Source organism: Nicotiana tabacum, chromosome 2 (genome assembly GCF_000715075.1).
Source record: "Nicotiana tabacum cultivar K326 chromosome 2, ASM71507v2, whole genome shotgun sequence".
Classification (NCBI taxonomy): domain Eukaryota; kingdom Viridiplantae; phylum Streptophyta; class Magnoliopsida; order Solanales; family Solanaceae; genus Nicotiana; species Nicotiana tabacum.
This window is the reverse complement of record NC_134081.1, coordinates 115,987,662-116,059,750: the sequence shown is the minus strand read 5'-3', so window position 1 is coordinate 116,059,750 and position 72,089 is coordinate 115,987,662. Positions and strand designations below refer to the sequence as shown.

The following is a 72,089-nucleotide window of genomic DNA, read 5'->3' as shown; positions in this document are numbered from 1 at the left end:
GGCTAACTTTATTTGTTTCGCAGAAATGAGGCACGAAGTCCTCGGGTTCTGCATGGTTCGAAGTATCCCACCTTTGTTTCTAGATTGGTGGGAAAATCTCTCTCCAAGTGACAAAAACCATGTGAAAAGAGTTCTCGGGAATTTACCTTCTTTGTTAAATATTCAACCGAACAATGTGTTAATTGAGGCTGCCACCATGTTTTAGGATGAGAAGAGGGTCGTCTTCCATTTTGGTGATATAGAAATGACTCCCCTTCTAGAGGAAATAGGAGGCTTCACTGGGCTCCCATGGGATAGCCCTGGCTTGTTGGTACTGGAAACCCGTACATCTCGAGGTTTACTAAAAATGATGGGTTTCAGGAAAAATGATGAGTTAGTCTATCTGAAGAAATCTTACATACCATTCGACTTCCTTTACGATCGTTATGGTCACAGCAAGTCATATCGTCTTTACCATAATGAATTTGCCATCACTTATTTGGGTTGGACTCACCGTTGGATTTTTGTATTCATTGTTTGTTTTCTAGGGATGCTGATATTCCCGATACAATGGGAAATGATCCACACTCGCCTAGCTATGGTCACTAAGTGTAACGACCCAACCGGCCGTTTCGACTTTTAGAACCCTATTTCCTTAAATAAAACTTCCCGTATGTGCTTTAATGATTTATGACTTTGTGGGGATGGTTGGTTCGGGATTTGGAAGTGTTTGGGTTGAAATCGGAACACTTGGTTCCTTAAGTTGGCTTTAAAAGGGCAAGTTTGACTTTGGTCAACATTTTGAGCAAACGGACTCGGATCAGTATTTTGATAGTTTTGGTAGGACCGTATAGTGATTTGGGACTTGGGAGTATGCCCGGAATCAAATTCCGAGGTCCCTAGCCCGAGATATGGAATTTAGAAGAAAAATTAAAATGTTTAAGTTCAAATAGTGACCGGATGTCTAATTATGTGAAAACGACCCTGGAATAGAATTTTGATGATTCGAACAGCTCTGTATGGTGATTTTGGACTTAGGAGCGTGTTCGGAATTGTTTTTGGAAGTCCGTAGTTAAATTAGGCTTGAAATGGCTAAAAATAAGAATTTAAGTTTGGAGGTTTGACCGATGAGTTAACTTTTGATACCGGAGTCGGAATCCAGTTCCAAAAATTTTCATAGCTCCGTTATGTCGTTTATGACTTGTGTGTAAAATTTTAGGTCAATCGGAGTTGATTTGATAGGTTCCGACATCGAATGTAGAAGTTGAAAACTCTTAGTTTCATTAATCTTGAATTGGGGTATGATTCATAGTTTTAGCATTGTTTGATGTGATTTAGAGGTTTGGCTAAGTTCGTATGATGTTTTAGTACTTGTTGGTATATTTGGTTGAGGTCCCGAGGGCCTCGGGTGGGTTTTGGATGGTTAACGGATCAAAAATTGGACTTAAAAGCTGCTGCAATTTTCCCTTCTGTTGTATATTCTGGGCTATGATCGAACCCAGATATCGAGCCCACGATCGAGGCCTGAGTCGAAGCTAGGGACGGGGCTCAGTATCGAAGCCACGATCGAAGGTCCAGCTCGAGGCCACGATCGAAGGTCCAGCTCGAGGACATGATCGAAGGTAAGGCTCGAGGGCTAGGATCGAGACCCATGCTCGATGCCCTGATCGAAGGCCCAACCTCGATGTCCTGATCGAAGGCCCAACCTCGATGCCCTGATCGAGGCCATGACCGAGGTCCAGGCTCGAGCCTGTGATCGAAGCCGCGATCGAGGCCCAGTTCCGAAGGCTATTGCGCAGTTTTATAAAAAGAGAGCATTCGTCCCATTTAACATTTTTGACATACTTGAGCTTGAGCAGAGGCGACTTTTGGCAGATTTTCAAGGTAAAAACATTGGAATAAGTGATTCTAACTTGGATTTGGTCTACATATACAAGTATATCATTGTTTTCAGCATAAATTAGTGTTTTGAGATTAGAAACGAATTTTTGAGATTTCGGTATCGATTCGGAGTCGGATTTCAGTGAAACTGGTATCGTTGGACTCGTAATTGAATGGGTTTTCGGATTTCATAACTTTTGCCGGATTCTGAGATGTGGGCCCCGCGAGCAAATTTTTAATTAATTTCGGGATCTTTTCTTTAAAATGTAGTATTTTCTTATAGAATTGATTCCTATAATATTTAGTGATTGTATCGAATTATTTTGGCTAGATTCGATCCAGACAGAGTTGGATAATCGTGGAAAAGGCCTTATAGTGGATTAAATTGGAGCAAGACGAGGTAAGTCTCTTGTCTAATCTTGTGAGGGGGAAAATTACCTCATAGGTGATTAAGATTAAACAATTGTTGCTAAATTATGGGGCTACGTACGCACGAGGTGATGAGAGTCCATGCGTAGCTACTATTAATGCTAAAGTCCGGGTAGTTTAGGACTCAAAGCATGCCTTACTTGTGTAAATTGTATTCTTTGATTAATTAATATTAATTAATATATATGAATATATTGTGAATTGTTAGATAAAGATATTAAAGGATGGAAATCTCATATGCTTAATTTTTGTTTAAATTAATTAATTGTTAAAAGAAATTATTCTCCTCCCAAATTTATCTTATAATAAACATACTCTCCTTCTGGAGGCACATAAGAAAATGTCCTCCTTTCTTGTGGAGCGAGCTGAACGCCTCGGCAGGATAGATGCATCTATGGATCGCGCCGCACGTCCCTCGGCAGTGTACACGACACTCTGGATTGGGCCGTACGTCCTCGGCAGAAATCGTGCTTAATAATAATAATTACACGATACTTTAATAATTTATTTCAGCTTGTGAAGCTAGTTAATAAATTGGAAAAATCCTTGGAATTTAATGAATTATTATTCTTGCTTGTTAAGGAATTTAATTGTTACTCCTGTAAATGAGATTTAATTGATAAATTGGAGATTATTTGAATTGAAGGAATTTAATTAATATATTGAGAATTGTTACATTTGAAGGAATTTGATTATTTGCGCTGATTAAATAAATTATTGTAAATTTTGTAAATCATGATGATTTAAAAATCCTAGTTTTATTTCAGTTATTATTATTGACCCATAGTGAGTGTCAAAGTCGGCCATCTCGTCTCTACCACTTCGAGATTAGGCTTGATACTTACTGGGTACACTTGTTTTCGTACTCATACTGCACTTGCTGCATATTTTATTGTGCAGGTACATATATGTATAGCGGCCTTGTGGGCGCAGATATGTGGTTAATAATTTTGGGGACATAGGTGAGCTGCATTCTATATTATGATCCGCAGCTAACAGAATCTCCGTCAGAGTTATTATACTTTCCTATCTAATTTGTATTCTGGACAGATGCTGTATTTTATTTTAATTTCCTAGTAAATACTCATGCTCTTGTGATACCGGGTTTTGGGAATGGTTGTGAATTGTTTATAAATTTAGTTTTAAAAATATTTATCATTTACTCTATGAGTTTTATCTTTACTATTTCATTGAAGAAATTTTTATTTTAAAAATACTAAAATGGGTAATTAAGCTAATTGACTATGGTTGGCTTGCCTGACAGTGTTGTCCGGCGCCATCACGACCTTTTTGGATTTTGGGTCGTGACACTAAGACCCTAATGGAAGGAATTGAGGGGCAAACTTACACTATTGCCCCAATGATCGTGGTTGATATGTACCAAGCCTTAGACCGTTGCAAAAAAGGATATAGGCATTTTGAGGATTGCAATTTGTTGCTGCAAATATGGTTGTTGGAACACCTTCAGAGAGGACAATACCGTCAAGAATTTCCGCGATGACCATGGAATGACCACATAGCTTATCAACATCCGAAGAGAATGACTTTTATCCAAGACATGTTTGCACAACCGAGAAACGTTGTGAGCTGGGTACATTTCTTTAGCAATTTGATTGATGACAAGGTACATTGGATGTTCGAGTGGTTCCCTAGCAGTGAATTCATCACCAGGTCGAGAGATGTTCCTCATCTAGTGCTAATCGGATTAAGGGGAATCTATCTTTATGCTTCTATCAGAGTCATGAGGCAAGCTGGGAGAAAATAGGCTATACCATGAGTTTCCAAAATGGTTCATTACAAAGCAGACTTCCAAGGGAATGTCATTCCATTCAAGTTCGAGGCACAGCACATGTGGCATCAAAACATTATTGTGGAGAAAGATACCATCGAGACAGACAGGCATTATGCCGGCCATGTGTACTTCTACCCATCATGGTTGGTCGATGACATAGCAGGAGAGGTCAAGCCAGGGGTTGATTTAAGAAATAGGGTCATAGACGACGCTGCTGAAGCACAAGTCAACTACAGGAGGTTGCGCAAAAGGTTCTTTGAATCTGAGGCCAGGCATTTGGAACAATATAAAGTGGACATGGAAGCAATCAATGAAGGGAGGGGAATCGCTACTAAATCAACAGAAAGTTTGGAGTATTTGGAGCAGGGTTTGATGGAACTTAAGGGAAAGATAAGGAAAAGGGTCTCGGATTGTCAGAACGCAGAGGGCAATGAAGGAGGACATCTAGCAAGGGCGTATCTTCTATTGGACATGCGCGACCTGGGGAATCTGATTAACGAAGCTAAGAAGGCCAAGCTTGGAGAAGGTCCCTCTGGGACCGAGTAGATTAGGAATGATGTTCTTAGATTCATTTTAGTATTTGATTGTAATAAGAAAAATGCCACTAGTGACTCTTTATAATTATTGTCGTTTTAGTAGAGATTTGGTCTATTTATCAGATTAATGAAATGACACAGTTATCGGCATTGAGTTTTCTCCAAAGCTATATGTCGCTAGGCCTACCTCGGGCACGATGAGGTACCCAAATTAGGACGCGAATTTATAATTCTGCAATACGTGTTTAAATATCGTAAAAATCCTTTTAATACTCCTTACTAACTTGTTTACCTTTTGTTTTTCTTCTTTTCTTTGTTTATTCCCATCCCCTAAGGTTGGTTCGTGCATACTGGCATCATCAGCATATCATACCAGAACTAGAGGTTCTCTACCTCCTCCTCCTCCCATTGATCCTAAGAACAAAGAAAAAGCTAAGATGGACGATATGAGTGGTATCAGGAAAGACAACGCTGCGCACGCCGAGAATGTCGAAACTTCAGATGGTCAAAGTACTCCGACGTAGAATGACTTGGTTTTACGGTTAGAGCAAAAGATACTGGAGTTACAAGGGGAACTTGAGCAGGTCCGTAACTTGGCAAACCTTTCCCTTACCCTGAATATTCCTGACATCAACCAACAAAATGCCCAAAACCCAACACTTCCTCAAAACACACAAAACCAGCACCCACAAAATCCTCCCGCACCTCATCAATATGCCACGCCTCCCCAAAAATCTAATCCTCCACCAGTACTAACTCCTCCACAGCATCATCATCATCTGACCCAGTACTCAAAAACTACCACCTACCACACTCCTCAAAATGCACCACAACCTACTCATGATCCCCAAAACTCAACCAATGATCACCACTACACCTAAATCCCTAGATCCACCAAAGTAACCCCATATACATGGAAACCTTACCCCACACTTCACAACAAACACCGTATACACTGGAATTCGCTGAGAAGGACCTGCTCATCAAGAACATGGCGGAAGAACTTAAGAAGCTTACAAATTGAGTCCAGGGTGTTCAAGGTGGTAAAGGCATAGAAGGTTTGCGCTATGAGGATTTATGTATTCAACCAGACATAGAACTGCCAGAGGGTTACAAACCTCCTAAGTTTGAAATGTTCGACGGGACAGGTGATCCAAAGGTACATCTAAGGACGTATTGCGACAAGCTCATAGGCATTGGTAAAGATGAAAGAATCCGCATGAAGTTGTTCATGAGAAGCCTCACTGGAGACGCCCTATCCTGGTACATCAGTCAAAATCCAAAGAAGTGGATTAATTGGGTAAGCATGGCGTCAGATTTTATGGATCGGTTCAGATTCAACACAGAGAATGCACTAGACGTCTTCTATATCCAGAATCTTAAGAAGAAGCCGACAGAAACTTTACGCGAGTATGCTACTCGATAGTGATCAGAGGCTGCAAAAGTAAGGCCAGCATTGAAAGAAGAACAAATGAACAAATTCTTTGTCCGGGCCCAGGATCCACAATATTATGAGAGGATGATGGTTATTGAAAATCATAAATTCTCTGACATCATCAAATTGGGAGAAAGAATAGAAGAGGGAATCAAAAGCGAGATGGTAACAAATTTCGAGGCACTCCATGTCACGACACAAAATCCCAACATGTCGTGATGACGCCTATCTCGTTACTAGGCAAGCCAATAATCTCGATAAACCATAATTTCTCTTAAGTTTGAAAATACAATAATTTAATACAATACAAAATCCCATAAATATTGACACGAACACTCCCCAAAACCTGGGGTCACTGAGTACATGAGCATCTAATATGGATACAGATTTGGAGCATAAAGTCTATAATAGTCTAAGACCAAAATACAGTAACCAAGGAGATAGGGAAAGAGAGACAAGGTCTGCGAAACACGGCAGCTACCTCTGAATCTCCTGAAAATCAACTGCTCGAAATGATCAACACCCGCTATGTCCGGGAACACCTGGATCTGCACACGAAGTGCAGGGTGTAGTATGAGTACAACCAACTCAGCAAGTAACAATAATAACTAAGGAACTGAAGATAATGACGAGCTACACAGTTACAGTTCACTTTCAGTAATTCCAGCAAAGAATAGACATGCTTTCAAATCCTGCAGTTTAAGTCAAATCAATTTTTATACAATTCAATTTCATGTATTCCAGATATAAAATCTTTCAGAGATTTCACAACAATGACAAATAGCAATCAAGTGCAATAACAAATGCAAAGCAAGTACAGCCTCTCAGGCAAAAGTCACTCCACTCATCACTCGGCTCTCAGCCCCCGGCACTCACACTCAATGGGTACCCGCGCTCACTGAGGGTGTACAGACTCCGTAGGGGCTCCTACAGCCCAAGCACAATAATCTGCATGGATAACTCAAGTGCTGTACGGATAACTCACGTGCTATAATATCCTGCACGGACAACTCACGTGCCATAATATCCTTACCTCACTGATAGGCCCTCGGCCTTACTCAGTCCTCAACCTCTCTAGTCTCTCGGGCACTCAGAAATCACAAGATCAGCCTACACAAAGATAACATAATGCATCAACAAATATCAAGAAAGACTGAGGTATGATATGCAAGTAAAATCATGACTAAGCACAAGATAAAAATTAGCAATTGATTCAATAAGTATGTGACCTATGTGGGTCCCAACAGTACTATCACGTAGCCTAAGCATGATTTCTAACATGATTTATAGTCAAATGTTTTCAACACATAGAGAGCATATAGCTAACAACAAATTATTCAACTTTATAGTTTCACGGGACGGACCAAGTCATAATCCCCTCGGTGCACGCCCACACGCCCGTCACCTAGCATGTGCGTCACCTCCAAAATATTAACATGACACAAAATTCTGGGGTTTCATACCCTCGAGACCAGATTTAAAACTGTTACTTACCTCAGAGCATGAAATGCTTTACTCTGCTATGCCTTTGCCTCGCAAATCGGCCTCTGAATGCCTCGAATCTAGTCACAAATAATTTATTTCAGTCAATAAAATTTATTGGAATTAATTCCATAAGAAAATGCTAATTTTCCATAAAAATCCAAATTTTAGCTCAAACATCGCCTGTGGGGCCCATGTCTCGGAACTCGACAAAAGTTACAACATCCAGAACCCATTCAACCACGAGTCTAACCATACCAATTTTATCAAAATTCGACCCCAACTCGACCCTCAAATCTTCAATTTAAACTAAGAGGGTTTTCAAACTTTTCCAACTTAATTCACCAATTAAATGATAAAAACAACCATGGATTCGGGTAATTTAACCAATATTGAGTTAAGAACACTTACCCCGTTGTTTTCCTTGAAAAACTCCCGAAAATCGCCCATTCCCGAGCTCAAATCCGTCAAAAACTAAAAATGGGACGAAGTCCCATTTTCAGAACTTAAACTCTCTGTCCAGACCTTTCATCTTCGCGAACGCGACAGGTCCCTCGCGTTCGCGAAGCACAACTCGACTGCCCACAAATTTAACCCTTCGCGAATGCGACCGTGGCTTCGCGAACGCGAAGCTTTGCAAATCTTACCCTTCGCGAATGCGACCACGGCTTCACGAATGCGAAGCTTTACCAGCTCAGACCTTCGCAAATGCCACCTCATGAACGCGTAGAACAAGGACCCGTGAATCCCCAATAGCCTCACTCCTCTTCACGAACGTGACACCTCTCACGCGTTCGCGATGCACACATAGACATACATTCGTGTTCGCGTCCTCCCCTTCGCGAACGCGAAGAATAAAACCTCACACTCAGAAAACACTCTACGCGAACGCGAGGTCCCACTCGCGAACGCGAAAGAGAAAATCAGAAAAATGCAGCAACAAATATCAGCAATCTCACCAAGGCCAAAAATGATCTGTTAACCATCCAAAACTCACCCGAGCCCCTCGGGACCTGAACCAAATATACCGGCAAGTCCTAAAACATCATACGGACTTAGGAGAACCCTCAAATCACCTCAAACAACGCTAAAACCATGAATTACACCCCAATTCAAGCCTAATGAACTTTGAAATTTCTAATTTCTACAAACAACTCCGGAACCTACCTAATCATGTCCGATTTACCTCAAATTTTGCACACAAGTCATAAATGACATAACGGAGGTACTCAAATTTTTAGAATTGGATTTTGATTTCGACCCCGATATCAAAAAGTCAACCCCTCGGTCAAACTTCCCAAAAATTCAATTTTTGGCATTTCAAGCCTAATTCCACTACGGACTTCCAAATAAAATTCCGATCACGCTCCTAAGTCCCAAAATAACCATATGGAGTTATTGAAATCATCAAAATTCAAATCCGAGGTCGTTTACACATAGGTCCATATCATGTCCACTTTTCTAACTTAAATTTTCAATTATGAGACTAAGTGTCTCATTTCACTCTGAATTTCATCCAGACCCGAACTCACTAACCCGGTAAATCATATAACAACTATAAAGCATAAATTGAGCAGTAAATTGGGGAACGAGGTTATAATACTCAAAAGGAGCGGTCGGGTTGTTACACTTCAGGCTACGAACAAAGCCTTGCAGTCTGGGGGTATATCTAAAAAGAAGGAAGTAGGGACTGTGATGGTAGCCCAAGGTCCGAAGTCTCCTCTCACATACCAAACACCTCCACCCATATATCAGCCTTCACCTCCTAGATATCAACAACCCGCTACCACCTACCACACTTACAACACTCAGCCAGCATATTACCACTCACCACCAGCCCGCCAAAACTACTAAAAACCCAGGCCAAATTTCGACCGTAAGCCGCCCAGACAATACACTCCTATTGCCGAACCTATTGACCAGTTGTATGAGAGATTGAAAGCTGTCGGTTATGTCACTCCCATTGCCATTGTCGCCATGGAAAATTCCTCTCAATGGGTCAATCCGAATAAGACATGTGCCTACCATTCAGGCATGAAGGGTCACACTATTGATGAATGCCGCACTCTAGGATAAAATCCAGACGCTGACTGATACCAAAGTTATACAGGCAAAGGAGACTGCACCTAACGTCCGCAATAATCCCCTCCTGGATCATAGGGGCGATGGGGTAAATATGATAGAAACTGATGAAGAATGGGACCTGGAGGGGTCAATTGGGCTCTCTCGAGAAGAGGGTGATCCCAAAATGCCTACAGTCACTCTCACGCCTATTGTGGTACAGATACAGTCACCGATTGAAGTTGAGGTAGCCGCACCGACTCCGTTCGAGGTTGAAGTAACACCGCCCTCAGCCACGCCAACTCCGTTTGAAGTAGAAGTGACCACACCATTCATCGTAACGGTAGCACCCACACCATTCTTTAATTCCAATGTTGTGCCCTGGGACTATACTGCAGAAGCGAGAAGGAAAGGAAAGGGGAAAATGGAAGAAACTGATGCAACACAAGGTATGACCAGAACTGGTAGGGTTTACACGCCCGAGCATTTGGGGGAAACAAGTAAAAAAGTCGCTTCCAGGAAGCCTATCATTGAAACCGGCCCGGATGATCTTTGGAGAAAGGTGTAAGCAAGGGAGTATTCTGTAGTTGATCATTTGAACAAAACCCCTACTCAGATATCCATTCTATCACTACTGCAAAATTTTGAGGCACATAGGAACGCATTGATGAAAGTGTTGAATGAGGCTTATGTACCCAACAACATTACCAGTGGAGAGATGGCCAACATGGTAGGACAAGTATTGGAAAGCCATAAGATCACTTTCCACGAAGATGAATTGCCACCAGAAGGGTTAAGCCATAACAGGGCGTTGCATATCACAGTACAGTGCGAAGACAAATTTATTGCCAGGGTCTTGATAGATGGGGGTTCAAGTCTCAACATCTGCCTTTTGACTACTTTGAAGAGGTTAGGTAAAGATTTTCATGAGATACGAGCAGGAACTATGAACGTAAAAGCGTTTGATGGATCTCAAAGGGCCACAACCGGAGAAACCAACCTCTGCTTACAAATGGGTCCAACTTGGTTTGATGTTGAATTCCAAGTGCTCGACATATCCACCTCATACAATCTGCTATTGGGACGACCTTGGATACACGCCGCTGGGGTTGTAGCGTCTACTCTGCATTAGGCTGTGAAGTTCAAATGGAATCATCAGAAGGTGATCATTCATGGAGACGGGAGTAACCCTATTTACACTAACCAGACTGTCCCGGTTATGGAGAATAGAAGGAAGTTAAGGGGAGAGACTTACCATCGCATTGAGCGTGTTAACACGATCGAGAAGGAAAAATGGCGGAGTAGAAAAATAGAAATCATATTGGCATGGATAGGGTATGAACCCGGCAAGGGTCTCAGCAATAATCTCCAAGGGATCACCAAATTAATACAGTTAAAACGTCACGGCACGACCTTTGGACTAGGATATCAATACACCTGGCACGAGTATTAGAATTGGTCACTACCATGGCATGGTCCTTATTACCCTCTCGAGCAGCCGATACCACATTTGAGCCAATCCTTCCATCAGGCCGATATGATGTGGGGATCCGAAGAAGGTGAAGCACTAGCTGGTTTAATGAATCTATTCTTGAAAGATGAAGACATGGACTGTAGTGTAATAGTTGAGAAGGAGGAGGAAGAAGGCATCGTCATCCAAACAGTGGAGAAGGGAATTGTTCTCAGGAACTGGAATGCCACACCATCAAGGGTCCACCGAGTTCCGGGGTAGCCTAGTTGCTAGCATCACTTACCTTGAAAGCAATTCTTATGAACAATTTTAAAACATTTTCAGTATTTTGTTTTGAAACATTTGTTTGAATCATTAAAAATCGCTTTTGTTTGACATCTTGATAATTATTAGTGGTTTGTTATTTTATTATTTATCCTTTACACTTTTTTCTCTACAGCATTATTATTACTTATCCTGATGAACCAACAACTGTGACATGTAATGAGACAATGCAACATAAGGATAGTGACTCGAAAGAAATAGAAAAAAAGGATATAATACCTGAGGAAATTGTTAGAGAAGTTGAAGATTTTAAGAACAAGCCTAAGTCCAACTTGGACGAAACTGAGATAGTCAACTTGGGAGATTCCGAAACAGTCAAAGAAACTCGCATAAGCATTCACTTGTCACCACCAGAAAAAGAAGAATACATTCATTTCCTGAAAGAATATGAGGATATTTTCGCATAGTTTTATGATAATATGACTGGTTTGAGCACATCTATAGTGGCTCATAAGCTACCTACCATTCCAATATATCCATCGGTAAAACAGAAGCTCAGAAAGTTCAAGCCAGATATGAGTTTGAAAATCAAAGAAGAAGTCACCAAGCATATAAAAGCTAAGGTTCTCAGAGTGGTTGAATATCCAACTTGGTTGGCTAACATCGTGCCAGTTCCGAAGAAGGATGGGAAATTCAGAGTATCCGTCGATTATCGGGACCTAAATAGAGCAAGTCCCAAAGATGATTTCCCATTACCCAACATCCATGTACTGATTGACAACTACACCAAGCATGAACTCCAATTCTTTGTGGATTGCTTCGCGGGATTTCATCAGATCTGGATGGATGAAGAGGATGTCGAAAAGACAGCTTTTATTACATCGTGGGGGTATACTACTATAAAATGATGCCGTTTGGTTTGAAAAATGTTGGGGCCACTTATATGAGGACTATGACAACTATTTTCCATGACATGATACACAAGGAGATAGAGGTATATATGGATGAGGTCATCATCAAATCCAAGAAGAGTACATATCACATAGCAAACTTGAGGAAATTCTTTGATTGGCTCCGGAGGTACAATTTGAAATTGAATCCCGCAAAATGTGCCTTCGGGGTCCCCGCAGGAAAGTTATTAGTATTCATCGTCAGCCGCCGAGGAATTGAGCTAGACCCATCAAAGGTCAAGGCTATCCAGGATTTGCCACCTCCAAAGAACAAGAAAGACGTGATGAGCTTCTTGGGATGTCTTAATTACATCAGCCGCTTCATAGCACAATCAACCGTGATCTGTGAGCCGATGTTCAAAATGTTAAAGAAGGATGCCGCAACCAGTTGGACTGAAGACTGCCAGAAAGCTTTTGACAGAATCAAAGAATATTTGTCCACACTGCCAGTCCTGGTCCCGCCAGAACCTGGTAAACCACTGCTACTCTATCTCTTTGTATTAGTAGGGGCTTTCGGTTGTGTCTTGGGACAACACGATGAGATGGGAAGGAAAGAACATGTCATATACTACATTAGTAAGAAGTTCACACCCTACGAAGCATGATATTCTTTGCTGGAATGCACCTGCTGTGCTTTGACCTGGATAGCCCAGAAACTGAGGCACTACTTCTGTGCCTATACCACATATCTCATATCAAGGATGGATCCTCTGAAGTACATCTTCCAGAAACCCATGCCTACAGGGAAGCTGGCAAAATGGCAGATATTGTTGAGTGAATTCGACATCGTCTATGTGACTGAGAAGGCGGTTAAGGGACAAGCATTAGCGGATCATCTTGCAGAAAATCCTGTAAGAGGAGAATAAGAACCACTAAAAACATATTTTCCTGATGAAGAAGTATCATTCGTAGGAGAAGATATCGATGAAGCCTACGACAGATGGAGAATGTTTTTCGATGGAGCTTCAAACTTCAAAAGAGTGGGTATTAGAGTCGTTTTGGTGTCAGAAATAGGTCAACATTATCTGGTATCCGCGAAACTCAGATTTTCGTGCACCAATAATATGGCAGAATATGAGGCTTGCATATTGGGGCTCAATTTGGCCGTTGACATGAATATCCAGGAATTACTGGTAATTGGTGATTCAGATCTTCTGGTACATTAGGTGCAGGGAGAATGGGCTACAAAGAATACCAGGATATTACCATATATATATCATGTGCAAGAGATGATGAAGAGGTTCACGAAGATAGAGTTTAGATATGTCACGAGAATCTAGAATGAATTCGCAGATGCATTGGCCACTTTGTCCTCCATGATACAACATTTGGACAAGAATTTCATCGACCCCATTCTGGTAAGGATTCATAATCAGCCAGCTTACTGCGCTCATGTTGAAGAAGAAGCAGATGGGAATCCATGGTTCCATGATATCAAGGAGTACTTGGCAAAAGGAGAGTACCCGGAGCATGCAAATCATACTAAAAAATGCATGCTCCGAAGATTGTCCAACCATTTCTTCCAAAGTGGAGGAATTCTGTACAGAAGGAATCCAGACCTAGGGTTATTACAGTGTGTTGACGCCAAAGAAGCTTCCAAATTGCTCGAAGAGATACACTTTGGAACTTGTGGACCACACATGAATGGTTTCGTTTTATCAAAGAAGATACTAAGGGCGGGTTATTTTTGGATGACTATGGAAACAGACTGCATCAGGTATGTCCAGAAATGTCAGCAGTGCCAAATGCACGCAGATATGATACAGGTGCCTCCAAATGAACTCAATGCAAAGAGTGCACCTTGGCCTTTTGCCGCTTGGGGAATGGACATCATTGGACCAATCGAGCCTGCCGCTTCAAACGGGCACAGGTTCATTTCAGTGGCCATAGACTACTTCACAAAATGGGTCGAAGCTGCATCCTACAAAGCTGTAACCAAGAAAGTCGTCACAGATTTTGTTAGAGATCGTATTGTTTGCTGATTCAGGGTTCCAGAGTCCATCATCACCAACAACGTCACCAATCTCAACAGTGACCTAATGAAAGCTATGTGCGAGACCTTCAAAATCGAGCACAAGAATTCCACAGCATACAGGCCTTAAATGAATGGAACCGTGGAGGCCGCAAACAAGAATATCAAGAAAATACTGAGGAAGATGGTAGACAACCACAAGCAATGGCACAAGAAGTTACCATTTGCCTTATTGGGGTACCGTACCATAGTCCGCACATCAGCCGGGGCAACTCCATATTTGCTGGTCTACGGTACCGAAGTTGTCATTCCTGCCGAGGTTGAAATTCTTTTTTTAAGAATTATACAAGAATCTGAACTCAGTGATGCAGAATGGATAAGAAGCCACTATGAACAATTAGCTCTCATTGACGGGAAAAGAGTGAATGCAGTGTGTCATGGTCAACTCTATCAGAATAGGATGTCCAGAGCTTTCAACAAAAGGGTCAAACCTAAACAGTTCGCACCGGGGCAGCTGGTACTGAAGCGGATCTTCCCGCATCAAGATGGAGCCAAAGGGAAACTTTCGCCCAATTGGCAAGGGCCCTACATGGTTCACAGAGTACTAACAGGAGGAGCACTCATACTTGTAGAAATAGATGGAGAGGTTTAGCCAAAGCCTATCAATTCAGATGCAGTCAAAAGATATTATGTTTAGAATGTTCGCATTTCTTCATCTGATGTAATTGAAATACGCTCGACCTGATTCCTATTTAAGAGGGGATACGTAGGCAGCCCTGTGGGTTCGGTCACAATTCAATATAATTTTCATTTTCCCCACAACCAGAAACTGGGGCAAAATTTTGAGGAGGACCCTCAAAATTCCGGAGCAAGTCCAGCCAACGTCATCATATGCAGAACGGTCAGAGAATCGTTTAAGTAAACTGGGCTAGAATTTTGAGGAGGACCCTCAAAATTCTAAGGAAATCGCAATGTCTCTAAAGTGTCACAGTCATTGGTTCATCTAATTTATCCGATATTGCATACTAATGTATTTCAAATAACTACATTCATCATACACACGTATATTTTCGAAAACTTTATTTTTATGAAACAGCCAGATGCTACCCGTGGTAACTCAAGCAGGATTTCGATACAAAGCAAAGCAAAGCAGGCAGGCAGAGGCACAAACCAACCTTCCCCCGTAAAACTCACGATTGTCCTTTGGATGCAGGAACAAGAAATATTCTTAAATTCGGGCACACCTCAGAATCACTATCTTCATAACGACAAAGCTGCCAAGTGCAAACACATTTCCAGCTAAGAAATACTCTGGCGACTACTTATTATCTGTTCATTGCATGAGACTAAGCATTGTATCCATCTTGCATGAGGCTAAGCCCTGCCTCCTTAATTGCATAAAGCTAAGCACTGCTTTCCCCTGCATGAGACTAAGCATTGTCTCCACCTTTGCATGAGGTTAAGCCATGCCTCCTCAATTGCATAAGGCTAAACACTGCCTTCCCCTGCATGAGACTAAGCATTGTCTCTATTTTGCATGAGGCTAAGCCCTGCCTCCTCAATTGCATAAGGCTAAGAACTGCCTTCCCCTGCATGATACTAAGAATTGTATGCACCTTTGCATGAGGCTAAGCCATGCCTCCTCAATTGCATAAGGCTAAGCATTGCCTTCCCTTGCATGAGAGTAAGCATTGTCTCCCACTTGCATGAGGCTAAGCCCTGCCTCCTCAATTGCATAAGTCTAAGCATTGACCTCCCATGCATGAGACTAAGCATTGTCTCCCACTTGCATGAGGCTAAGCCCTGCCTCCTCTTGCATGAGACTAAGCATTGTCTCCCATCTTGCATAAGGCTAAGCCCTGCTTCCTCCTTGCATGAGACTAAGCATTGTCTCCCATTTTGCATGAGACTAAGCATTGCCTCCCTAATTGCATAAGGCTAAGCTCTGCCTTTCCTTGCATAACACCAAATGCTATGCTACTTGAAATCTAGCATTATTTTCTATTTTTCTCGAGGCTAAGCTCTGCCCCCGATCTTACACAAGACTAAGCTTTGTCTTGTTTCACTTCGCATATAACCAAACATCATGTCTTTGCATCTCATGGGCTGAAACATCGCCATTCTGTCCAAAGGCGTCATAGTCCGAAGTCATCATCCTCATAGCCAGAAGACACTATGCCATGGCCTGAGGATTTCTCAATATTGCACATCATTATTCAAAGGTGTCATAGTCCAGAGGCACCATTTTCATGGCCCGAGAACATCATTTCATGTCCTGCGAATCCCTTATCACGCAATTCATGACCCATGACATCATGGTCTAAGGACATTATCCCCATCGTCAAGACAACTTTCATGGTCCAAAGGGAATTTGCATCATGTTTAAATTATCGCAATATACACCAGCATGCATTGTATTTAAGTTTTTCAGGTAATCCAGGAGATAACCGTTCTCCTAATGGGAGCAATCTTCGCTCCAGTTTCCGTTCAATATTCACACCTTGTAACTGCCTCAAATACAGCCAACCACCATCCGCTACCCATTTCCACTTGATGACCGTTCAAATATCCATAACCATTCTAAGGTACATCCATTCACAATTCTGATATCGTCCTATCCAGAAGAGCTTGTACGTTCCTATAACAACTCCATCAGCATATTCTACCGTTGGATCCATAACTACACACGGCCTGATTCCCATAAAACCAGGGATATGTAGGCAACTCAGCAACCAGAGTTCGGCCTATATTTTTCCAAATCACCCCATTCGATCAAAATCAGTCTTCATTTCTTTACCCGACAACTCTTTCATCATTCCCGAGTAAAGATGGGCAGCTGTTGATACCCAATTTTTTCCTTGTATATATATATATATATATATATATATATATATATATATATATATATATATATATATATATATATATATATATATATATATACTTTCAAAATAGTGCATATACATCATCATTTTGATTTATAAGCATACATAGGCAATTTTCAAATTTTTCCATAATTTTTAATTTATTCATGCATTCTATTATATAAATATCCAATAATTACCCTCCAAATTATTTTTATGATGATTTAATCATATAAACTTATCATTTATATCAATATAATATTTTAAATATTTTCAGTGCATTTCTTATAATTACATTTGCATTTTTAAGACTAAATTACATATTTTGCAATAATAGCCCATATGCATGTATAATTACATTATTTATGCAGAAAATGACTCTTTATATTTTTATAATGTTAAGTAATTATTTATAATTATTTTAGTGCACAAATAATACTTTTGTTATTTATTAATTACTTTCATAAATTATTTATTTATTAAATATTGGGTATTTAAAATCTGGCCCAAAGCTTACCTATTTCCCAGTCCAAAACCTACCCAACACTTCTCGAATCCCAGCCGTTGATCAAAAATGATCAAACATCTTTCCTTCTTCTCCTTATATCCCCTTACCCTAAGCCCTAATCCCCATTTCCCTTCAGCCGCCGCCTTCAAACACCCCCTCCCCCCCCCCCCACACACACACACAGAAACCCTAACCGCCTCTCAAAAAACCTCTCCAAAGCCGCCTAAACCATGGATTTTTCCATGATTCTCTTACCTTTTGTGTATTAGATCGCCATCTCCTACGATTCTATGTTACCGTCTAGTACTTGCCTAAACATGGCAAGTACTACATCTCAGATTTAGACCATTCCGCTTTGACCATTTGAATCTGGACATGTATCTCGTCCATATACTTCACGACCATGGCTATATGGGTCCGATTAGCCGAGACTTCGGCCAATATTCCACTTCTGTCAACTAGGGTTTGAATTCCCCTTTGTTTCTTACCGATTCTTAACTGATACTTTTTCTTTTCTGTGTTTGACTACTTTTTTTCCTTATGTTTCCCTATTTTCTACTTAATTCTAAATAATTTTTGATATTTTTGGTATTATTTGTGTGTTTCCCTTTTGATTTACTGAACCCCTTTGATTTATTCCCTAAAATCATTTCTAATTGATTCCGAAATATTTTCTTTCTCTCTTATTTGCGTCCGAATAATTTGTTTTCCATGTTTATGTGTTCGATTTCAACTATAAAAACCCATCCCCTTCCCCTTTATGGACAGAACTTTAATCGCTATTCTCTTACTAAAAACTGAAGTTTTCTACTCTATACTTGTTTACTATTCTATTCTGTTTGGCTCTTGGCCGGCTGAAAGCCAAGGCCAATGGACTTCTACTTTTTCTGACCTCTCTTGGGTGTGAGCACTGCCTGGGTTCTAGAAACCCTTAGAACTTAACACATTCAGGACTCTGGGTCCTTACTGCAATCCTTTTCTTGTTTATTGAACAATAACTGGTTAGTTTCTAAACCATTGCAATGTTTATACTCTTATGTTAGCATGTTCTTTGAAACTGCATGACTTAATGTATTCCCTTGACTCTCTTTATGTGTGATTCTGCCTATAATTGCTAGCCTAATAATGTCTTTGCACCTAACTTAGTTAATTTAGACAAAATGAAGCATGTTTAGTTTGGTGTTGTTGATAATTCGAATGTTCTGCCTTGATTATATGGTTTAATCCATGTTCTCTGCCTAATTCTGAACTTCTAGTAATTAATTGATGTTATTAGCATGCCTTAACTTGTTTAAGACCTTTACTCTAAGTATAGTATGCTCCTATGACTATGGTTGCCACTCTATATGTTCTTGCCATGTCCAATTCTGCACCTCTAACAACTTGTTATCCTTTAAACTAATCCTCCTTGACTGATACCCTCTATGATATCTAATCATGTTTGTATTATACTGTGTAATCCTGAGCCCTTTAAGTTCTACACTGGTTGCATTACTTGGTTTTACTAGTCTAATGCCCTTGCCTGTTGACTTTGCAATCCTGGGCTTTTTGTTTCTTATCATATGACACCCTGCCCAATGTGTTAGTTTGCTTCTTGAGTTCATTATGTGATTATCTTATAGTGTTTGCAAATGCTTTTTCAAACCTATTACTATTTTTCATTGATTGTTTCTTGTTATGAGTCTAATTCTGGTCCGGCTGAAAGCCAAGGCCCCCTCCCCTAAATCTTCTCTATCAACCTCCCTAGTGTGAGCACTACTCAGGGTCCATTTTGAGACCCTTGTGAACTCTGACACACTAGGGTCTAAGGTTCTTTGGGCCACTTTGTCCTAATTGTTCAACTCTGCCCCTCCTTTTTTTCACCGACTGAATAAACCAATTGGTTTGTGTAAATGGTTGTTGATCAGCTCTGGCTACTGGTTTTTGGCTATTTTGTGTAAATGAAGATTGATTTTCTGGGTTTGATTGGCTATGACTTCTGGGCTGTGGTGAAGCCTGTTGGATATGTAATTGAAGGCCTGGCTAGGCTGGGTATACTGTGGGCCTGTCTTAGGCCCACTGTAATTGTTTTGTAACTTTGTAATTTATTTCATTCATTGGGCCTATAATAATGTTGTAATAACAATTGGGGTGTTAGTAAAATTGGAAAAATGGGTCTATTATAATGTTTGCATGAAACGGGTAGAAATCATGCCTATATGTGTTTAATTTGCTCAAACATGTTCTGCTACCATGTGTTGTTAGATATCCTGCCTATAGGTGTTAAGTTGCTCAAATATATTCTGCTTCTATGTGTCGTTAGATAACCTGCCTATAGGACCTGAGTGCTTAATTCGTCTAACATATTCTGCTCCTATATGTTTTGTTAGGAAATAAAATGACAAATCTCTCAATTTGCATAATTGCAGCATATTCATTAGATACCAATATTCATCTAGAAATCATGCCTATAGGACTTTGATTGGTTAATTCGTTGTTGTTATTATAATTGCTCACTTAGGAGACATGCCTGCAGGAGTTAAGTATAAAAATCCGTTTTAATCGCTAATCGTTAGAAATCCTGCCTATACGGTAATACCACTCGCCTTAGTATGTTAATATTGAACTTTCAAACACTATTGCATTGCTTAACTCTGCCGCTATTAGAAAGCATACCTATAGGATCAAACTGGGTAATTCTGAGTATTTTCAATAGTTATCACCGCCAACTACTACGCAAGTCACCTAGAAATCATGTCTATAGGTTTAACCACTTGTAATCTGTAATTTCAACAATTAGCTCGCAATACTAGATTCCCTAAAATGTATAGTTGTTCAGAAATCACGTCTATAAAGGTAGCATCTTGCATCTGAAACTGCCTGCATGTTCGAATCCCAAGGTTACATAGAAACCATGTCTATAGGGCCTAATGGCTTTAATTTGCCTCAATCCTGAAATTGTCTAACGTTTAATGTGAAAATTTGTTCGCGTGCATTTGTTGTCCAAGTGTGGAGGCTAACTTGAGCCCTAAATTACTTTTACATGAAGTCCAACTTGTTTTGTATGTCACCTAGTTTTATCATTTCTGAGCAGCCTAAGCTAAGTCTAGAAACCATCCAAAATAGAGGTCCAAATGCCTCCTGGACCATAGGCATAGGACGGGTAGTGCACGCATAGGGCACGGTTTAGAATCAACTAGTGCGCTTTAGGTAAAAACTTAAAGATAGTAATCAGGTAGCAGGAGATGATAGTCTGTGCTCGCTGAATAATATGAGTAACACCCCACCTCGAGGGAGTTACGAAGTATTATTTATATTGCACGGGGTGATCCTTTAGGCTAAAAAACATAGGACCCCCCATCTTGTCTTTAAACTAATTATCTGTGTTTACTCAAGGACGTTCTAATAATGATTTTTTTTCAAACTTCTTGTTTTTCTCTCTGACTTTTTGACTAATTCATATAATTTAAGTTTGGCCGGGACCCACAGTTGTGGACCTCGAAGAGTGCCTAACACCTTCTCTTCGAGGTAATTTGAGCTCTTACCCAATCTTTGGTGACGCAAACTGGTTAAACCAGAGTTATTTGCAAATAGGTGCCCTAACGCACCTCAAACCCATTAGGTGGCGACTCTCTCTTTTAACACCTTCCTTTAAAAGAGTTATCACGTGTCAAAACCCGATTTCGCGAGAAAGAGGGGTGCGACAATGGCAATAAATGATTTAATAAATACTAACAATTATCCAAATTATTACACAATTTGCCCAAGACTTTAACTCAATGAATGTTGCACATATAAACCCAAGTACATACTCGTCACCTCGCGTACACGGCTTTTCACATTTCACAAATAGCATATAAGACTCGATGCCTAAGGGGTAATTCCCCCACTCGAGGTTAAGCAAGACACTTACCTCACTTTGCAACCAAATTCAAGATTTCAATAAATCCTTGCCTCGCGAATTCGTGTCCGAACGCTTCAAATCTAGTCACAAATAATTCAATATACTCAATACGAATCGTAGGAATTAATTCCATATGAAATTACTAATATTCCGTATTAAAATCCGAAATTTATTTTAAAAATCGACAGTGGGACCCACATTTCGAATCCCGAAAAAACTCACGAAATATGAACACCCGTTCCGATATGAGTTCAACCATACAAAAATTATCGAATTCCGACATTGGATTGCCCTTCAAATCTTCAATTAAATTATTTGAAGATTTCTACCATTTTCAACCCAATCTTTACCCATTTGAACTCAACAATCTTCCCACAAACCTTATTGGTACAAGCATGTATAACTAATACTCTCACATCCAAGAATCATCTTACTAATTACCCATTTCTAATTGGATTGCGAAATTGAAGAATTGGGGAAAGAAATTCTTACCTCTTTGAAGCCTTAGCAACCCTTTGATACGATTTCAAGGTTTGATTCAAGGAATAGTAGTGAAATATTTAGTTCTCCCCTTTCCTATCTCTAGAATCGCTTTCCCTTCTCTCTAAAACACCAGAAATTGCCCCAAAAATGAACCCCAATTGAGTTAAATGAAATGGGGTTTGGGTTATACAACCCCGTTTTTGTACAGCCGCGGCATGTGGGGCGCCGCGGGGTGCGGGGCGGCTGTGCAAAAAGTGTCTGGAAATGAAATTTCGGAGCGTTCTGGAATTTCTCACAGGCACGGAGCGTCGGGTGGCGCAGTAGTACCAATTTTGCCAGCATTTGGTAATTTGGTCATAACATATTGTAGTTGTGTCCAAATGACAAACGGTTTGAAGCGTTAGAAAATACACTCGAAGATCTTTCATTTGATAGGTTTTCCATCACATAACTCCTTATATAGATGTAGATATGCTCGCCCAAAGTTTGATCTTGTGCATACTCAATTGGAACTTTAGTCTATTATGAAATTTTCCAATTTGGCTTAGACTTAGGACTTTCCTTAGACCCCATATCACTTATAATATGCCTCGTACACTTATTATCATATCCAATAGGTATCCATCATATTGTTAGTCCTCGTCCGCAAACAAAATAATATAATTAGAACACATCAACTTTCTACTTTCGCCAAAATGATCTGAATTGTTCTACGGGCTTCCAACTCCAATTCCAGATATAGGCCTAAGTCCGAAATCACCATATGAAGCTATTGGAACCATCAAAGTTCCATTACGGGGTCGTTTGCATAAAAGTCAAACTTCGGTCAACTCTTTTCATTTAAGCTTCCAAAACAAGAAGGTATTGTTCTTTCAATTAAATCTTGAATCATCCGAAAACCAAACTCGACCGCGCATGCAAGTCATAATAAACAGTACAAAGCTTCTCGAGGTCTTAAGCCGCTGAACGGGACACTAATTCTTAAAATGACAAGTCGGTCGTTACACTATAATGTGGAAGAGATGACTTGGGAAGCTGAAAAAAACATGAAGTCTAGGTATCCTCACATTTTTCCGCTTCCAGAGGAGGATCAGACTGAGATATCACAACCTTTAGGTGCGTATATGGATTCTTATGTTAGTTATTGTCATTGGTCGTGTGAGGCCATTGTCGTTATTGATGATTGTGGCCCTATGTGGCATTGTATTATTGGGTTTACTACGTGAAAGGTTGGTAGTAGTACTGTTGCAGAGGAGACTCTACCAAAAGTTTTATAGACTGGGAGTTTAACATTCGAGGACTAAGGGAGGAGAGGGGAGTGACCTATGATATTAAGGAGTTAGAACTCTCATTGCTCTGATGCCCTAGGGAGGAAACCGCGGTTAGTATGTGATATTTTGGGGAAGTTAGTATAGTGGAATAGAAAGTTAAGAATCTGGTTATTAAGTTTACACCATAAGGTGCCAGTGTCTAGAAGATTGATTAACAGACACTTAGGTGACGAATGGATTAGGAAGTACATTTAAGGAGGGACGGTGTCCTAACCCCGTGAGAGTCGATAGTTGTTCCATTGGAGTATAGCCCAGGAAGGTACACTCATTTAGAATTGTTGAGTATTTCATGTAGGTCTTGCAAGTTTAAACATTCAAGGACGAATGTTTCTAAGGGGGGAAGAATGTTACATTCTGCGTTTTCGTACGTTAAAGTTTCATCGTAAGTTAATCGACGTAAGCTCGGGAATGAGATTATTTTTAGAGTTATAAGTATTTATTTTATTTATAACAGGTGATAAATAAGTGATGTGAAGGTTAGAGGGTAAACAAATCAAAGAAAATGAGTTTCGTTAAAATTTGACAATTTGGGATAAAATAGGGTCCAAGCCATAATACCCTGTATTTATGGACTAGTTCCACACAAGGTACCACATGACCATGATAGTAAGGTATATAAAGTATGTTAAAAGCGATTAGTATTTGAAGTAAATTAAGATATTACCTAATTTTGTGGGTAATGGGTTAATTATTGGTTTTTAGTGAAAGATTAACAAACTAATTAGAAATTTGTGATAAGAAATTAGTAGAAACACTATCCCCACAAGGAAGCAAGTGGAATTATGGATCAAACCTAATAGTGACTCTTTGGTATATGGAGCTAGGTGGCATATTTAAGGGATTCTTTGGCAAAGTAATCCACATAAAGTGGGGGCCATAACCCACTATGAAAAAGAACTTCCCTACATCATTTAAGTGTGATGTTTATATTTGCAAAGTAACGGATGGAAAGCCACAAAATAATTCATCGACCCAAAAAAATGTTATAAGCAGCATGACTTAAAATTCTAAGGGAGCACGGTATAACTTTTCTCAAGAAAATCATACAGATTTTTCCCTACTTCGATCTCGTCGTTACGTGTTTTGTCGCGATTGACTTGTGTTAGAGGGATTGTCAAGAGAATTGGCTCATGTATGTTAAGGCTATTCCTTCTTTCTTTTTGGCATGATCCCTACGATACAAATTAAACTACCAAACACACAACTTTCATAAATGCCTCTATTCATAGAAGCACTAGGGGTGCCTATGTTTTTTATTCTCCATGTGTCCTATTATTATATCGTATGTTCATGAGTTTTAGAAAAACACGTAAGTTGATAAAGTTATTTCGCGATATTACCCGAAGGCATATTGATCGTATAACATCCCGAGAGATCTTATTGACTTACTTTATTATGCATTGCATTCATTTATACATGTACATTGACCCATAACCAGATAGAGTTATATACGCGTATATTATATGTATATGGGGTATGGGAAAAGGTTACGGTGTTATATATGCACCACTACCTGATCAGTTGGTATACATTGATGATTTCGCCCACTGAGGGCAAGATGATATGATGAGATGCCCTCAGAGGCTTGATGACATTATGTACGCACATACATATGCATGATATGACATTTATATGCACATGTATGACATTATAAATGTTTCAGGATTTACAAAGCTATTTAGACTTACAGGTGGATTCCTTTACTCCATGGTTCTTTTATGTCTTTTATGTACTGATTTTCATGCCTTACATACTCGGTACATTATTCGTACTGATGCCCTATTTCTTGAGGCCTACGTTTCATGTCCGTAGGTGCAGGTAGACAGACTGACGGTCCCCCTTCTTAGGATCCTAGCTCAGCGAGAGTTGGTGTGCTCCACTTGATCCGGATCTGCTATTGATTTTGGTACACTATTGTTGTATGTAGATATGGGTACGACGGGGCCCAGTCCCGTCCTTTATATAGTTGTACATTCTATTAGAGGTTTGTAGACAGTCACGTATAGTTGGATAGTATGTGGCCTTGTCGGCTTCTAGTTTTGGATATATAGTTGTCTATAGCAGCCTTGTCGGCTCGCCCTACCGTATTCCGCAAGTATATGTATAGACGTCTTTTGGTCATGTTTTCCTCGCGTATGTTATTCACGTGATTCAACAGTTTATTGACAGATGTTATGCATGATCTACTTTTTTTTCATGTTATGTCTTAGGCATATGCTTAGGGGTGTTCGACAGGTACGACTCGGGCACTCGTCATGGCCCATCAGTTTGGGTAATGACAGTTGGGCTCCTGAGATGAAATCCGACTAAAAAATGACCAGTCTAAGCATAAGGCAATAAAGGGGCACAGAAGCACAAATGTGCGGTCCGCAGAAGAAATTGCGAAACGCGAAATTCCATCTGCAACCACAACCAAAGAGAGACAAATCTGCAGATAATTGTGCAAATTGCGGACCACACATGAATTGTGCGGCCACAAAAGCTGGGCTAGGATTCAAGATCAAAGAGTATGCAAATTTCTAAGTCCAGGACCTCAGTGAATTGTGGATCGCACAATATTTGTGCGGCAGCAGAAGATAGTCTTGTTGTCGCAACCCTAACATTGCGGACCGCAGAAGACTATTTTGTGGCCTTAGTTCTAAATCTGCGGACCGCTGAAAAGTTGCTTCGCGGCCGCAATACAGAATTGTGCGGCCGCAGAATTCATGCTCTTGTCAAATGAAGAAATCTGCGGACTGCACATAGAATTGTGCGGCCGTAGAACCTCCCGAGGGGTATTTTTGTCCGAGATTTTTAGTCTTGTATAAATCTACGAGTTTCACAAAATTACGTCAAGTTTCACAAAATTAGGTCAAGTTTGAACCTTTGCAATTATTGTAGCCGGTTTTCTTTGCTATTCTTTGAAGTTTACCTTGCTTTGGTGTATTTTATAATAGATTTAGCCATTTTAATCTTTCATTATGAGTTTAATTAGTCTTTCTTCTTCATTTTCTTCAAACCAAAGTATGAGTAGCTAGATTTTTACTAGGGTTGTGACCCAACCCTAGTGTGTAAACCTTATGGGTATTTAATTTAGTGCTTGTTTATGATTGCGTGTTTATTATTTAGCTTAGTCCATGCTTTAATTTGTGGAATTAATGGTTGCAAACATTAGTTCATGTCTATTTGACTTAGTCTCTTCTTGAGAAAGACCTAGTCTAGGATAACTTGGATAACAAGGAATTGGGTCAATCAACAGATTGCTTTATTCAATTAAGGGGTTCAACCTAGAGATAGTAATAACCCGACTTGAGCTTTTATCAACTGTTTTGTGTGATACCCATTTGGTCTTGAGAAAGACAAATTGGGCAAAACCACTCTCTGACCGAGAGGTATTGAGTGGGTAATTTAGAGTTCATAACTATAATACACCCCAGTCAACAGAACAAGTATTAAAGTCTTTATCCCATTAGGCAAACACCTAGGTAATGGTCACAACCCTAGAATATTTATCAATTTGGAAAAATCCCTAAAAACAATTATCTCTAGTTTTCTTTCTTTATTTTGCAATTAATAGAGTAAAATAAGAAATAGAAAACCAATCTTTTTTGTGGAAGTGCAATCTAGATAGTTCAATCACGCGCATTGAAATGTATACCCCTAACTCCCACCTTAACTCCCTGTGGATTCGACCCCGACTCTTAGTTGGGTTTCTATAATTGCAAATGACTGTTTCATACCTCTTTTGAGGTATGCATTTGAATACGATCAAGGCCCACCCTCGAGAATATCGGGGTCATGGTTCGGAATCGATCCTAGCCTTAAACGACTTCGAAAAACGTTGTCGAGCAATCAAGCACGGCCAATGAAGGGCTGCTATATCCTTCACCAGCCGAATAGCACGACGAGGATCTTAGCACGTATCGATGAAGAACCGGCAATCAGTTAATCAGAGGATTTTTTTACATTTTATAGAGTTGTACCTAGAGTAGGATTCCCCTACTATATAAATGGGGTCTGATAATTCATTAAACACACTGTAACACATATTCCAAAGTAATATATTATTATTTTCTCTGTTATTAGCTCTTTATCTTGTTCATCAGCGCTGGCCATAGCGAGCCCAGATCGAGGGTGAATATTTCACTAAGGTTGAAATTATCCTCCTCGTGTGGTTTGAATCCTTTTTATCTTTGTTTGTTCAATTTGACTTAATTTATCGCTTTGTATCAAATTAATCCGCGTATCCTTAAAACCACATACAAATTTAATTGTTATCCGATTTTGAGGGTAAACAGTTTGGTGCCCACTGTGGGGCTAAGGATAATAGTGGCGATTTGATACAAATTTCCATAACACACCCTACACAGGTGTTCTTTGAAGTGTCTTTGATTTTAGGTATGCATTTAAAATGGCAAACTCCTAAACTGCCCCTCTAAAAACGGATGTTGAGTCTGGCCACCATGGCGAGAACAACAATATAGCGCCCAGTAACGAGGTGCCCCCCGCCGATCCCAACAGAATTCTGGTCGGGACACGATCGACGCCAGCTCACATGTGGCCATCAACACGAATTTGCCTGCCGATCCTGAGAACAACATCTGCGGGGGAGTCCGGTCAGTAGCTCAAAATGCTCGTGACGGTGAAGGAGATGGGATCAGCTTACAGGTGATCTTCAAAATGCTGCAGGCTCAGCAGGCAGCGATAGTCCAACTACAGAACCGAAGTCGCGCTCCCAATAGAGCTGAGTCTGAATCATCCCAGGAAAACACATGCAAAAATGAACTAGCCGCAGATAGTCCAAATGAAGCTGAACCCGAAACCAACCCCGGGATAATAAAGATGATCAAGAAATTGAAAAAGTGGGTAGAAACGGGAGAAAAGAAAATCGAAGCCAACGATAAGAAGGTGGAGACTTACAACTCCAAGGTCGACCAAATCCCCAGAGCGCCACCGATATTGAAAGGCCTAGACTCCAAAAAGTTTGTTCAGAAACCCTTCCCTCCGAGCGTAGCCCCAAAGCCGATCCCTAAAAGGTTCTGCATGCCTGAAATTCCTAAGTACAACGGGACAACTGACCCAAATGAACATGTGACCTTATACACGTGTGCCATCAAGGGGACTGGCCTAGAAGATAATGAGATCGAATCTGTCTTGCTGAAAAAGTTCGGGGAGACCTTGTCAAAAGGAGCTATGATATGGTGTCACAACCCCCCCCCCCCCCCCAATTCTATTGACTCATTTGCTATGCTCTTACATGCCTTTGTGAAAGCACACGCCGGAGCCATCAAGGTCGAGACCAGGAAATCAGACCTTTTTAAGGTAAAGCAAAGAGATAACGAAATACTCAGGGAGTTCGTGTCAATATTTCAAATGGAACGGATGGACCTGCCGCCGGTGGCAGATGATTGGGCCGTTCAGGCCTTCACCTAAGGACTCAATACTCGAAGCTCATTTGCTTCGCAGCAGTTGAAGTAAAATCTGGTAGAATATTCGGCCGTAACTTGGGCTGATGTGCATAACCGATATCAGTCAAAAATTAGAGTAGAAGATGATCAGCTTGGGGCCCCTTCCGGGTCTGTTTATCCTGTCTGAACTAGTGACAGTCCTAAAAGAGACATTGATCGTGAACCAAGGCCAAGTAAGGATGGATATCAGTCGTATAACTGTGATCGTAGGGGTAACCGATCTGGACGAAACCCTGTGAGAAATGAAAGGAGAAGTGATCAGAGTCAAAATAACTGGGGACTCATGAGCAAAAACGGTTTTGACAGGACCATCGGACCTAAGGAAGCACCGATAAGAAAAGGGAATATAAGGCATAAAATCGACGCTTAAAGGGAATGCTTATGTGATGCGTTCCACCTTTCGGGGAACGGCCTCCACTCGGCAAGTACCAGGTCGACGGTCCTCACTTGAACAAAATGTCCTTGCCAACCCCGATCCTGGTCCTCGTCGATGCTCGAGAATGGGGCTTTGCTGGCCCTGCGTACTAGCTTTATCACTCCCCCCAGAAGATTCGGGGACTGTATAAGCGGAGTAGATGATCGATGGTGAACGAGTACCCATCCATTTTGTTCACAAAGAATCGGAGGAGGATCACGATCCTCCACGGTGATGGATGAATCTGGCCAAGGCACACATTGTACCTCCTGCAGAAGTCTAAGATGACCGGGTCTACCTGTCCCAATGTAAAGGGAAAAGTGTAAACACTTAGATATCCCTCGACATGGGTGGTAATGGCCTCTTTGGAGTCGGGGACCACTATGTCTTTGTCGGCCCATTTCAGTCTTTTCGGACCGTGGGGAGGACCTCTTCGGTAATTGAGCAGATATATCTCGAGGCCTCCTCATGCCGACCCTGTACAGAAGAAGGCTTCTCAACCTTGAAGTCGTCGGTGACCGAACAACCACCGGGAATGAACATCTTGAAAGGGGGCTCTTCCGCTGTTTCATCAACAATCGTACCAGGGACGGTCTCCTCGACCTCAGTGGTCGGTCGCGAGGAAGAAGGAGCATCCTTCCGAGGAACAGATTTTTAGGTTTTTGCCATTATTATGTAAGAAGAAGCTTGGAAAAGATGGAGAAAGATCGAAAGTTGAAAGATCAAACTTGTTGACTTGAGTAGGAGATGAGTAAAAGTTTTTGCAAAGTACTGAAGAACCTTGAGTAACGGAGGTAAAAACGCTAAAGAGTACTGAAATCCTGAAGGTACGAAGGTAGAAGATTTGGTGTAAAGTGAAAAATGGACGGAGAAGGGGGTATTTATAGGAGTTTAGCGATATTTCGCGTCCAGGTACAGCCGACCGGCGGCTGACATGCATTTAATGCTATTATGACATGACTGACGAGACGTTTTAGGTGTTTTGTTATTTCTGCCGCGATGTGTCGAAGTAAGAATCAGGAGGTCATGTTGTTTCTCGTCATTTACTCTCTGAGAAACGAGGAGACTATCTGTATACGGGTAAAACCGGGCTCATGGTACACCCTGGTCTCCGACAAAAACAAGCCAAGCTCGAGACATGATGACAGGGGCCCGAAATTGAGGCAAAAGTCTCATCGAGTTAGAATCCAGGGGCATGATGCCCGCCCTTGAGAATATCGGGGTTATGGTTCAGAATCGGTCCTAGCCTTGAACGACTTCGAAGAACATTGTCGGGCAATCAAGCACGGCCAACGGAGGGCCGTTATATCCTTGACCGGCTGGATATCACGGCGAGGATCTCGGCACGTATCGATGAAGAACCGACAATCAATTAATCAGAGAATGTTTTACCTTTTATAGAGTTGTACCTAGAGTAGGATTCCCCTACTATATAAAGGGAGTCTGATAATTCATTAAACACATTGTAACACGCATTCCAAAATAATATATTATTTTTTTTTTGTTATTAGCTCTTTCTCTTGTTCATCAGTGTTGGTCATAGCGAGCTCGGATCGAGAGCGAATATTTCACTAAGGCTGAAATTATCCTCCTTGTGTGGTTTGAATCCTTTTTATCTTTGTTTGTTTAATTTGACTTAATTTATCGTTTTGTATTAAATTAATCTGCGTATCCTTAAAACTACTTACAAATTTAATTATTATCCGATTTTGAGGGTAAACACACGTGTAAAAATTTCATGTGGCGTCCACATACAATTTTCTCTTCTTCTTTAATGCTATTTTCTTCTTCTTTGTGCTTAGAGTTTCTTCTTCTTTTAAGTTGCAAAATGAGTTTGTTAAATTTGTTGTTGTTTTGACAATTTAATGATTGAGATTTGTTCTTTATAATATTTAAAAGTTATATTTCAAATTTGAGTTTATTTGGAGTAGATTTGGGTAATGAATCGTGTATTAGATTGTTGAAATACGAATAACACGTTTATGTTTCAGAACTTAAAATTTAAAATGTGAAGTTGCTTTCAATAGATTGAACTACTTAAAATTTAAATTTTTGAAGTTGTATTTAAAAGACGGAAGAACTTCATATTCGATTTATGAAGTTGCATTGAAGAGATTGAACTATGTCAGATTCGAATTACTGAAGTTGCATTTAAAAGATAGATTAATTTTGGATTTGATTTCTGCAGTTGCATTGAAGAAATTGAACTACTTTAGATCCGAGCGGATACGTTTTGTAAATTTTTGTATAATGCGGGTATAACTTTAATGGTGACCCCAAAAGTGGATATATATGAAAATGTCCAACAACACATGGTTAAAAAATAAATGTTGACATAGAAAATGTTCAGGGAAAAGATCACTTTTAACCGGCAATCGAAACTAATTATATTTTGTAACTGCAAAAATATATAAATATTTTTATATATGACATACATAAATATATATAAAAAAATATACAGAAATATATCTATATATAAAAAATATACAAAAAAATATATATTTTTACTACTATTATTATTTTCGCAAATATTTATTAATCGTGGTAAAAGTGAAAGTGAAATATGAGGAAGCAAAACCTCCACCACAGAAATTAAAAGACCCACAGCAACAACACAGCAGATAGTTAGCCAAAATCTCAAAAATGAAGTACGTTGGGGCTCTAGGAAAAACGATGGCTTTATCACTATCTTCACGCCCTTCTCTCTTCACTTCCTCTATTAAAAACACACTTTCTTGCTTCCCAATTCGTCAATTTAGAAATAGTTTTTTTGTTCTTTATCCGTCTAAGAACTGTAGTAGTACTAGGAACAAGTTACTGAGATGTCGCAGCAATTCTTTCTCGACCCATGCCGTCGCCACCGATTCTTCTGAAGCTCCTGCTGCTGCCTCTGCCACCGATGAACGGACAAATGGCGAGGCCGCAGTTGAGAAAATTGTGCTGCCCACTAACGAATCGTCCGACACACTCCTTAGAGTTCGCCACACGGTAATTTACATATTTTGGATGTTTTATTTGGGTATTGAAGAAATTTAAAACCATTTCTGCTATTAGAGTTAAGTTAAAATGCAGATACTCTATTAATAGCACTGATTGGTAATTTTTGATAAATTGTAATACTAAGTAAGGCATGGATAGGTATAAGGCAGCTAGGAAGGAGGCTAAGCTGGCGGTCACAGAGGCTAAGACTGCGGCTTATGGTCGTATGTACGAGGAATTGGGGGAAAAAGACGGGGAGAATAAGTTATTCCGGCTGGCCAAGTTGAGAGAGAGGAAGGCTCGGGATTTGGACCAAGTGAGATGCATCAAGGACGAAGATGGTAGAGTATTGATGGAAGATGCCCAGATTAAGAGGAGATGGCAGACTTACTTTCATAAACTTCTGAATGAAGAAGGGGATCGGGATATTGTGCTAGGCGAATTGGAGCATTCCGAGAGTCACCGTGACTTTGGGTACTGCAGGCGTATCGAGGTTAAGGAGGTCGTGGGAGTTATGCGTAAGATGAGTAGGGGCAGAGCGACCGGGCCAGATGAGATTCCGGTGGAATTTTGGAAGTGTGTGGGGGAGAGCAGGTTTGGAGTGGTTGACTAGGTTGCTTAATATTATTTTTAAGGGGAAAAGGATGCCGGATGAGTGGAGGTGGAGTACGGTGGTTCCATTGTATAAGAACAAAGGTGATATCCAGATTTGTAACAATTATAGGGGTATCAAATTACTGAGTCATACCATGAAAGTGTGGGAGAGGGTGGTTGAAGCGAGGGTGAGGATGACAGTGTCTGTATCCGACAACCAGTTCGGGTTCATGCCGGGTCGTTCGACTACAGAAGCTATACACCTTGTTAGAAGGTTGGTGGAACTATACAGAGAGAGGAAGAAGGATCTGCACATGGTGTTTATTGACCTAGAGAAAGCGTATGACAAAGTTCCTAGAGAAATTCTCTGGAGATGCCTGGAGGCAAAAGGTGTGTCGGTTCCCTACATTATGGCGATTAAGGACATGTATGATGGGGCTAAGACTCGGGTTAGGACAGTAGGAGGCGACTCTGAACATTTTCCGGTTGTAATGGGGTTACACCAAGGTTCTGCGCTCAGTCCGTTCTTATTCTCCCTGATGATGGACGCGTTAACACACCATATTCAAGGGGATATGCCATGGTGCATGCTATTCGTCGATGACATAGTTCTAATTGATGAGTCGCGAGCCGGTGTTAACGAAAGGCTGGAGGTTTGGAGACAGGCTCTTGAGCCTAAGGGTTTCAAGCTGAGCAGGACGAAAACGGAATACCTGGAGTGTAAGTTCAACGCTGAGCTAGGGGAAGTGGGCGTGGATATGAGGCTTGATTCGCAGGTCATCCCGAGTAGAGGCAGCTTCAAGTATCTTGGTTCGGTTATCCACGGGGAGGGGAGATCGACGAGGATGTCACACACCGTATTGGGGTAGGATGGATGAAGTGGAGGTTAGCATCTGGAGTCCTGTGTGACAAGAGAGTGCCACCGATACTCAAAGGTAAGTTTTATAAAGCGGTGGTTAGACCGGCCATGATGTATGGGGCGGAGTGTTGGCCCGTTAAGAACTCACATATCCAGAAGATGAAAGTAGCAGAAATGAGGATGTTGCGGTGGATGTGCGGGCACACTAGGATAGATAAGATTAGGAATGATGATATTCGGGAGAAGGTGCATGTGGCTCCCATCGATGACAAGATGCGGGAAGCGAGGCTTAGATGGTTCGGACATGTTCAGAGGAGAAGCCCAGATGCTCCGGTACGAAGGTGTGAGCAGCTGGTTACGGAGTGCACAAGAAGAGGTAGAGGGCGGCCTAAGAAGTATTGGGGAGAGGTGATCAGGCAGGATATGGCGAGGCTCCAGATTTCCGAGGACATGACACTTGATAGGAAGATGTGGAGGTCGAGTATTAGGGTTGTAAGTTAGGAGGTAGTTGAGTTGTGCCTTTCTTCGTAACATGGTGGGACTAGCCATGTAGGGTTTTTGTCTAAGATAACTAGTGGGAATGTTGTGGCTTACTAGTTCGCTTTTCAGTGCAGGTCCTATTTACTAGCTATCGCTTTTACTTTACACCTTTCTTCTAGATTTCATGGTGTTCCTATTTTTCTTATGACTGTTGTGGTGATGCTAATATTTACTAATATTGTCTCTCTTTCTTTGCATCTTTCTTCTGGATTTCATGGTGTTCCTATTTATCCTATAATTGTTGTTGTGATACTAATATTGTCTCCTTTTTGCCCTTTTGTCTTTTTGTTTTTTTTTTAGCCGAGGGTCTTTCGGAAACAGCCTCTCTACTCCTTCGGGGTAGGGGTAAGGTCTGCGTACCCACTACCCTCCCCAGACCCCATTAGTTGGATTTTACTGGGTTGTTGTTGTTGTTGTTGTTGTAATACTAAGTAACTTGTTATATGAAAACAGTTTCCTCCAAAAGAGGGACAATTACAGAAATAAGTAGAACCTAATACATTGTTGCCAATCTTTAATGCCACAGATAGTTTAGAGGTGGATCCAGATTTGAACTTTATGGGGTCGGAATTATAGAACAACAAACTCGAGTGCTAAAAATTTTAATATTTGTACCTATTTAGTGGATTTTTTAACACATATATACGGTCTAGGCCAAAGCCAATGAGTTCGGCCGAACTCATAGCTTACACTGTGGATCTACCGCGGAGGCGCTGACAATATCACTCAACATGATGTTCTTATGCCCTTTCCTAGATTACCATGTGCTACCTACTGCTTTTTTCACTCAAACATTGGAAAATAGTCCATGAAATGATTTACAAAGGTAAAACATTTTTTCACAGAAAGCTATTTTTGCCGTGTCGAATACATCCATTGCGTTTAAGTAATAAGTTTCTATTATAACTCATAGTCTTCTTCTTGTACGTTATTTGGATTTGTAAAGTCTATTCTTTTATGATTTTAATGTTGTTAGAAATGAAGTTCGTTTTGTCATTGCAACATATTCCTTTTTTTTAGTGAGTAGTGGTGACTTTACTCGCTCATGGGATTATGTAGAATGCTCATTTTTGTATTTAAGTTGGACCAGCAGATTTTAGTAATATAAATTACCATTCTGAGGGCGGTTCAATGCATCTCTTGCTGCAGTGTGCTCATGTTATGGCCATGGCAGTACAAAAGCTCTATCCAAATGCAAAAGTGACAATTGGGCCATGGATTGAAAATGGTTTTTATTATGATTTTGATATGGATCCATTGACCGATAGAGACTTGAAGAGGATTAAGAAGGAAATGGTGAGCTGACTCATTCTTTTTCAGTTATCCCCCATGACAATCCAACCCCCTAATAAAGGAATAAAGAAGTAGTTGGATCTTGTCAATGAAGCTGTCATTTCTGGCTAGATAATTGACATTTTGAATTTTCTGTAGGACCGAATTATCAGCCGAAATTTGCCTCTTGTTAGAGAAGAAGTTAGCCGGGACGAAGCTCAGAGAAGAATAATGGCTATTAATGAACCTTACAAGGTAGAGATTTTAGAGAGCATAAAGGAGGAACCAATTACCATATATCATATTGGTAAGACTTTGATTGGTTGCTTTGTTTAGTTTGAGAAACTTATATTTAAAATATTACATTAGCACATTGTACATGTGTTCTAATTCAGACGATATAAGCTTTTACTTTATGACCGAATGACTCATAAATGGGAATGATTGTGGGGAGTAATTCAAGAACCATAAACCCTATATTTTACAAGACCATACTTACTTGGTGATTGATGGAAGTAAGTGTCTTGCATTATCAATATTATCTTGACAGAAGATTATGGTATTCCACTTGAGCATTTTTGAGAGAATGAACCTTTATCTATTTCTTGAGGATCTACTGTCATACATGTTGACCTATGCTTAGTAGCTATCTTGATGTCATTGTATACAACAAATGACCATATGTTAGAGTGCTGGACTAATTCATAGAGGATAAATTCTGATCTTGCTGCGTATTAGATCCTTCCTGAAAGTGTTTCAGGTGGAATTTTCAATACTTACCCCAGTTATTGTTGCAGATTGTTTTAAAGATGTCATTCTTCTGCTGAATTATATAGTTCTTTCTTAATATTGTCAAAAAATGCAATTTTTTTTTTTTTTGAATTTATGTGGAGTAGTATATTTCATTCTGGTCTGTGCTAAATGCACTTATAGTTGAACCAAGTCAAATATCTTCACTTTGAGAGAATTTTATTTCTAGGAATAGAAACTTACGTTTGTGGAGGACCAAATTGATGCCGTAGGAAGTGGTTCTCCAAAAAGGTTAAGTGAAGTTTGAGAGTTCCATGACAAAGGCTGTTAAGAAACACCTTTCTCACTTTAGGTCATAATGCACAAATTGAATCCGGGATCTAGGTGGAACTATGTACCATATTGAGTGCAACAAAAGTAAAATTAAATTTGTTGTTATTATTATTGTTAGCGCTAAAAGAAGAAGGGAAACTGAATCGTGCACCTGGTAGCCAGATGACTTGAACCTGGTTGGATCCTGAGATAGTTGATTTAGTGCAAAATCATACTTCCAATCTTCCTGGACTTGTACCTCTAACTCGAACTTTGCCATTGAAGCCTTATACCCTCCTGTCTACCCTGGAAGTTTTAACAACTTTGTAGAGGTCTGAGGTGTGAGAATACGAGTCGGAAAGATAAAGTGAACCAAATCAACTGTCCAAGGATCCAGTCTCAACCCTCAAGGTTCAAGATTCGAGTCATCATTCTTAATAAGTAAGTGCTAAGAATTATTAATTACTATTTTTAATTCGGAAGTGCTTCATAAACTGTTGAGCTTTCACCAAGCTGTAGTCCATAATTGACATGTTGAGAAATTGTACAATAGGTGAACTTACTTGGATTTACCTGAAGGGATTAAGACTTCTAGGGGGCAAAGAATGTTAAGTTTAGGACTTTTAAAGTTCTAGCTAAGATTATCCTTCAATCTGTAGGTCTTCAGCCACTATTTGCTTATCCATCCTTTATAAAGCATCCTCACAAGCTTCATCTCGTATTTTGCAAAATTTGATCTGATCGTGGAAACATCCACCTAAACCTATGCTCCAACAACAAAGTATATTTAACTTTTTCTCATTATCATATGCTTGCTTTTCGTAGGTAATGAATGGTGGGATCTTTGTGCGGGACCTCATGTTGAAACTACAGGAAAGATTAACAAAAAAGCTGTTGAGCTTGAATCTGTTGCTGGTGCTTACTGGAGAGGAGATGTAAAAAAACCAATGCTCCAAAGAATTTATGGCACCGCATGGGAGAATGAGGACCAATTAAAAGCATATCTTCACTTCAAAGAGGAAGCTAAACGGCGTGATCACCGGAGACTTGGCCAAGATCTTGATCTCTTCTCCATACAGGCAGGTCTCTCTTTGATTAACCCATTTATGAGACTTGTTATGCATATATACTTCTTCTTGATGGAATCAGCATGAGATTCAATATCTTCTTTTTCATTGTTGCATATGCTGCACATGAATTGAAACTCAAATTGGGTATAAAACTGGCAGGATGAAGCTGGTGGAGGCTTAGTGTTCTGGCATCCCAAAGGAGCTATTATTAGGCACATAATAGAAGACACATGGAAAAAGATTCATATGCAGCGGGGCTATGATTTGCTCTATACTCCTCATGTAGCTAAGGCAGATCTTTGGAAGATTAGCGGTCATCTGGATTTCTACAAAGAGAATATGTTTGATCAGATGGAGATTGAGGAAGAGCTTTATCAGCTTCGACCAATGAACTGCCCTTATCATGTATTGGTCTATAAGAGGCAGTTACACTCTTATCGGGATTTTCCAATCAGAGTTGCAGAGCTTGGAACAGTGTATAGATATGAGTTATCTGGAAGCTTACATGGCCTTTTCCGTGTAAGAGGTTTTACTCAGGTATGTTTTCAAATATATATTTTCATTTACCTGAACATCTGTATCTTGGATTTAGATTATCATCCCTAAATGTGAGTGGTTATTGCATTCAATTGTCTGAAAGAGAAGAAATGGAGGAAAGGGTGGACAAAATGGGTATAGCATTTTATTTGTTTTTCCCTGTGCAGTAACCACGATGACCTACTGCTTATGCACCAATAATATGAACGAATGAAGATGCATTTCCTGTAAACAATTGTTGTGGAGCACAACATACTTGTTATAGTTGATAGAAGTGATCTGTCTTCTCCTCTTGGAGGCTAGGATTCTTGTCTTGGTCTGCTTTGGGTTCTCTCTGGCATAGAGAAAATACCTAATGTGATTGAACAAATAAATCTGTTCTCTCTTTAGGGATTTGAGGTACCATCTTGAGTCTCAACACCTGATCTTTTGTATTGGCTGAAATGTTTGGCATTTCTTGTAAACATGAAAAGTTTCACAATTAAGAGAACCGCGGATCATTTATCGTTAGTTTCTTTTTATTAGGTCAAATGTTTAATTGGGCATCCAAGGGGAAAAAGCTCCAGGAAGGGTGGTGTTTATGACACCAGAAAGGCCATTTTTTTTTTTTTTTTTGGTAAATAAAATTTTATTACCCTCTGAGCACGAAATTTCTTCCAGAAGAAATTTAGGAACCATAATGTACCCCATAAAAGTTTCCATCACCCTCAAATCATATACAAAGAACTGCAAGAAAAGGGAGAGAGAGGAAAAACACGCACTCACATGCACACACAAAGGAAGCGCCTGGTATAATTGAGGACACTTCATTAGATTACTTTGATATTCTTTCTTCTTTTTTTCTTTAACATTGGTGTCTGAGCAAATTTGCTTGCACCTAATTCACCAGGCAGCCTGCTATAGCCCACACACACATGCCAAGTAATCCTACTGATCAAGTCTGGAGCAAATCACGTAGAGTGTTGTAGTTGGGATTGGAACTTGGGACCTCTAGGTTGTTACTCTTATACCGCTCCAGATTGCTTTGATATTCTTTTTCTCTCTACTCTGTTTTTGTCATTATTGTTTGGTGTTTTTCCATCTCTTCCAGATCAGCTATTAACTGGGTCCCAAAATTTTGCCTTGTGCTCTTTGCTTGTCACACCTTTCTTGCGAATTATACCCAATGCAGAATTTAATGGATTTGTAATCTTTCCCAAAAGATATAACCAGAATTTTTGAAACGTTCATAATTCTGCAATCTGACGCTGGAGCCAAGTCGCATTATCTCCTCTATTCATGCCAATGACTTTCCAAGAGGATCCCCTAAAAAAGTAAAAGGACCCGTGTGAGTGTATTACCTGTGATGCTGTGGAGGTTCAGCTTCTAACCTGCTATTACTAGATCTTTTAACGTGATACTTCAGCCTTTGTGAAAGACCAATATAGAACTCCTTTGCCCTGCATTAGGAATTGGTGGTGGGGAGTTGTTAACCGTTTTACTTTTTACCCGTTTGTAATCTTCTCCACCACAGCAGGAGATTTTAGTTTCACATTTATAATTATGACGAGCGCAGAACACAACACGAAATTGATGCTCGCTAGCCAAAGATAGTATAGTTTAATTATCGTCTCCAAAGGGATCGGATTTAGACAATGTTCAAGTAATTTCTGGTTTATCGCTATTCAGGATGATTAACACTTTGGTTGGAATGACTAATAACTAAAATTAATTATTAAAACTAAAGCAATTAACAATTGATCATAGAAAGATAAGAGTTGAGCAACACCGAAATAATGAATGGGAGAAATAAGGGTCGTGACAAGATAGGTGCAAGATAGCTATTCGTGATCTAACTCTAGTTCAATTCACTCTAATGTTCTAATGATTCTCACGAATACACTCAATAATTAGTTCACACGTGTAGCCAAGACTCCTCTCTCGATTAAATCTTAACTCTACGAGGTGAATTAATATAAAACATGTGAAAATATGTAAGAACGCGTTAATAGATTAGTCTTTAGGAAAACATTTCTTGAATATTCTCCTCATTTGAGTTAATCAACAATTCAACAAGCTCTTTCGATTACTTAAAAGAAACACGGAATTAAACCAAACAAAATAATGCGACGATAATCACCAAAATATTCCTCTTTCGATTAAAAAAACTGGTGAATAAAGTTGCAATCAATTCAAAGCTCCATAAACGAATTCATGCAAAGCACTAGAGTTAAAATCTACAAATATCAATCAAAACATCATATCCGTCAAACCCTAAGGTAAACTACTCCATAATCATGGAGAAAGTCATCAGAAATAAAGTTAAATTATAAGAAAACATGAATTCAATCCAAACTCGAGTGTTGAGTCGAGGAAAGAATGATGAATCCTTGTGCCTTAGCGTCTCCAATGCTCTTCTAATCCTCCGCAGGTCAAATGTCCTCTGAAAATCGTGTTTTTGATGTATTTATACCATGTAGGAACGGGTCCGGACGGAACTACCCGTTCCAAGCCGAAACGGGAAAGTACTCTGACAAAAATGCACATGCGCGACGCAGGGCACAGTGCCCCATGCGCCGCGCCAGTGGAGAACTTCATGGGGCTGATTTTTACACTCTGCAGAAAAATTGCACTACCACCTTTCTCGGAGTAATCTTTTTTCCTCACCTTTTGGCATCCAGACTTGGTCCTCAACCACGCGAACGTGATCCCGGCTTAATTTCTTGGGCTTCTACTCAGACTTTAAAGCTCCAAATCATCCATTTTACCTCCAAACTTGTTTCTTCACTCGAAATCACATCCTACGCAATATAATACACGTAATAAGTACAAAGTACTAACACTTAGGCTCAAATATAATCAAAGTGTAGTAATTAGAGTGCGAAATATAGTTAACATGAGTTCCTAGCTTATCATCAAATTATAATCATTGTTGTAATGTACACTCTTCTTAGTAGAATGCTTCTCCTATCTCAGAAAAGGACTGAGAAAGATTGAATCTATGAGATGATTCTGATAAAATGTCTGCTTCAAGTGTTCTTTCTTTCAGGGGAAACTCCTAAGTAGTTGCAATATGCATTACTGTGATCCCTTTATTGATTTTGCAGGATGATGCACACATCTTCTGTTTAGAGGATCAAATTAAAGATGAAATCAGGGGTGTTTTAGACCTGACCGAGGAAATATTACAGCAATTTGGTTTTGACAAGTATGAGGTGAACCTTTCAACAAGGCCAGAAAAGGCTGTGGGAGATGATGAGATTTGGGATAAAGCAACGTCCGCACTTAAGGATGCTTTAGAAGACAAAGGTTGGAGCTATCAGATAGATGATGGTGGTGGGGCATTCTATGGTCCCAAGATTGATCTGAAAATTGAGGATGCTCTTGGAAGGAAGTGGCAATGCTCAACTATACAGGTCTCTGTTTGCAAAACTCTGATCAAGTTTGAGCTTGATCAAACAATTCACAAACTTGAAGTGTTTTTGTTCCTCTTCATTTTCTTGTTTCAAGCTCGCTATATTCTTTGTAACCCTTCACTGACACATGAACTTCTACAGGTTGATTTCAATTTACCCCAGCGCTTTGGCATTACATATGTTGACTCAAATCAAGAGAGGAAGCGACCTATCATGATCCATAGAGCAGTTCTTGGATCTTTGGAGCGCTTTTTTGGTGTTCTCATAGAGAACTATGCTGGTGATTTTCCGCTTTGGCTTTCTCCCATCCAAGCTCGAGTTTTACCAGTTACAGATGCTCAGGTAATCAATACTTGTTTGACTAATTCTTGTTTTCCATTTACATAAAACCACGTTTAATTTATTACCCTGACCAAAGATTTGCTGCTTACAGTATACTAACTCCTGTAGTAACCCTTTATGGTACTGTTTGACTTGATTAAAATGACACGGATCACGATCCGTAATGTACAATCAAATAAAAACCACAAAAGGCTTCATGATGAAGTTTATGTCTTGAAACTGGTCGATAATAATTGTCTTCTTTATATTTTTATCTGTCCATAATCTTCTGCTGATATATATGGTGACTCAGACTGACTTATGTGTGCATGTGTTTACAGCTCCAGTACTGCAATGAAGTGGGAAAGAAACTAAAAGCTAGTGGTATTCGGGTCGAGGTCTGCAGTGGCGAACGCCTACCAAAACTCATTAGGAATGCAGAGAAGCAGAAGATACCATTGATGGCTGTAGTTGGGCCCAAAGAGGTAGAAACACAAACTGTTACTGTTAGGTCTAGGTTTGCTGGGGAGTTGGGGAATATGTCCATTGATGAGTTTATCAGTAGAACAAAGACTGCTAGTGAAAACCGTACATTCTTATGATCAGGACTCAGGAGCATGGTATTGTTTGAGAGTAGCTCTCCTAAGTTATAAGTATTTCATGTATGGTTTAAACATAGTTGTGAACCACAGAGAAATAGAGATAAAAAATAAAGGAATACAGAAATTCTTGTTGAATCTTTTATTTTGTATTTCATTCATTTCTACTTGTATGACATTGTTTGACTGCCATAACATTTATGTGACTATAAAATCATGTTATCACGAGTAAATTGGAAATAAAGTCTAATGCCATCACAAATACAAAAATATGTTATTTTTCTTAGAATAAACTATTAAGGAAAGAATCCATTTAAAAAATTGTTCAGATCTACTGTAAACTATTCGTACTTTAGTTGACCTCTCCAAAATCACATTAAAAATGAGTTAGTTGAGATCTACAATTACCACTCACAACAGCTGCTGTCTCTTTTGTTTTACTATCATTTTTTACACGTGAATTAATTATTAGATTAATTGGATGGCATGTGATTCCAGTTGTAAGATCTTTGAAGAAGTGGATGGTTTTGTGTGTGTGTATTAAAGTATGTTTGTTAAAATTTTGTCCTTTTCTCTCAAGCTATTAAAGAGGCCGGACATAAAATTAATGTCACCTTAGAGATTAAGATTAAGAAATCCTTGGGGATTGTAATCAGGCAACTTAATCAAGAAAACACTGAAGATAAATTCAGAATTGTTGTCTGAGCCACTAAGTTTCCTGTATTCACAATTTTCTCCACTGAATCTAATGCAATAAACACTTTGATCCCTACTTTTGTGTTTTAGAAGTAAAGTTCGATTTGTTACTCGACCTTGTGATTTTTTTTTTTCCTAATATTGCATTTGAGTGTCTTCTTTGACATGTGGTATTGTTATGGATATGTTTCCTCCTAAGTCCTAATATGGGTGAAGTAGGGTAGGAAGTTTTTGGACATTGTATCCGATTGAGATGTAATACTCCCTTTGTATAAAATAGAAAGACAGAAATATGAAATACGAGAATCAAACTGTCTAATTTCCGTATTATCTTATGTTTATTTCTTTAGTTCTATCCTATGTTTATTTCTATCCGGAAAAAGATAGATATCCAGAAACTACAAAAAGTACTGTATACTTAGAGGCGACTCTTCCACGGATCCCGACCCCAAAGTCACGGATCCAACACGGAATACTTTGTGAACTGGACTGACCTTATTATAAAAGAGTTTGTTAGAGAACAGGATTTGCAACATAGCAATGGAATCAATGAAGAAATCTGAATTGGTAGCACTTCGGAAAAGAATCCACAATGATAAAACTAAAGAACAGAGAATGATTGAGAAAGAATATGGAGTATCAGAAATGAAAATGATACATGAATGTATACAAAATATTGTAACCAATAACCAATACTAAATCACGAATGGAGTATATCAAACCAATAAGAAACAGATGTACCATTTTCAACATAATTTAACAAAATTCCCCCCCATAAGATCATTTTCCTTACAATAACACCAAGAATCCACCAGCAATTGCCAAAACCAAATGATTTAAAATGCCCCAGCTCATCATCCTGTGAGAAGCCGATGGCGATGAAGAATCTGGAGAGGCTGCAGCTCTAGCTTTTCCTGTTTGATCAGCAGCTGGACTATCAGCAGTAGGGGCGATATCTGTTTCTGGCGCTGGTGCTGGTGCTGGCATTGGAGGTAAATCTGTCCCGAAAATGGCTTCAGGAAGAAGCACCTTGTCCACCTGATAAACAGCAACGGGAAAAGTCGTGCGAACAGCGCTACTAACTTTAGTTCTAGACCATCCTGAGTTAAGGTGAACGGTCCCTGAATCATAGGTGAAGTTCAAGGAAAATAAATTTCCTCCAGCAAAGGTATTAATAGGGCTCATGTCACTAAGGTTCTTGAAGTCGGCTAGACTGTAGTAATGTGGCAATGCATGGAAAAGGCAAAGGGATTTGAGTTTATCTGAGGTGAGGTTGGAAATGGTAGGCTTCTTGAGTGAAGCAAAGGCGGAGTCTTTGGGAACAAAGAGTGTGATCCCTTCTTCTGTGTCGTTGGCTTGGCTTTGGAAAGTATCGATGACTTTTGTCGATTCAAGGTAGTTAAGGAATGTGTGGAAAGGGCCAGCAACGGAGAGTAAGTCGGTTAGGTTTGTGTATTCGGGACCTGGTGCTGGTGCTGGAGCTAGGCTTGGAGATCCAATTATAGCTTTGCCTTTCCCGGCTACAGTTGACAATTGAAGGACTAGAAGTAGACTACAGACAATGAAAACAATAGAGTAGCCCATTTTCTCTTAGTGCTAATATACACAGACCCCTACAAATTCAAGATCCATGATTAGAACACCAAAATCAAAGCAAATGGGCACAAAGTTAGCATCTTTAGTTAAAACTAAGCCAAACTGGACCGATCCAAGTGAATTGCTGTTCACACTTGAGCTCATTTTTTTCATTTGAGTTCATAAGAATATGTTATCTAGACAGGGGTGGATCTAGAGTTCGACATACATGTTCACGGGAACCCAATAGCTTTTGCTCTTATACTACGAAGTTCACTAAATAAAATTTTGACCATGAATCCAATTATTATTATAAATTTATTTAAATTCTGACGCTAGAACCCATAAGCTTCAATCATGTATTCGACTCGGTATCTAGACACCCTATTACTTAGATCTCAGCATTTCCACTTCAGAATTTCCTAAAAGGGTAAGTTCTATCTACCCTTTTGGATGGATAGTGTAGTGCATTTTCATACTTACATTACAAAATCATACTAAAATTTTCTTGAAAAACTTGAGCAAGTAACAATTGAGTATAAAATGATCACTAATTAGTAAAATTATAACTCGTCAACTCAAGGACTAAATCAACAAATAATTGAATTCAACATAAAGTAGTAAGTACATACAGGTAACATGCAGTAAAATACAAGATAAAAGCAGATATAACAGTCAAAACAACAAGAAAAGGAAACTTCCATATGTTACAATGTCAATTAACAGCTTTAGATATCTTTGAGGAAAACAATGCAGTACATCAACCTGACTAAACAAGAACACAGATCCAGATCCAGTCATACCCCCCCCCCCCCCCCAACCCCAAAAAAAAAAAAAAAACTCCCACCACCCTTTTACACAAACATAGGGGGAAAAAGCACAAACAAATGCTTCAAGATAATGCAAATGTTAAGAAAAACAGAGAATTTTGAGAAAGAAAATGCAAAGATTAAAAGAGTGAATATGAAAGAAAAATACCTGAACTGAGCAGCTCAGAGAGAGAAAAGGTTTGAGAGCAAAAGGGTATGAAGTTTGGTATACAAAGAGAGTATTTAAAGAAAGAGGAGTGTAAATTTTACAAGTTTTGCACTGGCATCTGGTCTAAGAAAAAGGGATTTTTGCTTACGTCTGTGATTACTATGGGCTTTCTTTGTCCTTATTATTTTATATTCATCTGTTAATTTGTCTTTTGATTGGAAATAACTTTGACGACAAGACTTTAAAGCAAAGAGTTGATGTGTTTTGTTGGCCTTTCAATGTCGCACTTACCTTCTCATCTAATTGTTTCTTTATAATGTTTCTTCTTGTGTCTACAAATTTGTATTCTGCCTGTATGTTCATTTCTCGATGTAAAAGTACTATAGTAAATTTGTAATATAGTCTTAATTAGAGGTGTGTATAATATATTAAAAATATTATATGAATTGTGCAGTCTTAAACAATTATGTCTTTTTTTTATAAGGGTTTCATTAAGGTTAAAATAAAATTATTAAAATTAAAAACTTACTAAATATAAAAAGATGGATTTTTTTACTAAACAAAAAAGTAAGACACAATAATTAAAACAAATGGAATATTAATTTTCAACAACAACAACCAACAAAAAATTCTGTGTAATCACATAAGTGAGATTTGGGAAGGATAGTGTATACACAAACCTTACCCCAACTTTGAAAAGGTAGATATGTTGTTTTCAATAGACCATCGGCTCAAAGAAAGATGAAAAAAAAGTGGTAGCAACATGCAGTAATAATAACAAGATAACAAGAAAACCGAAACGAAAGGAGTATTATGTAAGTAATAGAAAGCTAAAAATAAAAAAAGTATAAGATTAATACTAATACTACCGGTATGAACAAGGAAAACTCACCACTACCCATCTTTGTACCGGTACTCTTAATGATTTCATTCATTATCTGAAACTCACTTGTCTAACTAATATGGATTCATATAGAATAGACTCACTGATAAGGATAAATCACTCCTTACTGAAAGGTTTTTCCATCCTCACAACTCAAAATCGAAACCCTTTGATACTAGTATTAAGCGAGTAGTGTGTCCATAACTAGCATTGTTTTTGGTATGCTTTAATTTTAATTTTACTCTAAAAATTATTATGCTAAAATTTAGCTTTACAATATTATCATTGTTTTTTGAACATGTTATGTATACCCGTTTCCTATCTCAAGTCTAAACCTTTCTATGGTTCATCATAATACCTATTTTATAAATTGTATTAGCTAAATAAATCTTATATCAGGGGCTTGTAGAGATATTCTACAAGGGAAGTAAAAACGGAGATATAGGCGTCATGCGCCTAGATTTCTTTTGATCTTACGACCATATTATTAATTTATTATTATAATATCAACTTTAATTATTTTTAGTTAAAGCTTAAGCAAACGACAAGGATACAAAGATATGATCTTACCTGAGCTGTTTTGAGCAAAATGACAATCAAATAGCTAAGAATATGGGTCCAACATGAATTGGCAGTGTCCTACTTTTGCTGATTGCTTTATATGATTAAATCTAATGCTTGTTTAGCGATACATTTAGCTTAAAACATTAACTAATGGAGTATATAATTTGATTTTTTTGGTACTTAAAAAAAAGAGAGAGGGAGAGTGTGGTGTGTGTTTATTCACAGCTGTCGTAGCTAATTTCTTCATAACCAGCTAATAGACGTCTAAATTGGATACACAACAAACTTTGATTTTGACCAAGATGAAGATAATAAGTAGAAAAAAGTTCCTTCTTGATTTTTTAAGGTGCAGGTGAGCTATAGCTCCTTTAATAACGAGGAGAGAAAAGTATAATCTTAAAAATTACAACAATTAGGTACTATAGAACTTAATTTTTATATGACTGATAGTTTAGATATTTTTGTATTATTATAATTAATTGATTATAAAAGTTAATTTAATCGACAATAAAAGTTATTACTCTATTATTTAGTTAGAATATCATATTTGCTATAAAAAATTATATATTAATACTGTATGTCAACTTTACCCAATTATATAAAAAAAGATTATATCTCATGCACTGTCAATATACAAAACTCGATCGACACGATAATTATAATTATCACTCAGTATAAATAGAAATAATTAAAGTGTGTGAAAACGGAGATGTGGAGGTTAAGTTGTTGCTGTCGGATACAGTAGAAGCCAAATTCTTTGAAACAGAATATATATCATTTTATGTAGCACACAAATCTTTGTAACCGACACTAATTCATTTGGCACGTCTGTAAAGCAAGTTCGGGAGCGTGATAAAGCTGATCCCATACATCACCAATACCATGTATTTTAGGCATTTAGCTGACGATCTTTTTAAATTTTTTGATTTAATAATTTGGTGTTTCATAGTTGATTTAATTAATTCGGATTTGCATAGTATAAAGCATATTATAAGATACTAATACGGGTGAAACCAAGCCCATTGGACACCTCGGTTCTCGATGGAGTAAACAGAGTAGAGACATGACCGTAAGGAACCGGAATCGGGGCAAGGAACCCATCGAGTCGAGATCCGGGCAAAACACCTACCCTCGGAAGAATTGGGGCCACGTCCCCAGGTCCGATCCGAATCCCAAAATTTCGGAGAGCATTACCAGATAATCGAGCACGACTAGCAAAGGGTCGTGATATCCGTACCCAGCCGAATGTCATGGTGTGAATCTCGGCACGTATCGGCATAAAATCTGTGATTAGCAAAACGGAAGATTTTTACCTTTTATGGAATTGTACTTAGGGTAAAACTTCCTACTATGTAAAGGGGAGTCTGACTATTCATTAGAGACATTTGTAACACGCATATCAAGACAATATACTCTTATTTTCTCTGTTATTCAACGTTCTTACTTTTATTCATCAGTTCTTCATTATCGTGAGCCCAGGATCGAAGACAGACATTTCATTAAGATGTTATTAAGTCCGGGGTCATTCCTCTTAATTAGTTTGACAATTTATTACGTTCTTTATCTGTTTAATCTAATGCTTTTTATCATTTGTGTTGAATTAATCCGCACATCCTTAAAATCACATATAAATTCAATTGTTATCTGTTTTTAGGATAAACAAATATTTAAGTGTTCTTTATTGACGAAGCCTTTATTTTTAAAACTCGAATCCGAAACTCTTATTAAGGATAGAGCATCATTAATAATTCACTACCCCCTTTGATGGTAAAGAAGATCACTTATGAGTACGGGTTATTAGTTTTGAACTCTTAATCCCACTATACAAACTGTATTTTTTTAAGGAGTATTTCAAGTGAAATAATAATTTTCACTCATATAATTTTATTTTCTTAATTTATATCCAAACATAATTTTAATTTCAAAATATTATTTTTTCTAGTATTGTTTTCCGACTCCTCTCTTGTGGCCTACCCCTTCATTTCTTGTTCGCATTATTGCGTCTAAAGTTTGCGTCCCCCCAACCACATCTTTCCAAGCATTTTCTTCAATTCCTTCAGCTTTAGTTGAAGGCAATGAAATTAGTAGACTTCCAAAGTTGGTCCATTTCGTACTTCATCTTCTTTTTTTTTTTTTAAAGAGAAAATATTTCTAAAAGATATCCTTAAAAAAGTCGGAAAGTAAAAATAACAAGAAGTGATTTTTTCGTTCCTATACAATATTTGAAACTTATTTACCAAAATTATTCTAATTTTATATATTACCCGCCTTAAACAAAGATGTAAACTAGGCTTATTGGGCCGTTCAGCTAGCGCGCTAACTCATAACTTGGCCCAATTTATGAGACAAGGCCGAGGCCCAATACAAAAGTCCCCCTTTAGGTTTTTGGCGCGAAGAAAAATTGGCGCGGGTTCGTCATTTTCCTGCTCCTGCTCACAGTGATAGCTCATGGAGTGAATAGAGCAAAGTGATTACATTCAATGAACTTGCTAGGGTTTCGTCCTCCTCAATTTTCTGAGGTATGCTTTCCAATCCATCACTATTTTTTCTTTCTTTTTCTTTTCACGTTTTTTTTTTGAAGTTTTACGCATCTGAAAAATCCATAAGCTGCGTCTACAGTGGGCGGAGCCAGTATTTTTATTAAGAGGAGTCAAAATATAAAGAAACAAACTCACCAAGAAGTATATAGTATATATACATATTTTTTTAAAAATTACCGAATTAAACATTGTAATTTTCCGACGAAGGGGTGTTGGTTGACAACCCTTAGGTGCATGTGGCTCCGGCACTGTGCGCCTATACCAAAATCAGAATCTATGCGAATTTTCAGTTCAATCACTACTTGCAAGCTCAATAATTTGATTTTTTGTGTGGAACTAAAGTGAAAAAGGGGATTAATTGACTTGAACAATTGATTGATGTAGGAGGCTGCTTGGCTTCCCGGTTGGCTTCAGCAACATGATGTGGAAATTAAATTATCTGACCATCATGTGGAGGTATTGTCTTTAAATTTGTCCTTTTTTTACCTGAATCAGAAACACCTTTTTTTGTGTTTAGTCCAGCAAGGTGGTAAACATAAAATAAAAAAGCAGAAAGAGAAATGAGACTTTTATTTTGATAAAAGTTTCTATTGTTTGGATCGCTCAGGGCTCGGGTGAGTTTCAGCCGTGAAATGTAATAGTTTGAGGGGAAAAGGGCCAAATATACCCCTCTACTTTGATATATTGTTCACATTTATCCTCCGTTATACTATCGGATCAAATCTAGCCTCACCATTAGCAAGGTTTTCAAATTTACCCTCTAATCTAACGGAAAGTCCCAAATCCCAATTTACCCTCTAATTTTTTCTCACAAATTACTTATCCCTGCGTGTGCTCTACCAGATAAGAAAATATCCTCGACAAGTTGATTTCTTATTCCACTTAATTATTTAGAGCAGGAAGACTTAACAAACTCGCCACCTTCAGGCATGAGAGCACTAGTAAATATTACTTTGAAAGAATGTTCTGAAGCTAGACATAATTTAAACAGATCATTTAATTTAGGATTTCTCAAACAATACTTAAGAATCATATGTCACAAATTTCATGCAGAAGTGCTTGCGCAAGCAAAATTTGCATCAAATGACATGCTAAATCCAAATCCGAAAGGGAATGCATTTACATGGATACCAACGGCCTTGTTATGCCTGTAGTCCATAAAAATAGTAAATATTAGTAACAACTTCATAAGCGAATGCATTTCGTCCACTTGAAGAATCAAATAAATCTCTTTCAAATTATCTACGGTATTTCACTCATCCTCATTTTGTTGGAGACATACCCATAAACTGTGAATTTTGCGTTTCATTTATGGTTTGAGCATAACCAAAGACAAGGGGAATAATTATGATGTAGCTCCACACTCCCATTTCTATAATATGGACCTTTTTTCTTTTCTGGTGGATCACACGAAGGAGATGACTGATTTGTGAGAAGAATTGCAGTAAATAGAAGGGATTTGGGGCTTTCCGTTAGGTTAGAGGGCAAATTTAAAAACTTTGCTTACTGTGAGGGTAGATTTGACCCGATAGTATAACAGAGGGTAAATATGAACAATATATCAAAGTAGAGGGGTATATTTGGCCATTTTCCCTAGTTTGAATTATATTTTTATAATGGTGCAAACTTTAAGATGTTGAAACAATACTAAAGCTTTTAGTTTGCACCATATAACAAATGCATAAAAATGGAGAAAAATGTAAATGTAGTACTTTTATCAACATCATTTATTGCACTGCAAACTAAGCAGGGGCTGCTCAATGATATTTGGGACCTAAAGCCAAACTTCAATTAGAGGCCCTATGTTTTATGATAGTATTAAAAGAAATTCATATAGTATAATTTTATTTGAAGTTTATTTTCTAGCTTTTTGTGATGCAAAATTACTAATAATTTGTTTATAATCAATTTCTTCTCATAATTCTTTTTCAATTATTCAATTGATAATATAGCTAATCTATTTAATCTCTCTTGTATTAAATTTTTAACCCTTCTCTTTTTTTGTTTTGGCATTTTTAATACCAAGATTCATATTTTCTAGTTTATATACTAAAATTCTAATAAATAACTAAAAAGACAATATATACTTACCAAAAAAATATAAAAAATAACAAATTTTATATGCAAAATAATAAGAAAAGTATAGAACAATGGAACCTGATTCAACAAGTAGTACTTTGCTGCTTCAGTATTCTTGATTCAAAGCCGGGAAACTTGAAGGAAAAAAAGAGTTAGCAATTGCTTTATGTTCTCTTATATTTGATAGAAAGGTTTATCAGATTGTGGACTTGTGAGTCTGGAGAAAGGCCAAAAAAAATACTCCGTATAAAAGATTAAAGTAAATACACGTTTGAAGTGAAAAGTAAATTAAGGAATAAGAGTAATGTGGGCGTATGATAATAATGGTGGTGTATAAATGAAGCAAGAAGAATATTCATACGTAAGGTTAGGGGTGAATCCCAAAAGTAACATTCATATTCCCAATTTATCTGTAGCGCTCCCATATTTTCCTTTTTCATGAAAATTGTACTTTGATTATTTGCTTACATATTTACTACAAGCGTATCATTAGTCGTCACTTCATATTTTTTACATGGTCTACAAATTTCTAATTTCCCCAAATAAGACTCGTGTGCCACAGGAAAAATCAACTGGCTCCTTGGTCTATTTGTAGGAATTGATCCAGCAGCATAATGCAGTAGCGTCCCATCCACACACAACACAAGAAGGTGGATATAAGAGTTGCCATTTATTCTTATCCGGAGATGATAGTTCACCACTCAGTTTGGTTCAATCAATTGATAATGTAAGCTGCAGGGAACTCTTGATTTTAATAAATTGTCTCGAAAGTTCTTTGCATTTAATGTGAGTTATTTCATGGCGTTAGTTTTAGAGACCCCGCAATTTTGTCTTACAATTGGAACCAAATTGTCCACGACTGGAGTGGAATGGATATAGAGTATTGATTTAGGCGACCAAACTAGTCTGCACTTTGTGGTTCAGTTAGATTGGTAAATTGATTGATATTCTCCTTCTCTCTTCAAATAAACAAGATAGTGAATGTTGCAGATTTGGTTTTTGGCACCAATTGCATGATGCTCAATCCAACGTGTTACCAATCCAGTCCTTAACTAGCTCTATGTTACTTTGTTTTTTTTAAGGTGGTTCAATTTCATCTTCATCTATCATTGGATTGTAGCTCAAAGAACCTGTCAAGTACCAAGTACACTTGAAGATATATCTGAAGCAGAAGCAGAAAGGACTCAGTCCAATCATGCTCTGTCAGTTCAGTGTGTTCAAATCCCGATTATTCCTGAAGGGAAGGCTAAGGAATTGAAAGTGGACAACTTTGCTGCATTAGGCAAAGGATCTAATGATACGAACAAAGGGGATGGGCAAGAGGGAAATGTCAGCCTATGCGAAGTCAATCACACGGACGATGCAGTTGAATTGTCGATTGCTGCATCTGAAGCACTGGTTATTCATGAGATGTTCAAAACTGAATCATTTTCAAAAAGAATTCCGACTTCAACCGTGTTGGAAGCTGCACTCCAGGTGAAACAAGCACGGCTGGAAGCTTGGAAAGAGAGTCATGAAAGCTGTCATTGTGATACTGAGGAGACATCTGAAATTGATTTTCTTTCAGACTCAGAAGATTTGAGAATGGAAGCTGCATTTGAAGATGTGGGACTATCTGCTAGTGATTCTGCTGATATGCATTTCCACGACTTAAATGTGTCTCACGTTAAAGATACTCTTGCCTCACAAAATCAAAGACTTAATGGAGAATTGGAAGATGAAGGAGCAGTTTTTCATGGAATAGACATTCTTCAGCCAGGAGATGGTTTTATTAAGCCATACTTAAAAGATATTGAGAGTGATTTCCAGTTGAAAGTGGATGAAAGATTTGGATCTTTTAGCAATGACGGGCAGAAAAAGCTAACAAGGGATCAGCATTTGGGTTTAGATATCACCCCTATGGCACGTGGGAATGATCACTTGTCAGATTGTTTGAACCAGGTAACCCCTATTGGTTTAGCTTCAGCACTGACAAAAATGGGAAACTACTTAATAAAGACAGAACATACCTTAATTTTGGCAAACTGACCTGAATATGCCAGTAAATAATTAATCATACTGCCGTAAGGAGAATTTCCTATCTCCATGTAGTTTTTCCATATCAATGATTGTTCCATTCCATTTTACTTGGTTAGCTATGGATTAGTTTGGGCCTTGACATTATCTTGTTATGTAGATTGTCAATTTTCCTGTCTTGGAAAGACATGCATTTAAAGCATCTATGGATTCACCCTCTGTTAAGAACTATAATGTTGCAGGTAACATATTTTTCATTGCTTCCTTTGCATTCCATTGGAAGAGTGTTCATATCTGATTATGCATTTCATCCTTACAGGAGAAGGTGATGAATTACTTAAAGTAGTTCCCAAAAGATTCGAAAGTCGTTGGTTTGGTGGTTGGACTTGTTTGAAGGTCAGTACCTTCAAGTACATCCCGTATCACTGATTCCTTTGTCAACACTTTTTATGTGACATATTCTATAATTAACAGGGCTTATTTTTTGTTAATCCAAAGCCTCAGTGATCCTTCATCACTAGAAAGAAGCACAAGTATGCTTAAGAATTGTCTGATTTGTTGCATAATTTAGTCTCTCTCTATCCACATATTCTCCTTTTTATTACCAATGAATGAGTTGACTATTGGCGTTGAGACAGATGCAACAAATTGAAGAATACTACTCTGATTCTGTTTCCTAAATTACTAGATTTTATGTCAGTTGCCTTCAATTCATTAGTCAATACTAACATCACTCATATAAATTAGGGTCACACCTCACCGCTGTAGTGCTGGTCTAGGATACATTTAGATAGCAAGATTAAATCTCTTTTTATCTTCTATTTCTTTTTTATCCTTATGTTCTCAAATCAGATCACTTTTTGAACCCGATTTTCAGAATCAAATGGAAAAATGAGAGTATGATCATTGGACATGATAACATTGATAAGCATGAAAGACATACAGTAGCAAAAATTTTCTATTTAATGAAATAAACCATAATAATTTTCTTAGTAGCATAGGAAAAGAAGAGCTTCACTAGTACTAGATGCCAAGCCACTGCCAAAAGATATCATAGCAGTGCATGTCCTATTTGAATTTGGGGTTTGCCTTTCAGCATTGCATCTCATCTCTTAGTCTTTCTTTGTTATCTTGCTTTGACTGCTAATTTATCTCCTCTTCACTTTTTGTTCGCTTTTTCTTGATAAGTAAGGTATCTTCACTTGCTGTTCTTACTACTGATAGATTAGGGAAAGAAAGGAAAGAGGAACACCAGGGAGAAGAGAAGAAAAAGGAGAAACAAAATTTAATTTAGCTTGGCTCAGGGAGAACTGCACGATATTAATGACAAATTCATTTCTCTTCTTTTTAAGTTCTTTTTTCAATTTTGGACTGTAAAACCTGCTGACGCGCCGAGAATTGCCTTGAGTATCCAGTCATTTGAAAGTTAATGCCCACGGAGTGCTTTCCTTGCTTGTCGTGAAGTGTGCCTTTTCAAACACATGCAATTATACTGGGTTGTTTTACATAATTTGATGATTAATTAAAGTAAAATTGTTTTTCTTAACAGTGGGAGTTTACATTTGCAGGCTGTAGTTTATGCTACATAGTTTTGAGGGTCATCATTTATTTGAATATGTTCATGTAGATGTCACTTCTTTGTTACGGGCAATATTTTGCATTAGTTTCTTGTCTTTAATATTGTCACCAATCTTGTTATAATGATGAACTCAGGACTTACATTATAATGGCTGCTTTTATGTGCTATTATAATGGCACGTTCTCGAAATTCTTATACTGCTGTTGCTTGAGTTTGTGGATCTCATTATGTTATTGTTGGATCATACTCCCTAGTTACATTAGTCAGATGTACCTAATCTTCTGTTTTCCTTCTTGTCTTGCTCTGCTCTTTAGAAGGAAGTAAACTCCTCTGATCAAGCCAAATGCAAAGCTATCAAAAGTATTCCTAAACCTTTTGTTGGCGAGACAAGTTATTTCTCAGAATCAGCTGACATAGCTCCAGATCAAAGCTCCTTCGTCGCACAAAAACAGGATGAAAGGGTCATCGTTGCTTCTCAATTGAGTATACCTTTTGAAGGTTTACGTAACAGAGGAAAGGAGATGATACTGCTCTCTCAGGATATTGCAAGATCCTCAAATCTATCCTTAGATGATACTCTATGTTCTGTTGTTCCGTGCAGTATATCGTCTGACCATCTGTCTTCTCCTTCAGCTATATACAATCATGTAAAGGATGAAAAACAACAGCGCTTTGGTTCCACAACTGAATGCGCTACAAAATTGCAGAAAAACTCGGTTCTTGATAATCAGGTGGTTCATGGGAAACAGCTTACCACTCCGAAGATTAATAGAGAAGGGATGGATCACCCAGTTCGCCGAGAAGTAACCTCTCTAAGAACTTATAGCGTACTCCCTGACAATATGACATCTTCAGAGAAAGGGTATTGTTTTGATACATCATTTTCATTTGAAAGAACTGATGTACCGATGCTAAAGCCAGTAGCTCAAATGACAAACAAAAAGGGAAATTGTGATGATACTCCAAGAGAGGGGAATGAATTTACAGTGGCTATGCCCACGAATACAAGCTCACCCCTTATATTGAACCCTGGGTCACAATGTCGTTTCCAAGTTTCAAAAGCATTTCAATATGATTTTGGGATGGGAAAGGATAGAAAGCAAACAAGAGAAGATCAAGCTAGTATAGAGTGTCCAAAAAGAAAGCGTGTTCGCTTTTCAGAAACTGAAACTGAGATTCAACGGAGGAAGGAGCCTAAAAAGTCACACGTTGCACTAAAATCTCGTTAGTAAATTGTAATTTGGAATTTGACCTAGTGTTGTTCAAAGAGAAAGGACACAAATTCACTTCTTTCGTCACCTTCATCTTTGCAGGTCATGCGCCCAAAGCTACTAGAAATTTGGGACTTCCAACTTCACATTTGGAGTCAAGAACTCAGGAACTCAAGAAGCGTCTAACAAATTCTTGTGCTAGAGTTGGAAGAAGATCGATGTTCAAAAATATGGAATTCTTAGTCACAGGATTTTCTAGGCAGCGAGAGAAGAAACTTGAAGACCTAATCAAGAATTATGGTGGCATAGTTCTCTCTGATATCCCCCCTCCTTCAGTTTATAGGGGTCAGAGACTTAAATCTCAGGCGGTTCCTGTTGTTCTTTGTTCAAAGAAGGTCGGTCATTGTCTGCTTTTATTTTGGCATTTCAATTCATATCTACTAAATTAAAACAATGTATTTCTGTTTGCTCTTCATCCCCAGTAGATTGATACTACATCAAGGTTTTCAGGCCTCTAGCATGATGCTTATAATGAGCATAAGACAGAACGTTGTTCGTATGTAAAATAATGTCCAATGACTAACTACTGCATCTTTGCTGGTTTAATTGAATGTCAGATATGGAGATGGTTACAATAAAGGAGAACTAGATGTCCTCAAACCGAAGAAAGAGTAATATTAGCAAACAAACCCTCTCATTAAAGTTCCACAAAAGAGTTCCTTCTTTCTATAGTGAAGGATATAATGGAGCATTATGAATGCAGGAAGGTTGATACGTCTTGGGCAGAACTTTGTTTTTTCATGTCTAGGTCATTTTGTGGTGATCGTTTAAGTCGTAGAACTTGATTTCCAAATGAATTTGGGCTGTTTTACTCTTAAAGTGAATTAATTGGACCTTGGAGCTTTAGATACTAAAACCACAACTTAAATTTGTATGACTTCCGCTTCTTGTCCCGGTGCCTGTATATTTCCTGTCATTTCATTTAAGCTACTACGATCCTTGAATTTACTTCTGACAATATAAGATAAATTGTTGTTGTTATTTGATGTTATTGCAGCTGCAAACAATCAAGTTCTTGTATGGATGTGCAGTAAATGCCTTTATGCTTAAAGCTAAATGGCTTACTGATTCAATTAGTGAAGGTCGCATTTTACCAACAGAAAAGTAAGTTTTCTACCATACCCAAGATGGCACCGAATTTATGGATTTTTCAGCTATCACCTTTGTATATGTTATATATATGACAGAATATTCACTTTTTCCGGCTATAATTCTTCTATAGAATCTTGATTTCATGTTGTCATTCTACAATGTATAGTTTAAGCAATCGATAAGGCACTGGTAACAGGAAAAACTGTATTCAGTTCTGTAGTATCTATCAACTCTATGCCAAAAATGAAAGTTGTCGTTCCCTCTTTTAGAAGATAACTTTTCTTCCTATTTATCTAGCTTATAGCAGAAGACAATATGCTTCCAGATATTAGGTGTTAGTATCTTAATGTCTTTTGTGTCTATACGTGCTTCTTTGAATGGCTTATAAATGATGACTCGTTAACCCTTTTTCTTTTTTGTGCATCTTCAAAAAATGAGTCATAGTTACCTATAAAAAATTGATTCTTAGGTTCAATCTTCTTAAGGAGGATATGTGCATAAGAATTCAAAAACATATATATGAGTTTGGGGATGGTTGCTACTGCTTTAACACAAGTCAGGCATTGTATTTATGTTTGTGAAAGCTCCAAATGTGTTTGCTTAAGGATTAAGATATGTAAAACTACGGCCCTCAAAGGACTAAATCTACTCAATTTTTTATCCTGAAGCAGTTAAACTCGTTATTTAGTACTCAATTTCAAAATTGCCATATGCCAAGTAAGTGGGGCCTCTATATTAGGTTTAATAATCCAGCCAAAGGGGCCAGCATTATTAAGGATGTTGGGCCTAAAAATATTATTGTTAACAAACCAGACAAAGGGGCATGCATTATTAATGAAGTTGGGCCTTCAAACACAAAGAAAACAGATCGGGTTTATTACAATACAGGCCCAAAAAGAAGAAATAAGAAGATACAGATCTGGAAGGCCAGAACCCAAGACCCATGTCTTCTTAAAACACGCTCTTCACCTCCACCACATAATCTTGATCCCCCTTCCATATAACTCCATGCTCTAGAAATTCACCGTATGATGTCTGATTCAGAAGGGAGTGTTTGTCCAAGCCTCTGCGATGCTGATGATGAAGGAGAATTGCCCCAAGATACAGAACTTCCTTCTATTCTTCCACGGATCAGGGAACTAGCACTAGTGTTTGACTCAGAATCTGATTACTCTTCTCAATCTCACAATGATACTCTCTCTCTTCCTTGGTATGGTGATTACTTTTTTAATCAACAAATTGTTCATACTCCTTCTGTTATATCCGCTTCGAAATGGACAAAGTTGGTTGTGGTGAAGGCATGCAAAGCATTTGGGGTTAATGCAACTGGTTTTGAACATGAATTATTGAATATGATTCTAAGAATGGACCAGAGGAGACAATCTCAATTGCAACAAAGGGAGTCAGAAGGGGGTTGTTCGAAGACAAAAAAGAAGAATGGGGTGATAGAATTGAGTATGTTTGCAGGAGACAAAAATTGAAGAGTGTTCACAAAGTAGGTTCGTTATGGGTAAATAGATGGGCTAGCTGGGCAGATTTGCAAGGAAATGACATAGGAGGTGGGATCATCATTTTGTGGGACATGAGGTTGTGGAAAAGCATTAACATTCAACAAGGTATATACTCTGTTTCTGTCATTCTAGAAAGTCTCCAAGAACAATTCAGGTGGTGTTACACGGGGGTAGATGGGTGACATTCAAATGCAGCAAGAACGGATCTTTGGCATGAATTGGCAACAATACGGGGTATTTGGGATGAGCACTGGGTGATAGGGGAAGGCTTTAATGTATGCAAATATGAGCATGAAAAATTCAACTGTCTTAGAAGGTCCAGAGCAATAAAATCTTTCTCTAATATTATATTGGAATTGGAACTGTTGGACTTACCCCTACATGGAGCTCAATATACATGGTCTAGTGGTGAAGAACAACTTCAGGCTTCCAGAATTGATAGGTTCTTAATTTCATCTGAGTGGAATGACAGTTTCAAGGCAATAAAGCAGGTGGCTTTACCCATAGTAGAGTCTAATCATAAGCCATTAATGCTTGAATGTGGCGATTGGGACTCTAATTCATCTTATTTTAAATTTGAGAATATGTGGTTGCTAGCAAAGGGATTCATGGACTCAGTTAAAAAATGGTGGTCCAGTTATCAGGTAGTGGGCAATCCAGCAATCCAGACTTCATCTTGACTCAAAAATTGAGGAATTTGAAGAAAGACATCTCATGCTGGAATAGGGAGGTATTTGGAAAACTAGAAACTCAAAAAAGTAAGGCACTTAATGAACTAACTGTACTGGAACAATCATCTGATGGCAGAGTCCAAACACAAGCTGAGAAGGCTCAATTTATCAACTTACAATCACAAATTCAGTAGTTAGCAAAGATTGATGAGGTTTCATGGAGACAAAAATCAAGATGCTTATGGCTCAAGGATGGAGATAGAAATACAAAGTACTTCCAAAAGATAGTTAATGCTCATAGAAGAAACAACTGCATTGATAGGCTACAGATGGGGGAAGTCATCACTGAAGATAAGGAGAAAATCAAAGTGAAATCCTGAACTTCTACCAGCAGTTGTACTCGGATAATGAACCTTGGAGGCCGTCAGCTAGATTTGACAATTTAGCTAGGATTTCAGAAGCTGAGAGACACTGGTTGGAAAGGGAGTTTGAGGAACAGGAGATTCTTTCAACCATTAATTAATATGCTCCAGATATGGCTCCAGGACCTGATGGTTTTACTATGGCATTCTTTCAACATGCTTGGGAGATTATAAAAAAGGAGGTTATTGATGCAATGAATCACTTTCACCACAACTGCCACATGGTTAAATCTATCAATGCCTCTTTTATTGTTCTGATTCCTTTTCATTAGTCTTATAAGCAGTGTATATAAGATTGCTTCTAAACTTTTGGCTGAAAGGCTTAAAACAATCATTGGGAAGTTGGTATCAGGGAGTCCGAAAAAAGGTTACCCAACCAAAAACTCAACAGGGGTTGGGAATTAAAGATCTAGCAGCACATAATAAAAGCATGATCTCAAGTGCTCCATACAGTGTGGGATTATGAAAAGGCATCGGCAAATTATGGAGGACTTTTGTTCAGAACATCCACTTTGAAGTTGGGAATGGTACACACATCAGATTCTGGAAGGATAAATGGCTTGGAAACTCCTCCCTTCAAGTTGAATTCCCTAACTTATTCACCATAGCCCAAGATCCTAATGCTGTTATTGTTGCATATAGGGAAGGGGTCAATTGGGACTTGAAGTTCAGAAGGGACATGCATGATTGGGAAATAAACGAGCTGCTAGACCTCTATGCAAGACTACAACAAAGCAATGTTAACCCCCAGGCTGTGGATAGACTTAAATGGGGGTATCATGGCGGAGGCATCTACACAGTCAAGGTGGGATATCAACAGATGTGTTCTAGTAATCCCATGATAGACAACTGGCTCTGGAAACTTATTTGGAGAACCAAGCTGCCACCAAACACCTGGATAGAATTATATGAGGCATGCCTCACACAAGATAACCCGATGAAAAGGAACTTCCAGTTACCTAATAGATGCTACATGTGTCAAAAGGAAGCTGAAAGTACCAGCCACTTGCTCCTACACTGTGAGGTGGCTTTAGACATATGGTACATGTTTTTTTTTACCTTTTTGGTCTTAAATGGGTCACCCCTTACACAATCAAGGATGCTTATAAGAGCTGGAGTTTATGGAGAGTTGATAAAGCCATCGGGAAAATTTGGTCAATGGTCCCTGCTTGTATTTTCTGGTGCATTTGGACAGAGAGAAACAAGAGATGTTTTGATGGAAACTCAACTCCTATAGGTTTTTTAAAGGCTCTGTGTATTGCCAATTTGTTTTGTTGGTCTAGACTGTACCCTATCAACAATATTGATCATCTTTTGGATTTCATTAGTTCTTTAGCTTTGCTTAGCCAATTATGTATAGGAGCTGGAATATTTTTTGTAAGCTCAAATGCCAAATCATGTACTTCTTGTGTCTTCTTGATGCCATCTATTGAAATCACTTGCTTTATAAAAAAAAGTACTCAATTTCAATGATCTGCTGATTTGATTTATCAGAAAATAAAAAGATCTTGCTGATTTGAAAAATCTTCTGCATGCATGTTCCTTTTCTTTTTCTGTTAGTTCTATATATTTGCTAATGTTAATGTTGAGTGATGATTCTCTTCCTTATTCCATAAGAAAAGCATGATGAAGGGTGTTAGACTGCACAAGTTACATTTTCCTTTTGAGTAGTTCCGATAGTTGATTCTGGTTACTTGCTTATTCATGATCAGTTGCATCTCAACTTTTTGTCAGGTACATGGCTGTTAAAAAATGTGTTGGCAAACTGTGTGTTGCTGTCGAAAGTTTAGTCAAAAACAATAGTCACAGCCCTATTTTTGACAATCTAGGCATCATGCTTCACGGTGAAAAGAATTTCTGCACCGACATGGCCAAAATTATCAAGGTAGTTATGGTTTTTAAGTCAATCAATAACTTTGCTGTCTTCTCTATTTTCTTGCAATTCTCTTGCTCAGTTGCTCTTACTTCTCCATTTTTCTTTTACTATATCAAGTGCCAGGTTTCCTAAAACGTAAAACAGTAAGAGCAAAAACGAAAAATAAAAGAGAAAATTATTCAGGTCTCTGTTGTAGATAAATAAGTTTATAACAGAAACCAAGTAGGGCAAAGTCCTCTTATGGTTGTGTTCAATAATCTTAGAATTTGTCCAGTTGGAAGAGCATTCTCGTTTTACAAATTTTGTTTACTTGGTTTGAATATAGTAATGGAAATTCCATTTAATGATTAAGAAGGATCACTTATACAAATAACCAGTACGTGTCCAAGTTTGCATGTGTTTATCAGTTCTCTGTTCAAGTTGGCACCAAGAAAAGAGAGAAAAAGAATATTTTGATTACTGTACTGTTTCCGAAGGATAAATTCATTACCCGGGAGCTTTAGATTCCCGTCAAATTATCAAGTTTCTCCATTTTGAGTCAAGCGTCACAGCATCTCTGTTGATCAAATGTAGGGTCAAACAGTCAAACAAAACTTTCTTCTGACCAAAAAGACATCTCTAAGCTAAAAGACCTGAACAAACAACATAAAAGAATGTCACATATTGATCTAATAGACACTTGAAATAGGTGATAGTTTTTCTTAGATACATTATTCTTACTTATCTTAAGTATACTTCATTAGGTTTTGTGAATGATATGCTTTTACTTTGGTCCTGATTCCTTAGGGAGTTAATATTATAATTGCTAACACATAAGAAATTAAAAATAAAAAATTGATCAAACCCAATTGGGTGATTCTGCTAAAAGAAGTTGATTTATGTTTCGCTCAACCCCAGCTCACTAAAATCTTCTATGGGCCCCTTCTTTTTACCCGTGGAAAAATTAGAGGACACGGCTTGATGTGAACTGATCGCTGTCAAAATTTTGCCAGAATCTAATATATCGCTTTCCACATCCTTGAAATGATCTGGAAATTTTGTTCTTTTAGCTTAATCTCTTGCTGTTACTGCTTGTACAATTAGTTATTTATATGACTTCAATTTCAATATCAATGAAGTGACCCTTATCAAGAATAACATTACAAAATTTCTTCTTGCTTGTCTTTGTTGGTCTTTAGTTTCTCAGTCAAATCCATGTGATAGTGTTCTTAGAGAGGCTACGTTGTTGTCATTCAAGCTTTCATGTTATGATACCCCTTTTTCTTCTTTCTGGGTCCCTCAGCATGGTGGTGGACAAGTTTTCAAAACGCTTCTGGAGTTGGTTCAAAATCGTGACGATGAGAAGATTGTAACGGGAGTCATTGTTACTGAAAATGAGCGTAGCGCATCACGTCACCTGAAGCACTGCGCCTCGGAGAGGACAATACCAATTATGGTTAGTTAGACCCTTCTTCAATTGCCTAGTTTAGCCGTTTAATTGAATTATTTAGCTAAAGTATCTACTTAAGCTCTAACTTGCATAAAAGTAAGGTATTGAGGGGCCTTGATGCCTGATGGTTCGTAGAATTTTAATCTATTCTTTTCAGCTCTACATTCCCACCTACACTTTTTTTTCCTTCACTTTTGTGCAGTCAGCTTACTGGATCATAAGGAGTTTACATCTCGGAAAGCTCCTTCCTTTGAAAGAGAAGGCGAAATCCTGCAAGTTACCAACTCTCAAGCTTCCAAATTTCCCTGATACTCTAGGTCTAAGTCAAGAAATATAAATGCTCTTCCTTGTGGGCACGTATTAGTCTTGTGCCAGAAGTTACTTAGTACAACCCCTATGAAGAGAAACTTCACGTTATCACCTTGCATGGGTTACCTCATTTCTTGACATATGAAACCCCGGTTCACTCGGCTGCTAAGTAGTTGCTGATGGTGTAGCAGCATAATGTCTGCTCCTCCTTGAGGTGTACATAATTTATCAGGAGTATGTGTTGATATTTGCTTATAGGCGCAAGATTGGTTCAAAAACATTCATTTAGGCAGATGGGCAGAGGCACAAGACAAGAACAGGGATCGGTGCTCAAGACAGATATTCATCCTAGCTTCTTTGAAGGGATATGCTGTATCTTGTATGCTGAAGACCAATCAAATATGTTAAGTTATATGTTGTTGTAAGTCATCCTCCTGGATTATGCTGTTTCTGCTGTAAGAAGCCTATATTACTACATGTACATGTTCTGTTTGAAAAATATACTATTCCTGAAGATAAATAAAAAGTTCTTTTAAGTCTAAAAACTACTCTATAGATTGATTTGAGGCTTGAGTCTATACACTCGAATATTAGCTCCATACACTTCCCTTTATTTTATTTTTTTTGAGAATGGTAACAATATATTCATCAGCCTTGAGGAAAAGCCGGGCACCATATTTACAAAGTAGATTAAGCAAAATAGAACCTTGTTCTTCTTACAAGGTTACTACAAGGCTCCTAGAAAATCCATTAAAGATTCAGCACCTTCTACATATTTTCCTTTACACCAAAAACACAAAGACCGTATACAATTCATCTGTATAGAGTTACTATTGTCTTCAAAACACCTTGCATTTCTCTCTGTCCATATAGTCCACCATACACAAGCTGGGATGGAGTTCCACCATTTCTTCTGCCTTCCCCTGCCTCCCCCCTTTTTCCGGCATTTCAGAAGCTCAATTGTAGACTCTAGCATGACAGATGGTTATTATTTTCTACATTCTCATGACACAAGAAGCATCTTGAGCTTAGCTGAAATCCGCTTCTTTGTAGTTTTTCATGAGTTAAGCATGCTCGTCTAGCCACCAACCAGGAGAAGCGTATCACTTTGAAAGGAGCATTAACTTTCCAAATATTTTTCCAAGGCCAGCTTGTATTTTGATGTCCAGTAGAGTTTAAAAGAGTGTATACTGATTTAATTGTGAAGTCCTTTCCATCACTCTTCCATATCATGGAATCTTCATTGTGAGATGTACCGTTGAAGGTCTCCAAGTCCTTCAGTAACTCAGTTACTCTTATAACCTCCCAATCATTCAACGATCTCCTAAAATATAGATTTCAGCCTTGTAAGCTCCAGGTGTCTTCAATGGAAGCCTCTGGTGCTAGGCTTAAACAGAAAAGATCTGGGAACATATCTTTTAGAGGGGCATGTCCCAACCAATTGTCATTCCAGAATGAGATTTTTCTCCCCTTACCCACTGTAAACCCCACATTAGCGTTAAAAGTAGGCCACTGAGCTCTAATGGATCTCCAAACACCAACTCCATATGCCGTTGTCACAGGCTTGGTGCACCATTGTCCCTGTTGTCCATATTTGTTGATCATCACCTCCTTCCACAAAGCTTGGTTTTCATTGTTGAATCTCCATAGCCATTTCATTAGAAGACTCTTGTTTTGTGTTCTTATGTTTTTAATACCAAGACCACCACCTTCTGCTTTGCTAGTAGTGGCTGCTTTCCAGTTGACTAAGTGAAAACTCTTTTTATCTTTGCTTCCTTGCCATAAGAAATTTCGTCTGAGAGAATCCAACCTCGTTTCCACCTTTGCAGGTATTGGAAAAAGAGACATCACATATGTAGGCAGAGAATTCAGCACAACATTAATCAGAATCACCCGACCGCCCAGAGATAGGTATTGTGTTTTCCATCTAGCCAGTCTCCTTTCAACCCTCTCTACAACTCCACTCCATACCTCCATAGCTTTATTTCTTGAACCAAGGGATAGTCCCAAATAAGTAGTTGGTAGGCAATCTATCTCACATCCAAGAATCCCTGCTAAGACTTTGGCATCTGCCACTTCTTTAACTTGAATCAACCTACCTTTTCTCCAATTTACATGTAATCCAGACACAAATTCAAACACCAATAAGTATTAGCCTCAAATACCTCATCTGCTCAGCTTTTGCCTCGCACAAAACTAGAGTATCATCAACATATAGAAGATGTGATACCTCCATCTCATTGCCAGCATTGTTAGGTACCCTGAAGCCTCTCAAGCACCCATTCTGATTAACAGTTTTCAACATATTGTTGAGTCCTTCCATGGCCATAATAAACAAAAAAGGGGATAAAGAATCTCCTTGTCTTAACCCCCTATGAGAAGGAAAAAAACCCTTTGGTGATCCGTTAATCAGTATAGAAAATCTTACTATGCTAATGCAAAATTTAATCGAGTTTTGCCACTTTCTTCCAAATCCCATCTTCTTAAGGGTTTTGATTAAATTGTTTACCCTCGAAATCGGATAACAATTGAATTTGTTAGTGGTTTAAAGGATATGCAGATTAACTTGATACAAAGCGATAAATTAGATTGCAATTGAAATAAATAATAATAAATTAACTGCAAACCACATGAATTGGATGATTTCAGCTTAAGAAAGCCAGCTACCCTTGAGTTGAATGTACTTTTATTGACACAAAGATATCAGAGAGTAAGAACTTAGAGAATGTATTGCTTATCAGTGTATGTTACAATGTCTCTCATGAATTGTCAAGTCCCCTTTATATATTAGGGGGGACCTACCTTTTAAGATATTATTTTATTGTTCTATAAAAGGCAAAAGTCCATGATTTGCTGACCATTGGTCCCTTTTTGACTCGTTCCGTAATTTTTGCCGTAATGATTGGTTAATGGTGAGAATTACGGACCCCTATCGGTTGAGTTAGCAAAGCTTTCTTCGAGACCGTTAGAAACAGGACCGGTTACACCTTCGGTAAACTCGAGGGCAAATATGATGATTTTGATGGGTAACTTTGACAATGCTTTGGGTTCGATCATAGTCACCATGTACCGATCTTGACTGATGGTGCTAGACGTCAGATCGATCTTCGAGCTCGACTTCACCCGATCACAGATATATCGACCCTGGCCTAATCAGGGAGTTCGGAAGCTCGATTGTCACGACCCAAAATCCAACTAGTCGTGATGGCACCTAACCCAACCCACTAGGTAAGCCAATTAACCACTAACCGATTCCAATAACAATCAATAAAGCAATTAAGTGAAGAAATTATCTGAATCTGATACATTCCCCAAGAACTGGTAGTACAAATCATGAGCTTCTAAGAATAGAATTTACAAAGCTGAAATGAAGTAAATACATCGTCTGCTTGAAAAGTACATAAACAGAGTTTTAAAGATCTAAGGCTACTACGAACAAGAGGCAGCTACCACCGGGATGCAGGTACATCTTCAAATCCAGCTCCCATCAAACATAACAACATCAACAGTCAATATCTGCACGTAAAGTGCAGAAGTGTAGTATGAGTACAACCGACCACATGTACTCAATAAGTAACAAACCTAACCTTATGTTGAAAGTAATGACGAACTAACAAAAAGGTCGGGTCCAACACCAATATTCCACAATAGTTCATAACAACATAGTACAATAACAAAGGAGTACCTCAGAAATAAAAGGCTCAGTTCGTTCACAGTTCCAGAAAAAATAGGCATTTCTTTTCAAGTATCTCAGTGAAAACCCAAATCTTTTACCGAAAAATCCAAAATACGAGTAAGTTTGAAAATTGTGGTTTTTTCCCAAAATTCCTTTCAACAAATAGTAAGATGTTTCATTTTTAGATAGCATGAGGAAAGTACTTCTCTATGCCTACATGTCAAGATACAGGTAAAATCATAAATATTCCCCAAACTGGGTAGCAGAAGGAAATGCACCTCTATGCATGTATCTCAAGTACGCATATCAAATGCAATGCATCTCGATGATGAGCTCATGTACTCACACTCTGAGAGTACTCAATCTCACTGTCTCGCATTCTCTCTCACTATGCTCAGCACACTCAATCACTCAGCGGTGTATAATACCCGTTGCGGCGTGCAACCCGATCCATATATGATCATAAAATCCATTGCGACGTGCAACCCGATCAATATATATTTAGTCGACTGTGCTCACTGGGGTGTGCAGACTCCGGAAGGGCTCCTTCAGCCCAACCGCTATATCGTTGCGGCGTGCAGCCCGATCCCATAAAATGTAATCAATATAACATGTTGCGGCGTGCAGCTCGATCCCAAAATATGTAATCAATATAACCTGTTTCGGCGTGCAACCCGATCCCAAAATATGTAATCAATATAACCTGCTGCGATGTGCAGCCCGATCCCAAAATATGTAATCAATATAACATGCTGCGACGTGTAGCCCGATCCTAAAATATCACTCTCACTCGGGCCCTCGGCCTCACTCAGTCATCAATCTCTCCAGTCTCACTCACGGGCTCACAATATCATGAAACTATAACTAGCCCGACAACAATGATATGATGTATCAATAAATAATAACTGAGACTGAGATATGGTATGAATGCATGGATATGACTGAGTATGAAATATCAATGAAATCAGTGAGATGACAATAAGAAACGACCACTATGGGTCCAAACAGTATTGGCATAATGCCTAAACATGATATCTAGCATGATTGACAGCTTAATTACTTTATCACATGGTGAAAACACGGATATCAACAAAGTAGGACCACTATACAGTGCCATGGGAATAATAGAGTCTTAGCTCACATGGTACACACCCACACGCCTGTCACCTAGCATGTGTGTCACCTCAACACTAATCGCATAACACGTATTTTGGGGTTTCATACCCTCAGCTCCAAGATTAGAAGAGTTACTTACCTCGAATAAGCCAATTCCAGCACCGAGCAAGCCAAGCGATGCTCCAAAATGCCATCGCGCGCGTTTCGATCACCGAACGGCTCGAAACTAACCAAAAATAACTCAAATACATCAAACAATGCTAAAGGAACCAATCCCGATCGAAAGAGATCAAATCTTGAATCAAAAGCCCAAAATCGGCCAAAAGCCCAACCCGGGCCCGCACCTTGGAGCCCGACAAAATTTACAAAATTTAACAACCCATTCAATTACGAGTCCAACCATACTAGTTTCACTCAAATCCGACTCCAATTCGATGTTCAAAACTCAAAAATTCACATTATGAAACTTTAGGCCAAAAACCCCAATATCCTCTTTAAATTCACAATTCCAATTATCAAAACGAAGGCAGATTCATGAAATATAACCAAAACCGAGTAGAGAACACTTACCCCAATTCATATGGTGACATTTGCTTGAAACATCGCCTCAATCCGAGCTTGAAAATGTTAAAATTAAGCCAAAATCGCAAACCCTTGTATTTATCATTCTTCCCAGCACTTTCGCATCCGCGACACATTAGCCGCTTCTACGGCGTCACTTTTGCGACCAAAAATCATGCTTCTGCGGAGAAGTACTGGAGGCCTGCCTTCGCACCTGCGGTAAATACCCGCATCTGTGCACTCGCAGGTGCGCGCCCAAATATTGCTTCTGCGCTGCCAACCGCTTCTGCGCTCAACTCACCGCATCTGCGCCTTCGCAGATGCGAAGCAATCTCCGCTTCTGCGAAACCCTGCTCCCAGCAATATTTCCGCTCCTGCGACCCCTTCGTCGCTTCTGCGACCATCGCACCTGTGCAAACTAGCCACAGGTGCGGTCACACCAGAACCAACAATAGCAATATGAAGTGAAAATGATCCGAACCTCGTCCAAAACTCATCTGAGCCACTCGGGACCCCATCCGAATATACCAACAAGTCCAATAACATAACACAGACCTACTCGAGGCCTCAAATCACGCATAACAACATCGAAACAACGAATCGCACCTCAAATCGAAATCTATGAACTTTGCACTTTCGAATTCAATAACTCGTGCCCAAACATAGCAAATCAATCGAGAATGACTTTAAATTTTGCGCACAAGTCCCAAATAACATAACGGAGCTATTCCAATTCCCGGAATCACAATCCGAATCCGATATCAAAAAGTCCACTCCCGGTCAAACTTTTCAAAATTTCAACTTTCGCCATTTCGAGCCAAATTCAACCACGGGCCTCCAAATCACAATCCGAATGCGCTCCTAAGTCCAAAATCACCAACAGAGCTAACAGAACCATCAAAATTCCATTCTGAGGTCAAATGCTAAAAGTCAAACTTGGTCAACTCTCCCAATTTAAAACTTAAACCATGAAATCCATTCTTCCAAATTCAATTCTGAATGACCTGAAACCAAAAACGACGATTCACATAAGTCATAATGCATCATACAGTGCTACTCATGCCCGTAAGCTACCGAGCGAAGTGCAAATGCTCAAAAAGACCGATCGGGTCGTTACATCCTTCCCACTAAAACATACGTTCTTCCTCGAACGTGCCAAGAGTTGTTCCAAAAACCATCAAATCGCTGTATAACCTTACCATGCACATACCCGGGGGTGATCCCACGTCACCCTATCCCATACAAGTCCGATAACACAACATAACTGAAATTCTCAATTCAACCTAGCCCACAAGCCTTCGAATCTAATTTCCAATATCTGGAATTTCTTATAAGATCAGAATTTCGCATTTACATACTGTATAAGTCTAAACAAGCTATACCAAAAGTCGTAACCATAACTCAAATACTTAAACTCAAATACCATATAGCTCAAATGCTCGAAGCAATGATTTCTAATCACAGTAGCTGCTCAAATCAACCCAATGCCGGTAATAAACCTCATATAAAACAAGACTCCATTCTAAAACCTTCGTACACTGCCGATGATGAAAGAAACATGCAGAAACTTGTTACCATTCATCAGATCCACCAGTCATGGAGCTCCCTCTCCTTCGACAAGGACTACAGCAAATTTCTAAGCCGACTTTCGATATTATCCTTCCAACCATGCTGTAATCAATTCCGATAGTATCCATTCTAGGTCCAATGACCTCATCTCATCCAACACGACCACTCTAGTGACATGACACATCAATACAATCTAAAGCCATAACCCGTGCAATCCGTGCACCAATAAGCAACATTCCAAATGTACTCAATCATGGAAAATGACTCAAATGAGAGAACTGCCCTGCAAGATTAACAAGTATCGCCACCAACCGAAATGCTACGAACCCATCATACCTAGTAGAACCAAGACACATGAATCTAACACAAAGGATCAGATCTTAACATAACTCCGCTACAATGCGTGACCCCACCCAAACACTGGTCCATATGAAATACTTCAGCTACCATGCTCAAAATCAATGACCATGCAAAATTCGACATCAAGTACCCAAAGTGCATTACCGTAACCCCGGAGGGTAAATAACACAATACCACAATCCGGAAAGAACATAGCCAACGCACAAACAATCACGCAATACTCAAATTCTCATCTCGCTCAAATACCGCTATAAAGCAGTCGATCAACCAGGAGAGTACCGCAATACCAATAAAGTATCCATAAATCAAAACACATTGCCTCTTCTGAAATGTATACTCCCATCAGGCCATACCGATTAGTAATATCATTTACCTAGTCATCTAAAACCGTCCATGCTGCCTACGAATTTATACCCTTCTCTTCCAAACTGACCCGTGACCTTGCATATGCAAATCTCAATCCCACACAACACACCGCATCATAATCAATTCTGAGTCATAAGTAGGATACATACCTGATCGGTCAGAAACCTTCTATTTGATCTCATCCCGGAGAAAATCCCAATACGCAACATATTCCTCACGCTGGTAGGAAATATACTCCTCGAACCGTGGTAAAACCCATTGAGAACTCTTCAAAGCCCATTTTCACACAACCAAGCTATCAGAACTGAATCTCTCTAAATCACCCAGCCACGCAGGTCGCCAAAACCCAAGAGCATTGCCACGAAACACTTGTGGAGACTAGCCACATCATAAGTACCCAAAGAACCGATTATATCCATTATTGTGCTGATCCAACCTACTACCACGCTGTCCTATTTCTCCAAGTCCCTTCCAAGTTGCCTTTAAATTGATACTTCTCCTTGTTGGAACACCACGATCCTTAACCAAAATTCACCACA

General features: G+C 38.8%; 3 protein-coding genes across 5 annotated transcripts; 2 read left to right on the top strand and 1 right to left on the bottom strand.

Moving 5' to 3' along the window:
• Positions 1-31,768: 31,768 nt before the first annotated feature.
• On the top strand, positions 31,769-42,549 carry LOC107792707 (threonine--tRNA ligase, chloroplastic/mitochondrial 2). 2 transcript variants are annotated; one of them, XM_016614942.2, is made up of 8 exons: positions 31,769-32,171; positions 35,305-35,451; positions 35,587-35,734; positions 37,315-37,568; positions 37,719-38,096; positions 41,183-41,491; positions 41,633-41,833; positions 42,154-42,549. In XM_016614942.2, the coding sequence occupies exons 1-8, from the start codon at positions 31,827-31,829 to the stop codon at positions 42,412-42,414; spliced, it is 2,043 nt and encodes a 680-aa protein (XP_016470428.1). In that variant the 5' UTR covers positions 31,769-31,826; the 3' UTR covers positions 42,415-42,549. The 2 variants fall into 2 exon arrangements, with proteins under 2 accessions (XP_016470428.1, XP_075094121.1); XM_075238020.1 differs by lacking the exon at positions 31,769-32,171 and adding an exon at positions 32,333-34,229.
• A 1,154-nt stretch (positions 42,550-43,703) lies between these two features.
• LOC107792706 (fasciclin-like arabinogalactan protein 7) lies at positions 43,704-45,800 on the bottom strand. The gene is made up of 2 exons (XM_075238026.1): positions 45,661-45,800; positions 43,704-44,720 (listed from the first exon to the last, which is right to left on the bottom strand). Exon 2 carries the CDS (start codon positions 44,689-44,691, stop codon positions 43,897-43,899), a length of 795 nt encoding a protein of 264 aa, XP_075094127.1. The 5' UTR covers positions 44,692-44,720; positions 45,661-45,800; the 3' UTR covers positions 43,704-43,896.
• Positions 45,801-49,510: 3,710 nt separating this feature from the next.
• LOC107792705 (uncharacterized) lies at positions 49,511-64,447 on the top strand. 2 transcript variants are annotated; one of them, XM_016614940.2, is made up of 12 exons: positions 49,511-49,626; positions 50,032-50,103; positions 52,322-52,453; positions 52,809-53,667; positions 53,903-53,984; positions 54,062-54,138; positions 55,639-56,545; positions 56,635-56,927; positions 57,590-57,696; positions 62,023-62,173; positions 63,447-63,599; positions 63,796-64,447. In XM_016614940.2, exons 3-12 carry the CDS (start codon positions 52,413-52,415, stop codon positions 63,928-63,930), a joined length of 2,805 nt encoding a protein of 934 aa, XP_016470426.2. In that variant the 5' UTR covers positions 49,511-49,626; positions 50,032-50,103; positions 52,322-52,412; the 3' UTR covers positions 63,931-64,447. The 2 variants fall into 2 exon arrangements, with proteins under 2 accessions (XP_016470426.2, XP_016470425.2); XM_016614939.2 differs by having other exon boundaries at positions 55,636-56,545.
• Positions 64,448-72,089: the final 7,642 nt, after the last annotated feature.

What these genes read in the sequence shown, in the direction of transcription:
- LOC107792707 (XM_016614942.2), top strand. Translation starts at nt 31,827, where the DNA reads ATGAAGTACGTTGGGGCTCTAGGAAAAACGATGGCTTTATCACTATCT. An exon ending in TCCTTAGAGTTCGCCACACG is followed by an intron (nt 32,172 to 35,304) that starts GTAATTTACATA and finishes CTCTTGCTGCAG; the next exon opens with TGTGCTCATGTTATGGCCAT. An exon ending in AATTACCATATATCATATTG is followed by an intron (nt 35,735 to 37,314) that starts GTAAGACTTTGA and finishes TGCTTTTCGTAG; the next exon opens with GTAATGAATGGTGGGATCTT.
- LOC107792706 (XM_075238026.1), bottom strand. Translation starts at nt 44,691, where the DNA reads ATGGGCTACTCTATTGTTTTCATTGTCTGTAGTCTACTTCTAGTCCTT.
- LOC107792705 (XM_016614939.2), top strand. Translation starts at nt 52,413, where the DNA reads ATGATAGTTCACCACTCAGTTTGGTTCAATCAATTGATAAT. An exon ending in TTGTTCTTTGTTCAAAGAAG is followed by an intron (nt 56,928 to 57,589) that starts GTCGGTCATTGT and finishes ATGTTATTGCAG; the next exon opens with CTGCAAACAATCAAGTTCTT. An exon ending in AGAGGACAATACCAATTATG is followed by an intron (nt 63,600 to 63,795) that starts GTTAGTTAGACC and finishes ACTTTTGTGCAG; the next exon opens with TCAGCTTACTGGATCATAAG.